Source organism: Pongo abelii, chromosome 15, assembly GCF_028885655.2.
Source record: "Pongo abelii isolate AG06213 chromosome 15, NHGRI_mPonAbe1-v2.0_pri, whole genome shotgun sequence".
NCBI lineage: Eukaryota > Metazoa > Chordata > Mammalia > Primates > Hominidae > Pongo > Pongo abelii.
This window is the reverse complement of record NC_072000.2, coordinates 24495129-24564089: the sequence shown is the minus strand read 5'-3', so window position 1 is coordinate 24564089 and position 68961 is coordinate 24495129. Positions and strand designations below refer to the sequence as shown.

The 68961-nt window shown below is 48.3% G+C and overlaps 3 protein-coding genes, 1 non-coding gene and 1 pseudogene across 14 annotated transcripts; 3 read left to right on the top strand and 2 right to left on the bottom strand.

Annotated features, from left to right (window-relative positions):
- The first annotated feature begins 16516 nt into the window (after positions 1–16516).
- LOC134760128 (cytoskeleton-associated protein 2-like) lies at positions 16517–27485 on the top strand (annotated as a pseudogene).
- Positions 17924–18030, top strand: LOC134760155 (U6 spliceosomal RNA). The gene has a single exon (XR_010137085.1). It is a non-coding gene; the product is annotated as a U6 spliceosomal RNA (small nuclear RNA).
- Positions 27486–27948: 463 nt separating the features above from the next.
- Positions 27949–31198, bottom strand: TMEM253 (transmembrane protein 253). 2 transcript variants are annotated; one of them, XM_063715471.1, is made up of 7 exons: positions 30486–31198; positions 30219–30362; positions 29696–29806; positions 29551–29607; positions 29157–29267; positions 28893–29039; positions 27949–28533 (listed from the first exon to the last, which is right to left on the bottom strand). In XM_063715471.1, exons 2-7 carry the CDS (start codon positions 30324–30326, stop codon positions 28414–28416), a joined length of 654 nt encoding a protein of 217 aa, XP_063571541.1. In that variant the 5' UTR covers positions 30327–30362; positions 30486–31198; the 3' UTR covers positions 27949–28413. The 2 variants fall into 2 exon arrangements, 1 of the variants encoding a protein (XP_063571541.1); XR_010136936.1 differs by lacking the exons at positions 28893–29039; positions 30219–30362; positions 30486–31198 and having other exon boundaries at positions 29157–29921.
- Positions 31199–32793: 1595 nt separating this feature from the next.
- Positions 32794–44122, top strand: ZNF219 (zinc finger protein 219). Of its 5 annotated transcripts, none has more exons than XM_063715462.1 (5): positions 32794–32849; positions 38010–38098; positions 38376–39809; positions 40133–40264; positions 40536–44122. In XM_063715462.1, exons 1-5 carry the CDS (start codon positions 32809–32811, stop codon positions 41138–41140), a joined length of 2301 nt encoding a protein of 766 aa, XP_063571532.1. In that variant the 5' UTR covers positions 32794–32808; the 3' UTR covers positions 41141–44122. The 5 variants fall into 5 exon arrangements, with proteins under 5 accessions (XP_063571532.1, XP_063571530.1, XP_063571534.1 ...); XM_063715460.1 differs by lacking the exon at positions 32794–32849 and adding an exon at positions 32996–33339; XM_063715464.1 differs by lacking the exon at positions 32794–32849 and adding an exon at positions 37164–37293.
- Positions 42129–62044, bottom strand: ARHGEF40 (Rho guanine nucleotide exchange factor 40). Of its 6 annotated transcripts, none has more exons than XM_063715454.1 (24): positions 61206–62043; positions 58356–58553; positions 56410–57655; positions 56091–56258; positions 55825–55945; positions 55134–55230; positions 54947–55027; positions 54700–54816; positions 53320–53415; positions 53104–53219; positions 52589–52715; positions 50833–50955; positions 50599–50742; positions 49498–50108; positions 49141–49375; positions 48702–48788; positions 47562–47777; positions 46727–46897; positions 45800–45977; positions 44576–44680; positions 44218–44361; positions 43583–43725; positions 42801–42847; positions 42129–42663 (listed from the first exon to the last, which is right to left on the bottom strand). In XM_063715454.1, exons 1-23 carry the CDS (start codon positions 61206–61208, stop codon positions 42806–42808), a joined length of 4569 nt encoding a protein of 1522 aa, XP_063571524.1. In that variant the 5' UTR covers positions 61209–62043; the 3' UTR covers positions 42129–42663; positions 42801–42805. The 6 variants fall into 6 exon arrangements, with proteins under 6 accessions (XP_063571524.1, XP_063571526.1, XP_063571529.1 ...); XM_063715456.1 differs by having other exon boundaries at positions 43583–43713; positions 61206–62042; XM_063715459.1 differs by having other exon boundaries at positions 58356–58572; positions 61206–61299.
- Positions 62045–68961: the final 6917 nt, after the last annotated feature.

Genomic DNA, 68961 nt, shown 5'->3' with positions numbered 1-68961 from the left:
TACTTTAATTTGGGTTTTCTGTTGTATGTGACTAGACCTAATTCCCACTGACATAGAAGGAGAGCAAAGAAAAGAGGCAGTGTCATGATAGAAAAAAAAAGTTTTTTTTTAAATTGACAGATAACATTGTATATACACAACATGATTTAAAACCTATATATATATATAGTGGAATGGCTAAATCAAGCTAATTAAGATGGAATTCCTCACAGTTGTCATTTTGTGGTGAGAACACTTGAAATCAGCTCCCTTAGAATGTTTCAAGAATACAATGTATTGTTATTAACTATAGTCACCATGTTGTACAACGGATATCTTGAACTTATTCCTCCTATCTAACTGAAATTTTGTATCCTTTGACCAACATCTCCCCAACTCCCTCCCTACCACAACACTAGCCCTTGGTATCCCACATTCTACTTTCTACTTCTACGAGTTTAACGTTTTTAGATTCCACACATGAGTGAGATCATGTGGGATTTGTCTTTCTGTGCCTGGCTTATTTTACTTAACATCATATCCTCCAGCCTCATCCATGTTGTCTCAAATGACAGGATTTCGTTCTTTTTAATGGCTCAGTAGTATTCGATTGCATATATGTGCCACATTTCATTTATCTGTTAATCCATGGATAGCACTTGGTTTGCTTCCATGTGAGCGGTACTACTATGAACACAGGTGCACACAAATATCTCTTTGATACCCTGATTTCAATTCTTTTGGATTTATATCCAGAAGTGGAATTGTTGGATCATACAGTAATTATATTTTTATTTTTTTGAGGGACCTTGATATGGTTTGGGTCTGTGTCCCCACCTAAATCTCATATGGAATTGTAAACCCCAGTGTTGGAGGAGGGGCCTGGTGGGAAGTGATTGATCATGGGGGTGGATTTTCCCCTCGTAGTTCTTGTGATAGTTGGTGAGTTTTCACGAGATCTGGTTGTTTAAAAGTGTGTAGCACCTCCTCCTTCACTCTTCCTTCTTCTCCAGCTTACCTGCTTCCCTTTTGCCTTACACCATGATTGCAAGTTTCCTGAGGCCTCCCCAGCCATGCTTCCTGTACAGCCTGCAGAACTGTGAGTCAACTAAACCTGTTTTCTTTATAAATTACCCAGTCTCGGGTAGTTCTTTATAGCAGCGCGAGAAAGGACTAATACAGACCTCCATACTGTTCTCCATAATGGCTGTACTAATTTACATTTCTACCAACAGTGTGCAATGGTTCTCTTCTCTCCACATTCTCACCAACACTTATCTTTTGTCTTTTTGATAACAGCCACTTTAACAGTTGTGAGGTGATAGCTCTCTGTGGTTGTAATTTGCATTTCCCCACTGATTAATGATGTTGAGCATTTTTTCATATACATGTTGACCATTTGTATGTCTTCTTTTGAGAAATGTCTATTCAGGTCCTCTGCCTATATTTTTCCTGTTGCCCAGGCTGGAGTGCAACGGTGTAATCTCAGCTCACTGCAACTTCTGCCTCCTGGGTTCAAGCGATTCTCTTGCCTCAGCCTCCTGAGTAGCTGGGACCATGGGCGTGTGCCATCACACCTGGCTATTTTTTGCATTTTTAGTAGATACGGAGTTTCGTCGTGTTGGCCAGGCTGGTCTTGAACTCCTGACCTCAAGTGATCCACCCACCTCGGCCTCCCAAAGTGTTGGGATTACTGGCATGAGCCATTGCACCTGGCCCTATTTTCAAATTGGGTCATTTGTTTTCTTGCTATTGATTTGAGTTTCCTAAATATTTTAAATATTAATCCCTTATTAGATGCGTGATTTGCAAATACTTTCTCCCATTCTGTAGGTTGTCTCTTCACTCTGTTTACTGTTTTCTTTGCTATGCAGAAGCTTTTTAGTTTGATGTAATCCCGTTTATCTATTTTTGCTTTTGTTGCCCGTGCTTTTTGGATCGTATTAAAAAAATCATTGCCCAGAGCAATGTCATAGAGCTTTTCCTGTATGTTTTCTTCCAGTAGTTTCACAGTTTTAGGTCTTATGTTTAAGGTGGTTTTTTTTTTTTGACAGAGTCTCACTCTGTCACCCAGGCTGGAGTGCAGTGGCGCGATCTCGGCTCACTGCAAGCTCTGCCTGCTGGGTTCACACCATTCTCCTGCCTCAGCCTCCTGAGTAGCTGGGACTACAGGCGCCCGCCACCACGCCTGGCTAATTTTGTTTTTGTATTTTCAGTAGAGACAGGGTTTCACTGTGTTAGCCAGGATTGTCTCAATCTCCTGACCTTGTGATCCACCCGCCTCGGCCTTCCAAAGTGCTGGGATTACAGGCATAAGCCACCGCGCCCAGCCTAAGTCTTTATTTTGAGTTGATTTTTGTATATAGTGTGAGGTAAGGGTCTACTTTTATTCTTCTCCATGTGGACATCCAGTTATCCCACTACTGTTTATTGAAGAGAGTGTCCTCCTCCCATGTGTGTTCTTGACATCTTTTGTGAAAATCGGTTGGCTGTAAATATGTGGATTTATTTCTGGGCTGTCTATTCTATTCCATTGGTCAATATATCTGTTTTTATGTCAGTATCATGCTGTTTTGATTACTATAACTTTGTAGTATATTTTGAAGTCAGGCAGTGTGATGCCACCAGCTTTGTTCTTTTGGCTCAAGATTGCTTTGGCTATTAGGGGTTTTTTTGTGGCTCCCTATACATTTCAAGATTTTTTTTTTCTGTTTCTGTGAAGAATGTTGTTGGTATTTGGTAGAGATTTCATTGAGTCTGTAGCTCTCTTTGGGTAGTATGGACATTTTGACAATATTAATTCTTCTACTCCATGAACATGAATATCTTCCCATTTATTTGTCTTCTTCAATTTCTTTCTTTTCTTTTTCTTTCTTTCTTTCTTTCTTTCTTTCTTTCTTTCTTTCTTTCTTTCTTTCTTTCTTCTTTCTTTCTTTCTTCTTTTCTTTCTTTCTTTCTTCCCTTTCTCCCCTCCCCTCCCCTTCCCTTCCCTTCCCTTTCTTTCGAGATGGAGTTTCACTCTTGTTGCCCAGGCTGGAGTGCAATGGTGTGATCTCAGCTCACTGCAACCTCCGCCTTCTGGGTTCAAGTGGTTCTCCTGTCTCAGCCTCCCAAGAAGCTGGGATTACCATTCTTCTACTCTCTATCTCCATGTCCATGAGTTTGATTGTTTTAATTCTTAGCTTCCACAGATAAGTGAGAACCGTTACTGAGGATTTTTGCATCTATGTTTATCAGGAATATCAGCCTGTAGTTTTCTTTTTCTGTAATGTCCTTATCTGGCTTTGGTATCAGGGTAATGCTGGCCTCATAAAATGAGTTTGAAAGTATTCCTTCCTCTTCAATTTTTTTGAAAGAGTTTGAGAAAGATTCGTATTAGTTCTTTAAATTGTTGGTAGAATTCAGCAGTGAACCATCAGGTCCTGGGCTTTTCGATGGAATATTTATTATTATTATTATTAATATTCTTACTTGTTATTGGTCTCTTCACATTTTCTGTTTCTTCAAGCTTCAATCTTGGTAGATTATATGTGTCTATGAATTATCCATTTCTTCTAGGTTATCCAATTGGTTTACATATAATTGCTTATAATAGTCTCCTATGATCCTTTTTATTTCTACTGTATCAGTTGTAATATCTCCTTTTTCATTTCTGATTTTATTTATTTGAGACAGGGTCTCACTCCATCACCCTGGCTGGAGTGCAATGGTGTGATCATAGTTCACTGCAGCCTTGAACTCCTGGGCTCAAGGAATTCTCCTGCCTCAGCTTTCCAAGTAGCTGGGACTACAGGCACAAGCCACCACGCCCAGCTAAATTTTATTTATTTTCTGTAGAGACAGGGTCTTGCTTTGTTCCCCAGGCTGGTCTTGAACTCCTGGCCTCAAGTGATCCTCCCACCTCAGCTTCCCAAAGTGCTGGGATTACAGACGTGAACCACTGTGACAAGCCTGATTTTATTTATTTGAGTCTTCTCTTTTTTTCTTAATCTAGCTGAAGGTTTATTGATTTTGAAATATTTTTAAAAAACAAACTCTTCATTTTGCGATATGGTTTGGCTGTGTCCCCACCCAAATCTCATCTTGAATTCCTACATGTTGTAGGAGGGACCCGGTGGGAAGTAATTGAATCATGGGGGCAGGTCTTTCCTGTGCTGTTCTTGTAATAGTGAATAAGCCTCACAAGATCTGATGGCTCTATAAGGCAGAGTTTCCCTGCACAAGCTCTCTCTTTGCCTGCTGTCATCTATGTAAGACGTGACTTGCTCCTCCTTGCCTTCCACCATGATTGTGAGACTTCCCCAGCCATGTGGAACTGTAAGTCCATTAAACCTCTTTCTTTTGTAAATTGCCCATTTTTGGATATCTTATCAGCAGTGTGAAAATGGACTAATATGTTTTGTTAATATTTTTTGTTTGTATAGTCTCTATTTCATTTATTTCCACTCTTATTTTTATTATTTTCTTTCTTCTACTAAATTTGAGCTTAGTTGGTTCTTGTTCTTCTAGTCTCTTGAAATGCAATGAGATATTAGATTGTTTATTTGAGATCTTTCTACTTTTTAGGCATTTATTGCTATTGAGCTCTGCTGCTCATCTTGTAAATTTTTGTTTTAGTTTTTTAGAGAGACAGGATCTCACTCTTTCACCTAGGATGGAGTCCAGTGGTGTGATCATAGCTCCAACTCCTGGGCTCAAGTTATCCTCCTGCCTCAGCCTCCTGTGTAGCCGAGACTACAGGTATGCACCACCACAAACAGCTAATGCATCTCATAAATTTTGATATGTTATGTTTCCATTTTCATTTGTCTCAAGATATTTTTAATCCACTCCGCCCCTGGCTTTTTAGAGATTGGGGTCTTGCTATGTTGCCCAAGCTGGTCTCAAACTCCTATGCTCAAGCAATCCTCCTGCCTTGGCTTTCCAAGGTGTTGGGATTACCAGTGTGAGCCACTGTGCCTGGCCTCTTAAATTCCCTTTTAATTTCCTCATTGACCCATTAGTTTTCTAGGAACATAATATTTAATTTCCATGTATTTGTGAATTTTCTGAAGTTTCTCTTGTTACTGATTTCTAGTTTTATACCATTGTAGGCAGAAAAGACACTTGAGATAATTTCAATCTTCATAAATTTGTTAAGACTTAGTGTTTGTGGTTTAACATTTGATCTATCCTGAAGAATGTTCTATGTGCACTTGAGAAGAATGTGTATTCTGCTATTGTTGAATATATGTCAAATCTGTATATATCTGTTAAGTTTATTTGGTCCAGAGTGTAGTTTAAGTCCAATGTTTCCTTATTGATTTTCTGTCTGAATGATCTCTCCATTGCTTCAAGTGGGATATTGAAGTCTTCTATTACTATTGTATCATAGTCTATTTTTCCCTTCAGATCTATCCATATTTGCTTTATATATTTAGGAGCAGCAGTCCCAACCTTCTTGGCACCAGGGACTGATTTCGTGGAGGACAATTTTTCCATAGGTGGGGAGAAGGAGGACAGATGGTTTTGGGATAAAACTGTTCCATCTCAGATCATCATCAGGCATTAGACTCTCATAAGGAGTGCGCAACCTAGATGCCTCACGTGCACAGCTCACAATAGGGGTCGCACTCCTATGAGAACCTAATGCCACTGCTGATCTGACAGGAGGTGGAGCTCAGGCAGTAATGCTTGCTCACCTGCTGCTTATCTCCTGTTGTGTGGCCCGGTTCCTAACAGGCCACCGACTGGTACTTGTCTGTGGCCCAGGGGTTGAGGACCCCTGTTTAGGAGCTTTGATGTTGGGTGAATATACATTTACAATTGTTGTACCCTCTTACTGAATATTGAATTGACTTGTTTCATTACATAATGGCCTTCTTTGTCTCTTTTTATAGTTTTTTTTTTTTTTTTTAGATGGCGTTTCCCTCTTGCCACCCAGGCTGGAGTGCAGTGGCATGATCTCAGCTCACTGCACCCTCCACCTCCCGAGTTCAAGTGATTCTTATGCCTCAGCCTCCTGAGTAGCTGGGATTACAGGTGCCCATCATTATGCCCAGCTAATTTTTGTATTTTTAGTAGAGATGGGGTTTCACCATGTTGACCAGGCTGGTCTTGAACACCTGACCTCAAGTGATCCACCTGCCTCAGTCTCCCAAAATGCTGGTATTACAGGGGTTGCCACTGTGCCTGGCCTTCCTTTTATAGTTTTGATTTAAAGTCTGTTTTATCTGATATAAGCACAGCTACTCCTGCTCTCTTTTGTTTCCACCTGCATAAAATGTCTTTTTCCATCCATTCACTTTCGGCTTGTATGTCTTCTTACAGGTGAAGTGAGTCTCTTGTAGGCAGCATATAATTGAGTCTTTTAAAAAAAAAAATCCATTCAGTTACTGTATGTCTTTTGATTGGATAATTTACTACATTTACATTCAGGGTAATAATTGATAGATTAGGACTTAACTGCCATTTTGCTAATTGTTTTCTGGTTGTTTGTAGATCGTTTGTTCCTTTCTTCCACTTTTGCTATTTTCCTTTGTGTTTAAGAGATTTCTGTAGTGGTATGTTTTGATTTTTTACTCTTTATTTTTTGTGTATCTACTATAGGTTTTTGCTTTGTGGTTACCATGAGGCTTATAAAAATATCTAATAGTTATAACAGGCTATTTTAAGCTGATAATAACTTAACTTTGATTACAAAAAACTCTACACTGTTACTCCACTTTCTCATTTTGAATTTTTGATGACACAATTTACATCTTTCTTTCTTTTTTTTTTTGAGACGGAGTCTCGCTCTGTCACCCAGGCTGGAGTGCAGTGGAGCAATCTCCGCTCACTGCAAGCTCCGCCTTCCAGGTTCACGCCATTCTCCTGCCTCAGCTTCCCAGGTAGCTGGAACCACAGGCGCCTGCCACCATGCCCGGCTAATTTTTTGTATTTTTAGTAGAGACGGGGTTTCACCATGTTAGCCAGGATGGTCTCGATCTCCTGACCCCATGATCCACCCACCTCGGCCTCCCAAAGTGCTGGCATTACAGGCGTGAGCCACCATGCCTGGCCACAGTTTACATCTTTTTATATTGAATATCCCTTAATGAATTAATCAGCTATTATTGTTTTTAATAGTTTTGTCTTTTAGCCTTCATACTAAAGATATGTGACTTATATACCAAAATTACAGTATTAGAGTATTATAAATTTGACTCTGTACTTACTTTTATCAGTGAGTTTTATACTTTAATATGTTTTTGTATTAATTTGCATCCTTTTCTTTCAGCTTAAATAACTCTTTTTAGCATTTGTTGAAAGACACATCTGGTGGTGATGAAATCCTTCAGCTAAAACAACCTTTTTATAAAGATGGGAGATGCTATAACATATTTTTAGAATAATAGGAATAATCCTACAGAGGAAGAATTTGATGATGCAGAACAGAGAGGGTATAATCAGAGGAGCAAAATCTGTGAGTAAAGAAGAGAGATTGGAGTCTAGTATATAATTGGGGGGATTGGTCTTTGATAGTAGTGAGAAAAATTTATCTACTGTAATAGGTTAGTAGGTAGGCCGGCTACAGATCCAAGTAGTTTGATAGCTTTGGTAAGGGAAGATGAATCAGTTTTCAGTCGGATTCTTCTATTTTCCCAGTGAAATATAAAGTGACTTATAAAATTAATTATAGTCATTCCTAAAATGGAGATAATAGCGTTTGCTTCCAAGGGTTAATGTTCATGCATGTAGACCCCCTAAAATATGTAGGCCATGGCTAAATTTGCTGTACTGAAATCTTGACTAGGCCAAATAGCTCAGCAAGAAACAAAACTCAGAACTAGCCAAGTTATATAAGATGCTTCGTATGTGTTTCATAACTACGTTGTATTTCTATGGCATAGAAACAATATATGAACCTAGAAGGCAGGTGTTGTTAGTTGTAGTGACTAAGTCTGATAAACACTCTCTCCCAAGGTCCCCAAAAGAAGAAAGATCTGCTGTTCTCTTCCCTTATTAATGAAGTCACTGAACTTTAGGTGCCATTCCATGAGTAACATGGGAAAGTCTGGGAAGCTGTTCCTCTTTTTGCTCATTTTCAAAGTCCTCATTCTCTCACCCTCAAAGTCCTTGAACTTTGGCCAGCTCTTATAGCCTGTTCTAGCCTGTGTGTTCACTTTAGAATTCGTGTTATCATTTGATTTGACACAGTTTGTTGGGAAAATGAATGGTTAAAACAGTGCATTAAATCAGTTACATCTTTTGTGTAATAGGAAAAAGACAAACTTTTTTCCTACTATGCTCTCAACATAACACTTCTGGAACAAGATATGTGAGCTTCTCTCTCATACCAACCAATTCTTTGACATCAACTAGGTGTCTTACAATTTAATTCAGTCCTGACACTATCTACCTGGGGTTAGGGTCAGATCTCACAAATTAAGGGCTCAGTCCCACAGACTTCAGATGCCAGTGGCAAATCTGGATCTTTGGAATTTCTGACCAACTAGCTATAAATTGGAGGTTCCCTTGACCCCATCTCCGGTTTGATAATTTGTTAGAGCAGCTCCCAGAATCGGGGAAACACTTACTTAATGTTTACTGATTTATTGGCAAGAGTATTACAAAGTATACAGATGAACAGCCAGATGAAGAAGTACATAGGGCAAGGTATGGGGAAAGAGGCATGGAAGCTCCTGTCCCCTGGGGGCACCCCACCCTTCAGTGTTCAGCAACCGTGAAGCACTCCAAACACCGTTCTTTTGGGATTTTATGAAGGCTTTATTATATAGGCATGATTGATTCATTGGCCATTGGTGATCAACACAAACTTCAGCTCTTCTCTCCTCATGGTGGTGGCAGAAGCACTGGCTGAAAGTTCCAACCCTGTAATTACGTGGTTGGTTCCCTGGCATCCAGCCCCTATCCTAAGGCTGTCCAGCCCCCAGCCACCAGTCATCTCCTTAGAACACAAAAGACACTTATCACTTTGGAGATTCTGAGGGTTTATTTCTTAAGTCACAGTATTCATCAATCCCTCTTGATTCTTGTTATAATTCCCTTATGCTTACAGGTCATATGGAAAAATGTCACTTCCAATGTGGGAATCCTTATGACAATGTCTTTGGGATGGCTCTCTAGTGGACTCAAAATTTGCAGTTGGTTGGGAGCCCACTGCCTCAGCTGAGTGACCATTCCTAATATTGGGTAGAAACCTGTCTTCAGGTTAGGTTCTACCTATTGGTAGCTATTCTGCTCTCTGGAGTCACATAGGTCTTTATATATGGTGATCATTTTCATTTCACCAGGTTTTCTCTTCAGGCTAAACAACCACTAGGACAATGTTTTTCAGTGTAGGTTCTTTTGCTTCAGGATCAACTAAAGATCTCAACATCTCTGGGATGGAGCTCCAGAATTTGCATTTCTAATTAACTTACCAAGTGATTCCTCTGCACTCTAATGTTTTAGGACCATTGCACTAAACTATATAAGTCTAGGGACCATACCACTCTTTCTCACCACTGTAATCCCCACACTTAGCACAGTGCCTAGAATGTAGTGCTTGATAGTTATATATTGACTGACTGACTGAATGAATGGATGAATTCCGGCAATTGGTATAGATTATCTCTTGAGAAACCATGTTGCCTTTACCTTAGGGCAATGGTTCTCAAACTTTTTGGTTTCAGGACCCCAAAGAGTTTACCATAGAAACTTCTAGAAAATACAAGACTATACAAGCACATTTTCTGTTAGCCATTAGAGTGTTGATGTTATCACATGTCTTGTAGCCTCTGGAAAACTCCTCTGCATACTCAGAATGAAAGTAAAATATGCAAAACAAAACAAAACAAAACAAAACAAACAAAAAAATGTGGTATTAGGCAGGGCACCATGGCTCACACTTGTAATCCCAGCACTTTGGGAGACAGAGGCAGGCAGATCACTTGAGGCCAGGAGCTCAAGACCAACCTGGCCAACATGGCAAAATCTCATCTTTACCAAAAAAATACAAAAATTAGCTGGGTGTGGTGGTGCATGCCTGTAGTCCCAGCTGCTCAGGAGGCTGAGGCATGAGAATCGCTTGAACCCAGGAGGTGGAGATGGCACTGAGCCAAGATTGCACCACTGCACTCCAGCCTGAGCAACAGAGCGAGATTGTGTCAAAAAAAAAAAAAAAAAAAAAAAAGAAAAGAAGAAAAAAAGAAAAAAAAATCTTGGCATTATTATGAAAATAGTTTTGACCTCCTAGACTTCTTGAAAGGACTATACTACACTTTGTGAACTACTGCCTGAGGGGATATTTTGGCTGCAGAGGCAGTATAAAATATAGTGGTTAAGAGCATGAATTCCAGAGTAAAGTCTCCTGGATACAAATTGGCTCTGTCGCTTACTAGTTATGTGACATTAGTAATCTGAGACATTACTCAGCCTTCCTGTGCTTCATTTTTCTTATGTGTAAAACAGAGACGATAACAGTGATTGCTTCTTAGGGGTACTGTGAGGACTAAATGAGTTAAAACACTAAAATGCTTAGGACACCACCAAATATATGTTAATACTAAGCATGACAAAGGTCTATGTAAATATTGTTATTAACAATATGAGTATCTTTATTATTATCATTATAGATACTACATGATTGTGCATAACTATTATCACCCCAGGCCCCTTCCGAAGGCCTTTTCGCGAACACAAACCACACTTGCAGCCCATTAGTCCTGCAACCCAGTGGCCAGCCAGAATCAGAGGCCACAAATTTGGACAACAGTTCTCTTACTCCTTTTCTGAGTTATTTTTAAACTCCCTGGCTCTGTGTGTTGCAAAAGCAACTTTATTGCAAAAGCAACTTTTAGTCTGTATCTTCTAATATAATTTTGTGGTGTCCTCATTCTCTTCCATTTTTGAAAGATGCTCCTCAGCTAGGCATGGTGGCTGATACCTGTAGAATCAGCTACTTGGGAGGCTTAAGTGGGAGGATCGAAGCAAGAGGAACTCTTGAGGCCAGGAGTTCAAGGCTGCAGTGAACTATGATTGTACCACTGGACTCCAGCCTGGGTGACAAAGGGTGACCCTGTCTTTAAAGCAAAAGGAACTTCTCTCTTACAATAATAACATATTTGACTCTGCTAGACAACTATGCAAGAGGTTTTTAAAAAATTTCTTTCTTCCCCTGCCCTTTAAACCACCATGCCTGGCCTATTTTTATTTTTATTTAATTAACTAATTAATTTTTTGAGACGGAGTTTTGCTCTTATTGCCCAGGCTGGAGTGCAATGGCACAATCTCGGCTCACCGCAACCTCCACCTCCCAGGTTCAAGCAATTCTCCTGCTTCAGCCTCCTGAGTAGCTGGGATTACAGGCATGTGCCACCATGCCCGGCTAATTTTGTATTTTTAGTAGAGACGGGGTTTCTCCATGTTGGTCAGGCTGGTCTCGAACTCCCGAACTCAGGTGATCTGCCTGCCTCGGCCTCACAAAGTGCTAGGATTATAGCCGTGAGCCACCGTGCCCGGCCCTATTTTTATTTTTTAGAGGCAGGGTCTCACCATGTTGCCCAGGCTGGCCTCAAACTCCTGGGCTCAAGGGATCCTCTCTCCTCAGACTCCTGAGTAGCTGGGACTATATATGGATGACACTGCACCTGGTCAGCATTTGTTTTCTTTATTTTTTAGAGATGTTGGCAGGGGGAGGAGTTCTTACTATGTTGCCCAGGCTGGTCTTGAACTACTCGCCTCAAGGGATCCTCCTGCCTCAGCCTCCCAAGTAGCTGAGATTACAGGTGTGAGCCATATTCCCAACTCAGATTTTTAAAAAATGTCTAAGCACATGTTTACTGGTCTCTCTGAACATCCTCCTCCTCACTCTTCCTCCTTCATTTTAATAGTTTCTAAATTGTTTGATGTTATTTATCTTTAAAACTCTTTCAATTTTCCCCCAACTAAAGGTTTCATTTAACCAGTAAGAAGAATTTTGGGGGATAGGCACCGTGGCTCATGCCTATAATCCCAACACTTTGGGCAGAGAGAGATGGATCACTTGAGGTCAGGAGTTCAATACCAGCCTGGCCAACATGTTGAAAACCCGTCTCTACTAAAAATACAAAAATTAGCCAGGTGCAGTGGTGCACATCTGTAATCCCAGTTACTTGGGAGGCTGACGCAGGAGGTTTGCATGAACCTGGGAGGTGGAGGTTGCAGTGAGCCAAGATCATGCCATTGCACTCCAGCCTGGGTAACAGAGTGAGACTCTGTCTCAAAAAAAAAAAAGGAAAAAAAAAAGAGAATTTTTGACTCAATATATTGATAATATTGAGCTCAATATATGTAAGAGAATCTTTTTAAAAAATTTAAAACTCAGATTATGAAAGTAATATATGGCCGGGTGCAGTGGCTCATGCCTATAATCCCAGCACTTAGGGAGGCCAAGGTGGGTGGCTTGCTTGAGTCCAGGAGTTCGAGACCAGACTGAGCAACATGGTGAAATCCCGTCTCTACTAAAAATACAAAAAATTACTGGGCATGGTGGCTTGTGCATGTTGTCCCAGCTACCCAAGAGACTGAGGTGGGAGAATCACCTGAGCCCAGAGGTCAAGGCTGCAGTGAGCTGTGATTGCGCCACTGTACTCCAGAGCCTGGGTGACAGAGTGATCCCTTGTCACATACACACAAATAAAAGAAAATATAAAAATTAAAATGAAACAAAAAAAGAAAGTAACGTATATTCACTAGAGAAATTTTGAAAATATATTTTTTAAAAAGTAAATAAAATTCACTATGATCACTCCATTGAAACATAACCACTAATAATATATTGGCATATATTCTTTCAGTAGTTTTTTTTCTATGCAATGTGTATTTTTGCAATAAAATTGAGATCACTCAAATATAGTGTTTTGGTTTAATAATATACAAATATATGATGTCCACTTCCCCTGTTTCATTAGATATTATTCTACAGCATGTTTTAAAAGGACTCGAGTAATCTAGGATTGCTGTAGAAAAATTAGAACATTAGTCCTAAATGACCACCCATGGACAACTAGAGTAACTTAATATTTGTCTTTCCACACCTTTTCTTTCTGCGCATATACTTCTAGAAAAACAAGACCAACTATTTCTACTGTGGGTTTTTTGTTTTGTTTTGTTTTGTTTTTGTTTTGAGACAGGGTCTCACTCTATTGCCCAGACTGGAGTGCAGTGGCACAATCTCGGCTCACTCCAATCTCTGCCTCCCAGGTTCAAGCGAGTCTCCTGCCTTAGCCTCCCAAGTATCTGGGATTACAGGTGTGCGCCATCATGCCCGGCTAATTTTTGTATTTTGGGTAGAGACGGGGTTTCACCAGGTTGGCCAGGCTGGTCTCGAACTCCTGGCCTCAAGTGATCTGCCCACCTTGGCCTCCCAAAGCACTGGGATTGCAGGCGTGAGCCACCGTGCCTGGCCCTCTACTGTTTTGTAAGATGCTTTTTTTTTCCTATGATAAAATTCATATAATATAAAATTCACAATTTTATCATTTTAAAGTGCACTATTCAGTGTGGCATTTAGTACATTCACAGTGTTGTGCAACATCACCATTACCTACAGTAGTTCAATAAAATTTTTGTCATTTTAAAATTCCATAACCATTACAAGCATTAATTCCCCACTGTCTCCTTTCCCCAGCTCCTGCTAACCCTAATATGCTCTTCCATTTCCATGGATTTGTCTGTTTTGGATATTTCATATAAATGAAATCATACAACATGTGGCTTTTTGTGTCTGCTTTTTTCACTTAGCATAATATTATATAGGTTCATATATGCTGTAGCATGGTTAAATAATAAATATGTCATTTCATCATATGGATATATATCACATTTTGCTTATCCATTCATCAGTTGATGGATATTTGAGTCGTTTCCACTCCTTGCTATTGTGAATAATGCTGCTATGAACATTCATGTGCAATTGAGCACCCATTTGATATATACCCATGAATGGAATTGCTGGTCATATGGTAATTCTGTGCTTAACCTATTAAAGAACCACCAAACTATTTTCCACAGTGATTGCAGCATTCTACATTTCTACCAGCAATATATGAGGGTGCCGATTTCTCCACATCCTTGTCAACACTTGTTATTTTCCTTTTTTATTGAGATGGGATCTCTGTTGCCCAGGCTGGAGTGCAGTGGTGTGATCATGGTTCATCGCAGCCTTGACCTCCCAGGCTCAAGGGCTCCTCCAACCTCAGCCTCCTGAGTAGCTGGGACTACAGGCACATGCCACCACACCCAGCTAATTTTAAATACATTTTTATAGAGATGGGGGTCTCACCATGTTACCCAGGCTGGTTTTGAACTCCTAGGCTCAAGCAGTCCTCTCACCTTGGCCTCCCAAAGTGTTGGTATTAAATGCGTGAGCCACCATGCTGGCCTATTTTCCATTTTTTAATAGCTCTTCTAGTGGGTGTGAAGTGGTAAAGTGGTATCTCATTGTAGTTTTGAATTGCATTCCCCACTCAACATCATTATCATATCCTTGTCGGCAATTTGTATATCTTCTTTGGAGAAATGTCTATTCAAGTCATTTGCCAATTTAAAAATTGAATGCAGTATGCTTTTCACTTAAAAATATACTACAGGCTGGGTGTGGTGGCTCATGCCTGTAATCCCAGCACTTCGGGAGGCCAAGGCAGGTGGATCGCTTGAGGTCAGTAAGCCAGGATGGTGCCACTGCACTCCAGCCTGAGTGACAGAGTGAGACCCTTTCTCAAAAAAGCAAAACAAAACAAACAAACAAAAAGTCAGTTACTTTACTGTTGGATATCTAGACTGTTTGCCTTTTAAGCTTTTAAAATTAATCCTGTAATGTACATTTCAGTAAGTAACTCTTTGCACATGTCCAAGGTTATTCCTGGGAAAAGTTTTTTTTTCTCTCAAGTTTCAGATATAATCAGTGTCATCCCCAACACATCAAAGTGATGTATCTAGATTATTATAATGCAATATAATTTTGTCTTTATTGATAAATAAAATACAAATAAAATAAATAAACTATAAATATATTTTGTCTTTATTATTATAATATTGGGACCCAGTTTCTTCCAGCGTTCTGACTTATGTCTTCTGTCTCAGCTAACATCTTGATTGAACAATGCCAGATGCTGGACATACAGCGCTGCTCCAGTACCTCTGGATTTCATAAATACAAAGGGGGATGAAGCTTGAATGCTTCTTGACCCCAACAAGGATCTGGTGGAACATGTCAGTGGTGGCAGCCTCCGGTCCTAAAGGAGGAAACAAACCTGCCTGTCAGGCCCTGGATTAAGTACTCCCTGCACTCTATTCCTGAGAAAAATTCTTAGAAGCAGAATGGCTGGGCCAAAGTAGGCAATTCTTAATTTGTAGATACAAGTCATTAAATTGCTTTCCATTAAAGTTATACCAATTTATAGTCCTACCAGAAATATAAGAAAGTGCCTATTTCCTTGCATAATCATCAACAATGGGTTTTATGCATTTGAAAATGTTAACTGATTGGCATAAAATGGCACCTTATTGATTGAATTCTTTTTCTTTTTATTTTTTTAGAGATGGAGTTTCACTCTATCCCCCAAGCCATGGAGTATAGTGGCAAGATCATGGCTCACTGCAGCTCAGGGACTCAGGGAATCCTCTGCCTCCTGAGTAGCTGGGACTACAGATGTGCGCCACTATCTCATCTAATTTTTTATCTGTAGAGATGGGGTCTCACTGTGTTGCCTAGGTTGGTCTAGAACTCCTGGCCTCGAGCAGTGCTCCCACCTTGGCCTCCCAAATTGCTGGGATTATAGGCATGACTCTCCTTGCCGGCCTATTTTTATTTTTTAGAGACAGAGTCTCACCATGTTGCCCAGGCTGGCCTCAAACTCCTGGGCTCAAGCCATTCTCCCTCCTCAGAATCCTGAGTAGCTGGGACTATATGTGCATGACACCTGCACCTGGTCAGCATCTTTTTGCTTTAAATTGCTTTAAATTGCATTTATTTAACGACTATGAGTACAAATAATCCTTCATAGATTTATTGGCTATTTAAATTTCTTTCTTTTTGGTAAATTGGCTATTTTGTCTTTATCAATGTTTTATTCTTTTCAATATTAATACTAACAATCTTTTAGCAATATGTTATTCTCTGTCATCCCTCCTTCCTCAACTTGTCATTTGAACTTTACCATTATTGTGATTTCTTTTTTTTTTTTGCATAAAAAGTTTAAAATTTTTGCTGGGTGTGGTGGCTCCCACCTGTAATACCAGCACTTTGGGAGGCCGAGGATCACCTGAGGTCAGGAGTTTGAGGCCAGCCTGGCCAACATGGTGAAACCCTATCTCTACTAAAAATACAAAAATTAGCCAATTGTGGTGGCATGCACCCATAATCCCAGCTACTCGGCAGGCTGAGGCAAGAGAATTGCTTGAACCTGGGAGGCAGAGGTCGCAGTGAGCTGAGATCATGCCACTGCACTCCAGCCTGGGCGACAGGAAAATAAATGTTTTGTTAAGCATAGACTGTGTATAGAGTGCTAAGGGAGCACTGAAGACCATAATCATGACGGTAGCCGCAGAGGCCAAGGGAAGCTTCCCAAAGTGGGTGAGTACTGAGAGGGAGTCCTGAAGGACAGGTGTGGGGCTAGGACTGGATAGAACAGCCTAAATAAGGCATGGAAGTAAGAAATAGATATGCTAAAGTAACAATTTTTGACTCAGTTATTTTGACATCATATGACTTTGACTTCCCGCTAGTGGTTTTGTTTGTGGCAGGCCAGGTCTCACTAATGCAGGCCTCCATCACAACTGTTTCAGTACTGACTGATTGGTTTAGTTAAATATTATGAACTAAAAAAAGCCAGTGCCCTTATACAAAGGCTGGAATGTAACAAAAGCCCATCAAGAGTTTTGCCTAGGCCTTTCCTGGGCCTTAAAGCATGACAAAATAATGAAGGAATTCTTAACAGGACCCATTTAGGATTAAAAAAGTTTCACTGGGGGTCTGAAGAAACTCCCCAGGCCTCTACAAACAAGTTTTTTGGAGGTCTGAAAGAACTCCCCAAGCCTCCGTGATTTAGCAGGAGACAAGACAAGGGTAATCACCGCAAGACCTTGGCCCATTTAGATTAAGTAATCTAATTTACTGAGGCTTCAGAGGAAAGTCTTCAGGACTCAGACTTTAGTTATAGATTAAAAGAAGTAAATCACTTATGTCTTTAGACAAATGCACACTTACACATAGACATATAGCTTAGAAGATATAGAAGCTCTGGAAAACTCTATAATTTTGAGTTGGTCTGGCAATAATTTCCAGGCCTTCTCCCTGTAACTGGTTACAGAAATAAAACTCTCTTCCACTGGCTGGGCAGGGTGGCTCACGCCTGTAATCCCAGCACTTTGGGAGGCCTAAGTGGGTGGATCACCTGAGGTCAGGAGTTCAAGACCAGCCTGGCCAACATGGTGAAACGCTGTCTCTATTAAAAATACAAAAAAAAATTGGCTGGGTGTGGTGGTGGGCGCCTGTAATCCTAGCTACTCGGGAGGCTGAGGCAGGAGAATTGCTTGAACCTGGGAGGCGGAGGTTGCAGTGACCCAAGATCATGCCAGTGCACTCCAGCCTGGGTGACAGACTGAGACTCTGTCTCAAAAAACAAACAAACAAACAAACAAACAACTCTCTTCCTCCTCAGTTTGTCTGCATCTCATTATTAGGCCCGGAGAAATAGCAGCCCGACCCTCAGTTTGGTCCGGGAACAGTTTTTTTATTGACATCTCACTAATGTGTGCAACAAACAGCCCTGACCCTCACCCAGCCCATCACTGAGTCAGTGCTATCATCATCATCATCCTTGGGATAATCAAAAAAATCAAAAAGAACAAAAAAAAAAAAAAAAAAGGAGGGAGAGGGAGAGAATGAAGTGCAAGGATGAGATGGAGGAGTCTGTCATACATATTAATTAATAATTTAGTGCTTGCTTCAGTAGCACATATACTAAGATTGAAACAATACAGAGAAGATTAGCAGGGCCTGTGAGCAAGGATGACATGCAAATTCTTGAAGCATTTCATATTTTGTGCAGTACCAGAGATCATTTCACTAATTGCTGAGTAGCACTAAGGAAACAGTGTGAGTCAAAGCAAAACGGGTGGAACCCAATATTGAATTGTGATTTTCCCTACACAAGAAAAAAAATGAGGCGGTGTTCACTGGTTGTGGCCTGAAGGAGTCCTACATCTGCAGTCAAAGCTGGAGATGCATCCCCTCACCTCAGGCTGTGACAAATACTCAAGCCATGTCCCAAGACCTGCAGTGGCCTCCAAGGCCCAATTCATGTTCAAAGAGCAAATAAGACAAAGACTCAAGAAACATCTGTTAAGAAGAAAAACATTTTTTGATACAAACAGGAAAATCAGATAGTGTCCAGGCTTTTTGCATCTCAGAATGATAAGGACCTGGGCTGCAATCTGTAAGTTGGCTACCATAGCTATGTAACCTCAATAGAGGCCAGAGAGTGGTGACATTTGAGGACCAGTTCCAAGAACAGACAAATATTTTGAAACTTAAGTGAGAAATGGCTGGTAAAGAAAATGTCAACAGACTCATGAGAAGCAAAAATAATACAATGGTGGTAAAAATTGTATTCCTTTAAAACCTTCTAATGAACTGACCAATTCAACTATAGTAATTGTCATACATAAATTTGAGGATAATAATCAAACTCTGAAGTTGTTACCAACTGAAGACGACCCCCAATGTCAACATATGACATTAATGTAAGACATTTCACCTTAACAATAATAGTAAACAGAAACAAATGATTGCAGAAAAACAAAAGCAAGAGGCTGACACGCCCAAGAAGTCTGTGATAGAATCTTATTGAGGCCAAATTGTTTAGTCTAAGTTTCATTCATTTAGAAAACCTCTACAAGTCAAAGATGAGAGTTCTGCAGCAACAAAGAAATTTTCAATTACTATTCCTAAAGCCACAGAGCCTCAGCTTATAAACACCAGCAGCGCAACAGTGAAAAGTAATAGAGTCTCAAATATAACTGCTACTGTTACCACACAATGGGTGAGTTGGTCGCTTGGCCAGTGACAGTCCAATGACCACAACCAAGGAAAATTTAACAAGGGGATTTCATTACTTGCAACAAGTAAGGAGAATACTGGGGATAATTCCCAAAGCAGTTCCTCTCGGAACAAAGCTAAAAACAGGGCTTGTATTGGACTGCTTAGCTGAGTCATCACATGTAGAGGTGGAGTAAAGTCATCAATCATGCTTCTTCATATATCACATGTATAGAAAGTGGCAAAAAAAAACTCCTCCTTGGGTGGGACTTTTTGTATGGTAATGTGGGGAGTTTGCCAAATTCATCTCCAATTCAGAGGGCATCTCTGGATCGAATGGGTTTTGTTTTGCTTCTTCCTGGAACTTTTTGAAACAACAAAAACTCAAGGTGCAACAGTGTGTACTTGTTCACAGTGTGTGCAAGGACCCTGGGTTACACTAAATGTAACTTGGGGTACACCAAATGTAGTGCTAAGTTTGTGTGATCTCTTATTAGAAGTCATCCAATAATACCCAGGACACTGTGAAAGAAGGCATTGGTAGAATCTCAGCCTTGTTTACAATCAGGAAAAGGTCTCATAGAAAAGAATTATTACAATCAAAAACAGTTTTATCTAGGGTCAAAACCAGTTCCTCTCAGGACATAGAAAAGAGATAAGGGCACAATCAAGAAGCATGGCATCTGATCTATTGGACAAGTGGTTGCCAAAATAAAGTAAGTTTTAAAAAGGAAAAAAGAAAAAGGAGCATAGCATGTGAAATCGTAGCCAGGCCTGCTTCATCTTATTGTTTTAAAAAATTATTTTTTAAGCCAGGCACGGTGGCTCACACCTATAATCCAAGCACTTTGGGAGGCCGAGGTGGGCGGATCATCTGAGGTCAGGAGTTCGGGACCAGCTTGGCCAACATGACGAAACCCCGTCTCTACTAAAAATACAAAAATTACCTGGACATGGTGTCAGAAGCCTGAAATCCCAGCTACTTGGGAAGCTGAGGCAGGAGAATTGCTTGAACCTGGGAGGCGGAAGTTGCAGTGAGCTGAGATTGCGCCATTGCACTCCAGACTGGGCAACAAGAGTGAAACTCCATCTCAAAAAAAAAAAGAAAAAAAAACAACAACTATTTTTTTACAGACAGGGTCTCATTATGTTGGCAAGGCTGGTCTTGAACTCCTGTCTCAAGGGATCCTCCTACCTAAGCCTCTCAAAGTCCTGGGATTACAGGTGTGAGCCACAGCTCCCACTTGTGCTTCATCTTCTAATGCCAAACTGATAGAAAAATCAAAACCTATTGACCAGTGAAGACATACTATAGCAAAACCAACTGCTGAAGGTAGATCAACTCAATCCAAAGAAAACTCAGAAGAGAGAAAAGCTCATCTTAATGAGTGGAAAACTGGCAAAGAAAGAGTGCTGAAAAGGCCTCCTAACTGAATAGTTACCTAGTATGAACCTTAAGAACAAAACGAAAAACCAGTTGGGTCCTTTTGGACTACCATGGTAGAAGATGAACAAAAATTATTTACTGAAAAGGTAAGCAACACATTTTCTGAATGCCTAAACCTAATTAATGAAGGATGCCTAGAAGAAGAAATACTGGTCACACTGAACAATCTGATTAAAAATATTCCAGATGCCAAAAATCTTGTAAAATATTGAATATGTCTTGCATATACTGAACCAACCCCAAGTCCTATTGAAAGTATTCTCACAATCTATGAGAAGGCCATTCTGGCAGGGGCTCAACCTATTGAAGAAATGCGACACACAATTGTAGATATTCTACCAATGAAGAGTTAAGAAAATGTCAATTTTGGAGAAAATATTGAGGAGGCTTGTGTAACCAAGGAACAAGTCCAGGAAGTCAACACTGAAGATACAACTGTTAATCTAGAGTCAGGAAAACCAGAAATGGGGAATAGACATCATATTTTTTTGTACGCTTCCACAGGCACTGAAGAGAACCGACATCATGGAAATGTGCTATTTCAAGATTCTGAAAAATAGCAAGACGACAAAACAAAAGATCCAACCAATGATGTTAAAATCCCCAATACAGAAACTAGGGCAAGTTGCTTAATTAAATATAATGTATTTACTATGCCATACTTGCAAAGTGTAAAAAAGAAGGTGCAATTTGATTAAACAAATTATACATTTAAAGAGCTTAAGTTTTAAATACCAGTGAGATGTTTTCAATGTCAGCATAAAACTTTAAACCTGCCTGGTATGTTAAAAGACCATTATCCTTGCATGTCTTCATTGGAAGAGGTAACAGAGTTGGGAAGCGATACTGATCCCTTTGTATGCTGTCCTAATGCAGCACTATGCTGAATGTACTCTGAGGCTGAAATAACAGATGAAATAGAAAGCTCTGGTAAGGAAAAAAAAAATATCAATGCTACCTCCCTCAAACTGCTATCACCAAATCATGAAGTGCAAGAGAGGGCACATGGGAGATGACGCCGAAGAGTAGGCAGGAGCCAAATCACAGAGGTCCATGCACCATTTTAAAATGCTTCGACTTAAGCTTGTGGGCAATGGGGAGGACCGAAAAGCTTTTAAGCAGAGAAGCAACATGATTTAACTGCCAAGGAGATAGGAGGAAATGCTCAAACCTGTCTCTCTGAGCTGGGGGTTGGGTTGGATTTTATAAGCATAGGGTAATGAGGTGTGATCTGATTGCATTTTGCAATGACATGATGCCAGGAGGCATGATATGACTGGATCCTGCCATGGGGTGATGCCAGAGCTCATCTGATTGGATTCGAGATCCTGCTATGCGGTGTCTGCTTCTCAATTCAGTCCTCCCCACCCTTCTTGGTCTGAGTACTCAGGTTTCCCCTGTGGTAGAACATGTGTTCATCTGGGCATGCTCAGGTTACATGACTTTCAACCTGGGGTCCATGGCAACAGAGAAATAACTTACAACTTTGCTACATAAAAGTTGAACCAGATTGGCCTGATGTGGTTACAATAATACAACACAGAAAATTCAGAAAAATGGGGTAGGGGGCAAAAGCTAGGGCAGGAATTCAGATTTTGGATGTGCTGTTTGGTTATGGTAGATCTTCGTAGGTCTTTTTAAATACAAAGATCTTGAGAAATTAGACATTAAGTTCTTAAAACCTTTCTTATCATATCCTTCTAAGGCATTGTTTTTCAAAGAAAGAAGTAATTTTGCTTCCCAGGAGACATCTGGCAACGTGTAGAGATATTTTTGGTTGTCACAACTGGAGGGAGGGGTGCTACCGACATCAAGTAGGTAGGGCCCAAGGTTGCTTCTCAGCATACTACAATGCACCAGTCTTCTATAAAAAAGAATTACCTGGCCCAAATATCAAAAGTGCCAAGATGGATACATTCAGTTCTAGGGACTAGAGGAATACCAGCATCTTATTTTACAATTTTGTCCAGTGCCAGACACTGGAGAGTATGGATGGGTCAGTTAAAAAACATCACCACCACTGAAAAGCCAATGTAATCTGAGTGTTGGCAGAGAAATTAAAAGTTATCTAATTCAACCACTCAGCTGATATCTGAATATTTGCTTCAATAACCTGTCACTGCATGAGAAAGTTTATTGCACAAAACAGCTCTAACATATCCACAGGCTGAGAGCCCAACTTGAAAGCATTTCATCTTTTGAAAGGTGTTCAGTTTATGTTTTTCAGTCTAAAATTGGCCTCTCTATAACAAGTAACCACTGGACCCAGTTTCACTTCTTAGTTACGCAAAGAACAATTTCTTTTCATCATAATTATCTTTGAGGCTTGTAAAAGCATAAATTCTCTTTCTCCTGTGCTATGACTTTAGCTTTACATAAAGAATAAGAGTGGGCCGGGCGCGGTGGTTCATGCCTCTAATTCCAGCACTTTGGGAGGCTTGGTTGGGTGGATTGCTTGAGCTCAGGAGTTGGAGATCAGCCTGGGCAACATGGTGAAACCTCTTATCTACAAAAAATACAAAAATCAGCCAGATGTAGTGGCATACATCTGTAGTCCCAGCTACCTGGGAGGCTGAAGTGGGAAGATGGCTTGAGCCCAGGATGCGGAGGTTGTGAGCCAAGGTCACGTTACTGCACTCCAGCCTGGGGCAACAGAGCCAGACCCTGTCTCCAAAAAAAAAAGGAATAAGAGCGAGCACATAGCATTTTCTTTATATATAAAGAGAGCATATAACGAGGCAAAGCAAATAAAATTATATTTTAGTAGTTTGGACTTGGGTAAAAACAAGAAAACTTTATAATGGCAAGGGAAAACTGTCAAGAATCAACAAAGAAAATTCATTAACTCTGGACAGAAATTAGGAAAAGCTTCTGATAAGAAAAATAAACCAAAGATTCAGATGCTAAGTGGAACCAAGAAAAATAGGCAACACAAAATATAAATGAAATAAGTCAGAAAAAAGAAAAACAGGTAAGGAAAAACATAAAAGAAACAGAAGATGATAGTAAATGGCATCTGAATTTTAAGGAGAAGCCAGCCTAGTAGCAGTTTACCTGTAAGTATGGCTGTCTCTGGCCTGAGGCCCTAGGAAATTATACGAGCAGGCCTTTCCTTCTGAATTATTATAATGGGGACATCAGGTTAAAGCAAACACCAAAAGCAGTCTTCTTCTTCTTCCACCTCCTCCTCCTTTCCTTTCTCCTTCCCCTCCTCCTCTTCCTCCTCCTTTTTTTTTGAGAAGGCTGGGAATAGGGGTTATGGGAGCCGGGTGGAGTCAGGAGAGGGGGCTAACAACTAGGGGAAAGTTGTATGAATTTGTTAGCAATGGGAAGATTTTAACTATATAGGTATATATAGTTGTATATATACATATGTGTGTATGTGTGTATATACACATACATGTTTCACAATGAAAAAAAATAGCAACTAAAAACATTTTCCTGCCTTCCCTCCTGTGCTCACTGCTTAGTCACCAGCAGCAGCAGCCCAGGTCAGGGCAGTCTCTCACATTCCCAGTTCCCTGGAGATGGACCCCTGATCACTGTAGTACATAGATCCTGTCATATTTATAGGAAACACAGTGACTCAGCGACAACACCACTGCCACTGTCCCGCCAGTCCATTAATCAAATGTCAAATTTGAGGCAGCACTGGCTGGGCCCGCCAGGATGAAGGGTGTGGACGCAGAGCAACACACCCTTCTGTTTTCTTGTCTAGACCCATTTTGTGTGGGCTTAGAATCCAGAAACCTGATGGGAGACTCTTCATTTCTTACTGAAATTAAGAGCATCCCAGTCCCAGGTGGCAAGGGGCAAGAGACTGCATTCTTCAGGCCAAGCAGGCGCGGTCAGCTTCAATTACCCCTGGGTAGTTGGGTTCACTGAATTTGGTGGCTCCTGGCCAGGACTGCATAACAGACACAGAGGCCCGAGGGTTTGCAGAAGACCAGGAGGGGCCCTCCGCCTCCTGCCTCATTATGAGGCCCAGGTTTCCAGCCAGGCCGAGTGTGCTGCTGCCCTCAGGGGCCCATTGCAGAGGAGGAACCTGGGGAGCGCCCCACACCATGGAGAGGAGAGTCTTTCTCCAACTAAGCCACTGCCAAACGCCATTACCTTAGGAAAGGCACTTTGTGAGACCTCAACCTGGGCAGCCAAGAGGCCACGAGATGGCAGCAGAGGACACAGCCCTGGACACGAAACCTGAGCCATCTTGCCAAAAGGCAGATTCAGAAACAGAAAAGAGTTCATTTGTGAAATACTGTCAGTTGTCTATAATCACGTATTAAAAGCCAGAATAAACGACAGAATTTCAAAGAAATGAGGGTAAAATGTATTCACATGGAGAATTTCCCTACCACCAGTGTGCCACAGCTGCATATGAAGCCACATATCATGAACTGGATTTCTTTAATGTTTAAAAGAATAGATAGGGGTCACGGCCTTTAAAAACTGACGTCAGCAGAAACCTTGTCAGTTTCTTCTTTCAGTGAAGTTCCCATTCAAGTAAAATGAGTGACCTCCACAGAGGCTGCCAAACTGATGAAGAAAGAGGCAGATACAGTGGTTTCTGGGAATCACTGCAGCAAAGCAGAACGCTGTCATGGAGCAGCCCGGGACTGTGGCAATAGGCAGTGTGGAGGGGGAATAATGAGGAACACAGGACAAGTCTCAAATAGTCTTTGCTTGCAGCTGGCAGAGGATAATGCACAGGAAAGCGGCATTAGTAGCACTGGAACTAAATCCCAAATCTGACTTCTCATCTACTGCGCCTTCCATTGTTACATATTCCCACCTCCCCCACTCCTCAGTTGTGACTAACAAATATGTCTCCAGACCTTGCAAAATATCCTCTGGGGAACAAAATGACCTTTCTCTGAGAACCAATGCCCTCGAGGGATATGATGAAAAAGGTTTTATCAGAAAGGTTTTAAGAATTTAATATTTAATCTAAGACTCTTGGACTTTGCAAGGTCTACATGAACTGTAACATATATCCAAAACCTGAATTCCTACTATGTTTATCTAATGCAGACTGATGATTGAAGAACTATAGCTGAACTGGCTCTTGAGTTTTAAAAAATTATCATTTAAACTACTTCTTGCCTCTACAGGCAATTTATTTTCAACCTCTGAAGTGGTTTATAGTTTTAAAGTACTTTTCCTTGTGTGATTTTATTTTAGCCTTGATACTCCAGTAAGGCAGACAGAATAAATATTATTACCATAACCTCCAAGTGCACAAAATGTAGTTCAGACAGGTTTGACTTGCCCAAGCAACAGAATTAGAATCTAGGTTTCCTGAGTCCCAGTCCTATTATTTTTTTGAGGAAAAATTTCTAGTAAGAACTTAGGGGTTCATGAAACCAAACCAAAGAAGTAGGTATGGGCATAACTGCTGGAACAGATAAATTTCAACTGCTAAGCTGTTCAAAAATCACCACAAATTATTAATTCCATTTCTTTTTTTCTTTTTGAGACAGAGTCTCGCTTTGTCTCCCATGCTGGAGTGCAGTGGTGTGATCTTGGCTCACTGCAACCTCTGCCTCCTGGGTTCAAGCAATTCTCCTGCCTCAAACTCCCGAGTAGCTGGAATTACGGGCACCCACCACCATGCCGGCCTAATTTTTGTATTTTTAATAGAGATGGCCACCATGTTGGTCAAGCTGGTCTCGAACTCCTGACCTCAGGTGATCCACCCTTCTTGGTCTCCCAAAGTGCTGGGATTACAGGCCTGAGCCACCGAGCCCAGCCAACTGTTTCTTTTAATGAGGTATTTCTGCTTCCCCTCTCCTTGGAGGCATTGCCCTTCTGGCCTTAAGTTGGGTGTGCCTATATGACTTGCTTTGGCCATTGAATGGGTGGAAGTGACATGAATGTATCACTTCAGGGCAGCATTTAAGAGTCCATGAACAATTCTTCATGCTTACTTCACATTCTGAGGCGGGGGGCGGGGCAGGTAACCTTAACCTTCATAGGGACAGGGTAGCATCTCAAAATGGTGGCGCTCCATGAGCTTGGGAGGAAACATTTGCAATGAACAGAACCCCTTGCCAGCCTACTTTGGACACGTAGTATGAGAAATAAACCTTTGTGGTTTTAAGCCACTGTGGTTTTGGCATTTACCGCAGCAGAGCCTAGCCTAATCTGACTGATAGAGGTTAATTTCCATGGTCATCAAGCTTCTCTGGAACTAGAATGCAATATCTAATGTGATTACCTCACTAAAACCTGGAAAACAGAACAAATTGTTAATTTTCTTCCCTCAGCTTCCTCATCTACCACCACCTTCTGACTTTCAAGAAAATTATTCTTTTCACGGCCCTGCACACATGAGCTCTCCATTATTCTGGCAGTTAGACTGGGGAAGAGGAAGAAATGCAGAAGGCCTAGATCTTTTCTCCATTCCAGAGCCTGATCCCAGAACTGTCTCCACCCACCAGTACTCACACTTAACCTTGTCATAGGAAGATTACCACTCTTCCAAGGTGTCACAAACAGAAAAGCGCTGCAGCGGGCGCCACTGCAATGTCAAGGCAAGGCAGCCAGGCTGCGCTGTATCCTCACTGGTGCCTGGCCCTGGCCAGGTCGGGAGAAGCAGCATTCTCTAGGGAAAGAAGTCTTCTCAAGTGGGAACAAAAATGAGTGTGAGGCGAACAGCCATCCCGGGCACTATGTGAATTTGGGGTGAGTTCTCTTGGTACTCCAGCTGTGGTCAATTTCTAGTTTCTAGCGGCCAGCAAGCTGCCCAGCTGCTGCTGCTATTGGGACTCCCAGTTCTCCCGGGCTTTTCCCAAGCCCAAGCGAGCCTGTCATCTTTGCACACTTGCAAAGGTCGTAAACGGTGGGGGTGAACGCAGCCAGAACTTCAGCAACCCGACCGCAGCCGAGATCAAAGGTCGGCGGGTCAGCCCAGAGGCCGAGCCTGCGCAGTCCCGCTCCCGCGTTGGAGATAAAGGGTGGCGGCAGCGCGGGCTCGTTACACCGGAGTGCTCGCAAGAGGCGGGAAAGCGTTAGGGAGAGACGCGGGTCGCAGCGTCCCTCCCTCTGCCTGCCCTATCTACCCGCCTGCCCAGCAAGCCTGTCCATCTTCAGCGCCCAGGCCCTGGGGGTGGGGGGGGGACGAGAAAGGCCCCGCGCTTCTGACTCATCATCTCCAACCCCTTTCTCGCGCGCGCTCCAAGTCTCAGAACTTCGGACCTGGGCCCTCCTGCGAGGGGGTGCGGCGACAGCATCTGGGAAGCCCCAGCTCTAGCGAAGCGTCAGCTCCGAGCCCTCGCCAGTCTATGAAGCTGCCAGCGCAGGGTTGGGAACCCAGATCCAACTTTCTATTGCAGTGGCTGGGGGAGCGGCACGCCAGTGCAGGACCGCCCGCCCGGCTCCTCCCCGAACGCGGGGCCAGTGGTTGCGTCCGAGAACGCGCTAGGCTAGGCCCCGACTTCCTCGCCTCGCGTCACTCAGCACATCCAACAGCGCCCCTACCGCGGAGAGAAGGCTCTTTATTTCCTAGCCGGTCACGGGCTAGTGGGGCATCTTGGGACTTGTAGTCTCCGCTACAGCAGAAAGGAGACGGATCGAAAGGGGAACTGGGGCGCTCCTGAATTGGATTCAGGGAGTTGGCGTGTGCAGGGTCCGGGATTTGGAGTGGATGGGATTATGAAAGGTGGACAGAAAAGAAAAGTGCGATGAGGCAGATGTGAAGCTGTATGGGGAGGTGACAGGAAGAGAGGATATGGATGGAAGGGAGAAAGCAGCTTTTCAGGGTGGTGAGGTGAGGATATATTCTCGTCCAGGTGTATCTTCTCCTAACAGGGAAGGAAAGAAAAAAGGGCCTGCTCTGAGTGAAAACTGAAGGCACTCCCGGACTTCCTATTGGACTCGAAGGATCCCAGCAAGCTTCTGAGTTTGGTGGGGTGGGATGCAGGAATGTCTGGAGAGCATTCTCTCAGGGTGGAAGGAGAGCAGCACGTGTCTGTTCCCGCTGTCTCGCCCTCTCATTTGCTCCTGTGCTGGCCACCGTGGGACCATTCTCCAAACCAGGAACCTCTTCCAACTCAGAGAAGCCCTGAAAACCAGAGACAGGTGTGAGCAAATTGCAGCGGTGAGAAAGGAGAAACCCCAGACAGAAACAACTGCTTCCTCCTGCCCAATTTTTTATCCTGTTTCCCATAGTCCTGCCAATATTTAGGCAGCTTCCTAATGCTTTCCCACTCTTTTAACCTCAATCATTTGGATTCCCAATTCCCTCTTACCCACCATTAGGGGAGAAATGTTCAAAGCCAGAGAAAGCCAATCAGTTTCATTCTAGGACCTCTTCTTTTCTCTCCTGCCCCATTGTTTTCCCTTAAGTGCCATTGACCAGGATAGCCAGTGGAAAAATTAGTTGGCAGCTAGCTATTTGTGCTTTCTTCCCTGCCGCCATACCTCCTGCAGCTCTTGATAGTGCAGACTCTGGCTCCTGCAGCATCCTGGTTTCCTCTGGCTCAGCAAGAATAGGGCGTGCACTGAGACCAGCACTCCCCCTAGGGTGAAGGCCTCAGCACTGAGTTCCAGCACCAGCAAGCCAGCATGCTGCAGGTAGACAGGGCTGAGAATGCAGGGACCCCGCACCTGTTTGCCCCTGCCCTTTTCCCTTGCCACCTCCTCTTGCCTCCTTATCCTCCCACCTTCTCCTTCATTCACCAGTACCTGGGAGGAGGCAGTTGGGGCAGGCCCCAAGGCTGTCTTCATCACCTCGACCACCACCACGATGAAACCCAAGATCAAGTTGAAGGTGTTGAATATCATCATGGCCCGCACCTGCCAATGAGCCAGCTCAGCCCTGCCCAGCCTAGGGGAGTCATTCCAACCTCAATCCCCACTTGCAGCCTTGCTGAAGACAAAACTCAGCTTCTGCTTCTCAGCCTCCAAACAAGGCCATAAGCACTCTAACTTTTTTGCTTTCCTCCTCAGTCATTGAGGCCAGTCAGTGGTGACAGCTGAGAGAATGAGTCAACACTTAGCCACTTACTTCCTAGGCTGAGGGTTGTAGGTGTCTGTTTTAGGGAGTGGGAGAACAGTGCTGCATTCTCTTCCCTCTCACCTTCCAGAGGCGGGGTGCTCTGCGAAGCTCCAGAGTGACAGTCCCAGTGAGGAGACCCTGCATGGTGAGAAGGGCAAGTGTTGAGCTCTGGTCCCATTAGGAAGGGGCCCTGGGACCTTCCACCCTCCCTTGTGGTGGGTCTTACTGAGGCTCCAGGCCCAAGAGGCAGCGCTGTGGCCATGTGACAATCAGAGTTCAGGCAGGCGACTGAGACAGCAAGGGGCACCACAACCACTGCCAGCCATAGCTGGCTCACCTGGGGGTAAGGGCAGGGTAATTGGGGAGGAACTGTCAGGGATTCCCTCCCTTCTCATAACTCCTACCTCTTTAGAGATCACGAATGGGATTGAATGCAGGGTGGAGGAAAGCAGTCAACCCAGAGCAAGGAAGTGATCATTAAAAATTAAGTATCATTTAATTTTTTCTGCCTCATATTGTAGTTTAGTTACTTACCTGTATGTTTTCCCCCACAAGATGGAAGCTACTTGGGAGATTAAGGGTCTTGCCTTGTTTATTTCTATGTTTTCCTCTACCCTCCTCCCATTCAGAACCTAGCCCAGTTTCTGGCACATGGTAGGTGCTCACTTAACATGGATGGATGGATGGATGGAATTGAATTGGGTAGAAGTGGACATGCTGAGACCTGGGATGGGGTAGCCTGGCCTCACCGCTAGCACCAAGAGGTGCCCACTCTGCCTGTGCCTCGCCCAGTGTTGTAGCTTTTCCAGACGAAGGCTGTGTCTCTCCTGCTCTTGCTCACCAGCTCTATCTTCCATGGCTCCTTTGCCCACAAGAATTAGGTGCTTCCTAGGCTGGGAAAAATGCGTTATAGGTTCTGTCTATTAGGAGACAGGATGTGCAACAACATATCTTTCAGCTACACCTCTGCCCACTCCCAATATCCAGGGATTTGAGGTCCAGGTCCTCACACCTACCTAGTCTGAAGCAGCTACTCCAAAGGGATGGGACCCAGCTGGGTCCTAGGTCTCCTAAGGGGCTTGATAGCTCAGAGCAGACGACAAACTTGTCCTGGCAGAGAAAGGCTGTCAGGGATGGGGTGTGGTGGGGCAAAGGTTTCTATGAAGGCCTAAGGATCTAGGGAGTGGCCCTGGGTAGATACCGGCCTCAGTTCACTCCAAAGATGTCTAACCCGACCTCACTCTGTTCCCATTTCTCATTACTCCCATTTCTGCCCATCCTGGGTTCCTTTTCTGGTTTCACTTACCTCATCCCCATGGACACGATCACTCTGGACCTCAATTCCCCCTCATTTCCATATGATCTTACTCCTTTCTTTGGCTTCCTCCTCAAATTATTTGTCCTTCCCTAGAGATCCTACTTTCTGTCTAGATTGGTCCCCTGTCATTACTACTTGCAGCTTTGCCCCCAGACCAAGTAAGGTTGAATTCCAGTGGCTTTCTTGCCTCTCACTTTCTGGACAGTCTCCCTTCCCTTCTTTCTTGAAGGTTTTACTCTGAATTGAACACTGACTCAATGGATGGGGGGGGCCTGTTTATGGTGGGGATTGTTTTTGATTCAATGATAACCTGCAACTGGATATATATATATCATACATCATGGTCCTCAAATAGTGAGTCTTGGGAAGAATGCTATTGCAACAATTAATATTTTTGAGAGAGAAGGTGCCTCATGGCCAGACAGACCTGGGCTGGAATCTTAGCTCTGCTGCTTCTCCATCTGTGTGATCTTGGATACATTATTATTATTATTATTATTATTAGATTATTGAGACAGGGGCTCACTGTCACCTAGGCTGGAGTGCAGTGGCATGATCATGGCTCACTGTAGCCTACACCTTCTGGGCTCAAATAATCGTCCTGCCTCAGCCTCCCAAGTAGCTGGGATCACAGGCACATGCCACCATGCCTGGCTAATTTTTAAATTTTTTGTAGAGACAGGGTCGTCTCACAATGTTGCCTAACCTGGTCTCAAACTCCTGGGCTCAAGGCATCCCCCCTCCTTGGCCTCCCAAACTGCTGGGATTACAGGTGTGGGCCACTGTGTGTCCTGATAGATATGTTTTTCTACCTATTCGCACCTCAGTTTGTTCACTGATAAAAGGGGGCTAACAATATGACTGTGAAGAGTTGTTGATTCAGGGTGGGTGTTTAATAACTATTAGTGGTGCTGATGAGGTCACACTGATAAGTCTGATGCCCATACACTAAAAGTGTTATTCAGAAGGAAGCTGGGGACACATTTCTACAGTCAGAGGCACAACCAGCTGGGCCCAAATATACTCTATAGATCAAAACAAATCCGAGATCTACCTAGGTGCCCTTGGCAAGTTGCTTAATCTCGCTGTTCCCTTATCTATAAAAGGAAGCTAATAATACCAGTCTCAAGGGGTTGCTTTCAGCATGGAAGAGAACTTAGCCCAGTACCTGGCACACAAGTGCTCAATGTTAGTGGCTATGATCATCATCACTATTATTATTTCTTATTGTTGACGATAAGAGGAGACTGCGCCAGAAGACTCTAGAAGTTAGTACGAGGAGGGAGGCAGGGTCCTGGGAGGCAAGTGATCTTTTGTAAGCCACTCCTGCCCCATCAGTGCTGTGCCAACATCGGCAGGTCATTGTATCTACTCTTTTCTTTCCCGGGGAGTGGGAGTCATGTTTTAAAGAGATCCAGAAAACTGTTGTGTGTCTACTCCTCCTCAATTCCCACGTGCATTGATTTTATTTGGTGGCGATGTGAAATGTTGGGCTTGCACTGAGGATCCCCGAGCCTGCAGGCCACTGGGGAAACAGACTTCCTGAAGCCTCATTTTTCTTACTTGTAAATGGGGGCTAATTTAATTATAGAGGGTTATTGGAAAGATTATACACTATTAGATAGGTGAACAGGCATTCAGTAAATATTGACTAAATCTGAGTATACTACTTAGCAGTTTGTAGTCTAGACTACAATCGCCTGGAAGGAAGGTACCACTTCTTTCTCATCCCTCACAGCGCTGAGCCCAGTGCCTGGCACTTAGTAAGCACTCAGTAAATATTTGTTGTATTGAAGAGCCATTAAAGTGACTTGAGGAATGGAAAATAGAATTCGAGAGGAAGGAGCAGGAATTGTTTATCAAGAACGGAAAGGACCGAAGAGTAACTTTAATAATGTTTCTTATACGGCCGACATTAACTATCTCTATAATCGCCCCTCCTCCTCCCCCAAAAGAGAGACAGAAATTGTAAGGGAGAGGCTTTGAGATAAAACCCCAGGAAGAACTTCCCGAGTCTGTGCATGTTGGGGCAGAAAGAGCGGCAGAGCCAACTCCTTCCCTGGTATGTCCGGGTTTAGGGAGGGAGGGGCAGTGCTGCTTGGAGGCTGGGGGAAGGACGAGATGACCTTTCAAAATCTCTTCCAGTCTCCTGTTGGAATCCTCTGTGCGCCCCACCCCCGCTCCCTCCCTTCCTCCCTCCCTCCGACAGCGCCCCCCGTCTCCAAACCGCCCGCACCCCGCCCCTGGCGGCCGCCTCTCGCGGCTCCCGGGGTCCCCAGCTCCCTGTCCCCGGAGCCAGAGCCCGGCTCCCGCGCGGCTCCCAGCCCCGCCGCGCCGCCCCCCGCATGCTAATGGCCGGGCCGCCTCCCGCCGCACACAATGCGGGCCAGGGCCGGGGGCGGGGGACCGGGGAGGGGGCGGGGGCCGGGCCGGGGGCGGGGGGGCCGGGGCCCGGCGCATCTCCCCCGGCCCCACGTAACGCTGACGCCCGCGCCGCCGGCCCGCCGCCCGCCGCCGCCGCCGCCCGCTCCGCCGCCGCCCGCCCGGGGCTCGTGAGTAGCCGCTCCCCCCACTCCCGGGCCCCCCCGTCCGCCACCCGGCCCCCGCCCCCGGCCCCCTCCCCCCTCCCGGAGGGGGGGCCCGCTCAGCGCGCCCGGCTCGGAGCAGGTGCAGGGGGCGGGGGCGGGGGAGGGGCACCGGCTCGGCCCCAAGCAAACTTCGCCCAGAGCTCCTGGGGGGGCGGGGTGGGGGTGGCGGCCTCGGAAGCCTGGAGAGCTGGGGGGCCCCAAGGGAGGGGGGGGGCCAGGTGGAAGAGCTGGGGGAGCAGACACCAAAGGGAAGGGCCAACGGGGGGGATGTGGCGGGGGAGGTGGCGGGTGTCTTTGTAGGGGCCCGAAGGCAGGGCGCGAGGGACTTGGGGGTGAGGGGCGGCAGAGCCGCGAGCCTGAGTGGATGCGCACCCCCCAACCCCCGGCCCAGGTAGGGCTGGTGGGAGGGGGAAGGAGCCCAAACTCTCTGGGAGCACGGGGTGGCGGGGGAGGGGAGAGGATGGGGGGTGCTTCCCTCTTTGCGTCCCAAACAAAGTGTCACAAAGAGCTCGGCCCGCGGCAGCAGCGGAGGCGGCTGTAACTCAGCTTTTGTTCTCCTGGCCGGGGGTAGCTGAGCCTTGGTCTCCCTATCTCCCAACCCTGCCCCCTATCATCCTTCTGGCTTATCTTCCTGGGGAGGGGTCTGGGGTGCTGCTGGAAAAACCTCTCGGGCAGGATTGCAGGTCCTACCCTACTTAGCAATCTATTTCTGGGAGGGGGATTTTCCCAGAGGCTCCCTTGATTGCCCCTACCTCCCAGTCTGAGGACTGAGGCTCACGTGGGTGCTAAGACTGACTTTTCTAGGGTCAGCTCCACTTAAAGGGACTTAGGGCTGGCTAAGAGGGGCTATGCCCCTCTTTCCCAAACCCAGGTCCTCCAGAACTTTCAAAATCAAAATCGGGGTTGCGTTAGGACATGCCTCTGGGATAAGATTCCCCATGGTGGGATGGCAGCAGGTGAGCAGGTGTGCCTTCCTCTTGCCTCCTGCTGTACCTTTGAAGTCCATGGCTGAGGTTCCATGTCCCCAACTCAGGAGAGTGAGGACAGAGGGAAGGAGGCTTCACCAAGATCTCAGTCTAAAAAGGCTGGTGAGCTGCAGAGTGGAGTGGGTTAGGAGGAGCTATCTGAGCAGTGAGGTTCAGAGGGCCATGGAGAGGAGACCATAAAAGTGAACTACTGGTGTGTCTGTGTGATCAAGGTAGTCTTCAACTAGTCTTCACTGTAGACCGCCCTAGAAGCTCCCTTTCCTTTTAACCCCATCTAGTGCAGGGGTAATCAAATTGTTAGCAGATTTGGGAGGTGTAGGATTCTCAAGAGGGAAAACTGTCATGTTAGAGGTGACCAGAGGCAGTTACAACTGGGCCCCAGAAGTCCTGAACCCTTGCTCCTTACACTTTGACCCTAAAAACTTTTGAATCACAAGACTTGAGGGACAGTCTTTGTGGTCCATTTAGCAAATACTTCTATGTAACTGTCCTTGTCGTTTCTAAGTCTTTTCACCAACCATTCTATTCTTCTCTACTGAGTAAGGTTTAGTGGTCCACACCCACTTCCCTACCAGCTGCCCCAGCATATAAGGATAATTGGCCTATTGCTTTTAAAAGGTTTCTGATACCTATCCCTGGCCCCGCATCCTTATAGAATCCAAATAAGGGCAAGATAACCCCTGATTCCCAGTGGGGGTGGAAAGTAGGTCAGTGCTGCTGTCTGGCCAAGTCTCGAGGATGGTGTTTAAGGCCTGACTATAGAAAACTCTGTGATTATTGTCCAGGGGCAATATATGCATGACCTCGGTTCCAAGGCAGTTCATAGTACCCCAGTCCCTGTCAGTTCTTTCCCCTACTGAGAAAAAATCATGGGATCAGGTGTCTGGAATCTGGTTTGATATGGAGATGATTCAGGAGATCTTGATTGGGCCTAAGAAGGCATCTCAGTGAGTTTTGTTGATTTTAGGCCACCTTCTGGGGAAACTTTCCCTGCTGGGGAATTCAGCTTCAGTTTGGGCCTTCTTGTATATCACTCTATTTCGGTTCTGGAAACTGCTATGTGCAAAGTGGTTTATTGTTGTTTTGTTTTGGGATGGGAAGCTTTGCCCTATTCTGACTCTTCTTGCCTCAGATATGAGGCCAGCTTCCTAAGAGATTTTGCTTGCTATCCTACAGACAGTTTTAGGGGCCCTAGAATCTTCTCAGAATGAGAGTATGTGCCCATAGGTTAGTCAGCTATGACCATGCAGTATTCCCAGCCACCCCCCCCCACGCCTCCACCATCTGCTTCCTCTGAATATACCAGATTGGCTGTACACCAGGATGTTCCGGGAATCCCCAGGAGAGCAACAGAATGTGATGGACCCAAATATGATGCCTCAGTAACTCATTCCAGGATGTACAAACTGTAACTGTCAGGATGCTCCTTATAGCTAATTAAAATTCTTCTAGTTACATCTATTTTCTATTAGCTCTTTCTATTTTCAGTGACATCTAAAAGGCCAAAATAATCCCTCTGGTACCACTGGATTTTTTTCTATGGTTTTCAGATAGGAACGAAAAAAAAATGCTCTAGCTTTTCTGTGTTGTATCTGTGATGCTAAAATGGCAAACAGCCCCTCTAGCACCTCATAGCTCTATTTATGGTACTGAGGTGGCCCAAGTGGCTTCTGTGGTAGCCCACTGCACTCTCCATGGTACTGAAGGGATGACCATTTGTTTTAACATCTCTCTGGGGTCCAAAAGAGTCCTGTGACTTAGAATCACAAACTTTTTTCAAGCAGGAAGGGACTAACAATATAAATTAGTCCAATTCCCTTATTCTACTGATGAGTAAACTGGGAGGTTCAGTGATTTAGTAAAGGTTGTAGGGTTATCAATGTTCAGACTAGGCCTACAATAGCCTTGTACCCTTCAGTCCTATTCTAATTCACCTTTTGTGACACTATTCAGTAAGCCTGGCTAGGCTCTTAGTCCCACGAAAGGATCCAGAGGATGAGAGTGGGTGCCCTAATTTGAAGCTACAGAAATACACATATTAAGTGGTAGTGGAGGTCGTCTAGTGACCCTTGGACAAGGACACTTTGTTAATTAATCACCTGCTAATAATAATCCTGTAGCCCAGATTCCACATGTAACAGGTACCTGCCCCTTCATGGAGTTTTACCACATCCACTAAATGTCAAAAATTAAAGAAGCCTTGGACCTCCAGAGCCTTTTCTCTCTGCTAACAGGCAGGTTGACTCCTGGCCCAGTTTTTTTTCTATTAAAGATCCTTAGGCAAAGTAATGCTTGCATCTTTGCATCTTTTTCTTTCTCAGTAACCCATTTCAGTTTTGTGATGCCTATTGTAAGGAAGTTCTTTATATCTCAAATATCCTTTCTTAGACAAAAAAAAAAAAAAAAAAAAAAAAAAAGGTTAGACCCACATTCATTTAGCCTTGACCAGATACTATTCTATATGAGGCAGAAAGGTAGACTAGATGACTTGTGGTCATCCTCCCAGGTCTGTTTCCATGAATCTTGATTCTGGGGTTTCTTCTAAGTCCTCATGCTAAACTCCTCTGCAGCTTAGGATCAGCACCGCACCCCCCCCAACCCCTATCCTCTTCCTCTCAATGATCTTCTCCTTCCCCAGCACCGGAGCTCTGCAAGTCCCAGGCCTAGGGAATTTTAGCCTGGAGAATTTTAACCCTTTCTTGCTCAGAGCATGTGCTGAGTCCCTATCTGTGCAGATGGCCCAGCCCCGCCCCCCGTCCCTCACTCCAGCCTCTTGAGCTCAGAGCCAGTGTAATCCTCCTCTTGTGTGAGGGAGCCTCTCCCCTGCAGAGAGGAGGAAAGCCTGCCTCGGAACAGCCCTGGACAAAGGGGCTCAGATGCCCCATCATACTGCAGGCTCCAAGGTTTGAAACAAGGGGATGAATCCTATACGGTATTTGCAGTTTTTAGCCCCTTCCCCAGGCTAGCTGTGCCCCTTAACTTCCACTCCTCCCCCAACTCTCTCTTCATTCCCTCTCCCTCTGGCTCCCTCCCCCTTCATGCCCCTCCCCCTCTGTCTGTCTTCAGACTCTGCTGCTGGGAGGTGTTTCTCTCCCATGCATGAATGAGTCTCTGTAATGAATGGAAATGAATGGATCAGGAATCCAGGCGGAGGGAGGGAGAATGAGGGGGGAAAGACAGAAAGACAGGGTAAGGGCAGAAGGAAGCACTGTGGAACCTGGAAGGATGTTTGGCTGGCTGCTCAGTTAGGGATCTCAGAGCAACTGGTCCCACTTGGATAACTGGGGAGCCTGGCAAGCCCACCTCATTTGCTCACCACACTGCATAGCCCAACCTACATGGGAGAGGGGCATATTGTGATGGTCTTCCCCACCGCCAGGGGGTGGGGTGGTAGCTGTGGTTGTTCTGGACCATGCATTTAAAATATAGAATTTGGGGAAGAAATCTGGATTATCTGGGAGGCTTGTAGGCTTGGCAAATCAAGAGGTACAGTTTTTGAGTATAGCAGCCCCTTCGTGCCTCAAGAAGCAAGTAGGGAGAATGGATTGGTTTTGGGAATGCAGAATGCTGAGAGTCTGGGGGTAGGGAGTGACTTTACTGCTGAAAACTAGGGCTCATTTTTTCCTCCAAATCTGTCTCTTGCTTTAGCTCCACAGCACCTGTTGCCTTCATTAGCAGCTTTTCCTCCTCTTCCCTGCACTTCCCAGAACCAAAGAATGTGAAGGGGGTCCATGGAGGTGAGTGAAGCTCTGGCTTCAACCTACAAGTACCTACAACTGTATACTCCCTCTCCTGCCTACCTCTCTCTTTGACCTCCCATTATTAGAAGTTAACTCCTTGGCCCTGACATCTCGATTCCCATACACCTCCCTCCACCCCATCTTCCCGAGGTGAGTAGCACCCCGTGTTCCTAGTTCAGGCCCCAGCCCACCTTCCCTCGTGTTGTCCTTCTGGCCCTCGAGGCGACGCCCTTGCTTCCTTTACAGCTCTACCTTCACCCTTTGCTCTACGCAGATCTTTCTCCACAGGGCTCACGTCCCCGCGCCCCGAGCGGCCACTTAGCGCCGTCGCCGCCGGCTTTCGACGGCGAGCTGGATCTGCAGCGATACTCCAACGGGCCAGCCGTGAGCGCAGCGTCGCTCGGGATGGGAGCGGTGAGCTGGTCTGAGAGTCGTGCAGGCGAACGGCGCTTCCCCTGCCCTGTATGCGGGAAGCGCTTCCGCTTCAACTCCATCCTTGCTTTGCACCTGCGGGCGCACCCAGGCGCCCAGGCCTTCCAGTGCCCTCACTGCGGCCACCGCGCGGCGCAGCGGGCTCTGCTGCGCTCGCACCTGCGCACACACCAGCCCGAGCGCCCACGTAGTCCTGCTGCACGCCTGTTGCTGGAGTTGGAAGAGCGCGCGCTACTACGCGAGGCCCGACTGGGGAGAGCCCGAAGCTCAGGGGGCATGCAGGCCACCCCTGCCACTGAGGGCTTGGCGCGGCCCCAGGCTCCTTCATCGTCCGCCTTCCGTTGCCCCTACTGCAAAGGCAAGTTTCGCACCTCGGCGGAGCGCGAACGCCACCTGCACATCCTGCATAGGCCCTGGAAGTGCGGCCTGTGCAGTTTCGGCTCCAGCCAGGAGGAGGAGCTGCTGCACCACAGCCTGACGGCCCACGGGGCTCCCGAGCGTCCCCTGGCGGCCACCTCCGCTGCGCCTCAGCCTCAGCCTCAGCCTCCACCACAGCCCGAACCCAGATCAGTCCCCCAGCCGGAGCCGGAGCCGGAGCCCGAACGTGAGGCAACCCCGACCCCAGCTCCTGCCGCTCCCGAGGAGCCCCCAGCGCCTCCGGAGTTCCGCTGCCAAGTGTGCGGCCAGAGCTTTACACAGTCTTGGTTTCTCAAGGGCCACATGCGTAAGCACAAGGCCTCCTTCGATCATGCGTGTCCGGTGTGCGGCCGCTGCTTCAAGGAGCCCTGGTTCCTTAAGAACCACATGAAGGTGCACGCCAGCAAGCTGGGCCCACTGCGTGCCCCGGGGCCTGGCTCCGGGCCTGCCCGGGCCCCCCAGCCTCCTGACCTCGGCCTGCTGGCCTATGAGCCGTTGGGCCCAGCGCTCCTCTTGGCCCCGGCGCCCACCCCGGCCGAGCGCCGTGAGCCCCCGAGCCTCTTGGGCTACCTGAGCCTGCGAGCTGGCGAGGGCCGGCCCAACGGCGAGGGTGCTGAGCCCGGGCCCGGCCGCAGCTTCGGAGGCTTCCGCCCGCTGTCCTCTGCTCTCCCGGCCCGGGCTCGCCGGCACCGTGCGGAGGAGCCTGAGGAAGAAGAGGAGGTGGTGGAGGCCGAGGAGGAAACCTGGGCCCGGGGCAGGTCGCTGGGCCCTCTGGCTTCCCTGCACCCGCGCCCGGGTGAGGGACCGGGGCACTCTGCCTCTGCTGCTGGGGCCCAGGCAAGATCGACCGCCACGCAGGGTATGTAGGTACCCTCCGCTCTCCGGGTACGCCGCGTCCTCCTCTGACTCTTACGCCGCCACTCCCTCGTAGCTTCCTTGTTAAAAGAACTTACCTTTTATTTCTCCTGAGTTTTTTGTTTTGTTTTGTTTTGTTTTCCTGGAGGCTTTGCCATCATTTGAGAACACCTAACTCTTTAGTCACAACAAATCTAACCCCTCAGACTTTCTGTTTCCTCCTGGACCCCGAGGGGAAGCAGCACTATGGGGTGGGTGTGGGGTGGGTGCGCGGCACCTGGACAGGGTGTAGGCCCCCCTGACTTCCTCTTAATGTATGTGTTGCAGAAGAGAATGGGCTGTTGGTTGGAGGGACCCGGCCTGAAGTGGGCCGGGGCGCCACCGGCAAGGATTGTCCCTTCTGCGGAAAATCTTTCCGCTCAGCACATCACCTCAAAGTGCATCTGCGAGTGCACACAGGTGAGGGAGGCAGCCTCCGGCGTGGAGAGGGGACTGGGGGCGGGCAGAAAGGTGAGGGCTACCGAAACACTAGGAGGTGAAGTTTGTTCCGAAGCCTTCAGTTTGGCTGGATGAGATCACTTGGGAAACGCTCCTTTATTAAATCAAAGTGGGTGGGAGACGCAGTGCCCTTTCTTGGTTCTGAGAATGAGGTCTGTAAATTGGGCGAAATTCGGGTGGTTGCGTGCAAGTGATCGTGACCCCGTGACCCTATCGCACCCACTCTCCCCAGGCGAGCGGCCCTACAAGTGTCCGCACTGCGACTACGCGGGCACCCAGTCCGGCTCGCTCAAGTATCACCTACAGCGCCACCACCGGGAGCAGAGGAGCGGGGCCGGCCCCGGGCCACCCCCGGAGCCACCACCTCCTTCCCAGCGGGGTTCGGCCCCGCAATCTGGAGCCAAGCCGCCTCCGCAGCCTGCGACGTGGGTGGAGGGCGCCTCAAGTCCCCGGCCTCCTTCTAGCGGTGCTGGGCCGGGGTCCCGTCGGAAGCCCGCCAGCCCTGGGAGGACCCTGCGCAACGGGCGAGGCGGTGAGGCCGAACCCCTGGACCTGTCCTTGCGGGCAGGGCCGGGAGGCGAGGCCGGGCCTGGGGGTGCCCTCCACCGCTGCCTCTTCTGCCCTTTCGCCACTGGAGCCCCAGAGCTCATGGCCTTGCACCTTCAAGTGCACCACAGCCGCCGGGCTAGGGGCCGCCGGCCACCTCAGGCTGACGCGTCCCCGCCCTATGCCCGAGTACCATCAGGAGAGACCCCTCCCAGTCCTTCGCAGGAAGGGGAGGAGGGCTCCGGGCTGTCCAGACCCGGAGAGGCAGGGCTGGGGGGGCAAGAACGGTAGTGAGCCCTCAGGGGCGATTAGCTTAGTGAGCTTACCCCGCCGGAGCGGGGGAGCGCTAGAGGTAGTTGGGTAGAGAAGCCAGCAGGGGGCAGCGTGGGACCCCTATCCCAGCCCCAGGCGGACCAGAGGTGGAAGGGGCGGCGGGCGTAGGAGGGTGGGCTGGCGGTACCCACCCAGCCCAAGGGAGTCACAGTGCCTTAGAAGTGGCAGAGGTGAGGGTCAAAGAACGGGGTCCCTGGGCTGGCAGAGAGGGTTTGTGTCCCTGTTGAGGAGCCACTCTGCCGGTCTTTGCTGGTCCATAGGCGTGAGAGTTTATTTTTGTATAAGGGGTGAGGGTGGGGGGCACTGTACCCTTCTAGCCCCATCAGGGGCCCTGTAGACGTCGCTATTTTTGGTACGATTCCTGTCATCCCTATTGCAGAGTCGTGTCCCCAATAAACAGGTGTCTTGAGGCACAGGGCCCTGTGTCTGTCTGCCTACCTATGTCCTGCTTCCCTCTTTGGGTCCTTCTGTCAGGAAAGTCACCTCTTCAGACACTTAGTTATCACCCAAAGAGTTTGATAAGAAATGCAGAATATTGGGTTTTACCCTCAGGTTTCTATGCAGCAGCTCTGATGGGGCCCAAGAATTAGCATTTAACAAATAGCCAAGCAAGTTCTCACGCACTGTGGCCAGAGGACCTCATTTTGAGAACTGCTGGACTGTGCTGGATCCCAGTTTGTCTGTGACCAGTTCAGCCTCAAGGAGTAGGTGCAGTGTGGGAGAAGGAGCTTCAGAGAGTGTGTGGAACCTCTGGGAGCCACTGTGGAGGAGACACATTCTCCCAGGCTCATACACAGTCAGCTAGCTCTGGGCCTGGGAGGGGTAGAGGGGACTTTCCAGTCTTGGTTTTATTTTCTGTGTTCTAGTTGAGGGCTGGTTGAGGGAAAGTGCTCAAGTTATTTATCACCTTAATCCAGAGGACTACTCTAGCTCCTTGGAGGCAAAGTGTGAGTAAATATGTTTAATATAACAATAGTATTATAATAACAGTAATTACATATATAAAGTCTACAGTTCCCCTGTTGCACCCTCCTATTATTGTTTGCATAGCTTCATTTCTTGTGATACCTCAGAATGGAGTCACCAGGAACTCCAGTTGACCTGGCAGAGATGATTCTTCTCAGGGAAAGTCAGGGGGTGAGAAAAGAGGAGAACATGGGCTGCCAGGGAGGGCTGGCATGGGAGTGATGTCCTGGATACAGTGGCCCAGGATGGGAAAGCACCGGAAGAGGGATAACGTCCCCACCTCCAGGGTATGAAGGCAAGCAGTGTAGCTGCTCTGGCTCCTGAAGGAGAAGGCACCAAGCTAGGGAGACTAGAGATAGTGGTGGCAGGGCAATACTCTGGTCGTTAGACCTCCTCTGTGTCCAGGAAGCAGAGGGAAGAAATTCAGTGATCGCCCAGTGCTCCATTATGCCCCACTGCCATCCCAGCCCAAAGTGTGCTGAGAGGAGAAGCTGCACGCAAGTTCTGGGTCTTCTCTAGAAGCCAGGAGAGAAGAGGGAGATGAGTTGGGAGAGGGAAGAAGCTGACTCCCAGGAAGCCGGGGACAGGAAGGAAGGTACATGCAAGATGGAAGGAGTGTTGGATGTGGTAGAAATTGGGGATGCTGACTCACCCTGGTCACAGAGGCGTGGTGGGGTCACTCAGGGCTCGAGCATGACTCTGGGGGGAGAGAAACTACAGTGAATTTAGGGACATATTTCTTGTCCTTCTCTCTCTTTCTTTTCCTCCATTCCTTCCCACAAGCCTGTCAATTCACCTCTCTTTCCTACCCGAAGTCCTTGAATTTTGCTATTTACTTTTATTTTTTTAGAGACAGGTGCTCACTGTCGCCCAGGTTGGAGTGCAGTGGCACAAACATGGCTCACTGAAGTCTTAACCTCCTGGGCTCAAGAGATCCTCCTGCTTCAGCCTCTCGAGTAGCTGGGACTATAGTTGTGCACCCCTCAAAAGTCCAGCTAATTAAAAAAATTTTTTTTTGTAGAGATGGGGTCTCACTATGTTGCCCAGGCTGGTCTTGAACTCCTGGGCTCAAGTGATCCTCCCACCTCGGCCTCTGAAAGTCTGGGATTACAGGTATGAGCCACCTTACCTGGCCTGAGTTTTGCCATTTTAACCCAAGTCCAAGCCAGGCCATTGGCATTCTCCCCTTTCCATCCACCCCAGCACTATACTCCTTATTTAAGATTCCTTTTAACCTATGACCTTGATGCCTCTTAGCAAGGTCCCGGGGAGAGGAGAAAGGTAGACAAGATAATAAATCCAGTCTGTAACCTCAGCTGGGAGCACAAGTTCACAGTTTTCCCCCAAACCCCCTGGGGTTGAATGATCAGAAAAGCCCATCCAGAAAGCAGCCAAAGAGATCACCTTGTTCCCAGCCTCATTGTAGGAACTTACCTGTCGGGATAGCCCTAAGATCCCTCGACTGGCCAGGGTGGGAGTGCTGCTCCCAGGGTGGGGGGTTTGCAGGCTGGGGCTGTTTCTTGGTCCTGGGGACACATCTCCAGAAGAGTCAAGTGTTTCTGGGGCTGAAGGGGAAGCTAGGGTGAGAGCAGAGTACAGAATCCCTCCAGATTACCTTAAGCAACCAAGCTGCTCCATCAGGGAAGAAAAAGCTCCATAGCAACAGGAAGCTGTGAGTCACCATAGCGATCCAGTTGCAAGGGAACCCCCTACCAAGAGGCAGGAAATTGTCAGCAGCATCATTAGAGCAACCAGGGAAGAAGCGACAGGAAACTATAAGGATTGCCGTGGTGAACCAGGAGGGTACAACAGGAAGCTGAGGCAGTTTCCATAGAAACCCAAGAAGAGCTAGAGAGAGAGGTACAGAGGAAGTGCTTCTTAGCAACAGGCTGTTGTAAGCATCACCGTAGCAACCAGATGGAAGGCTCTTTTAGCGGTGGGGAAGCTGTACATAGTTGTCATGGCAACTGGGCTTCTTGGCTAGAAAAAGGAATTGCTCAGCAGCAAGCAGCCTGAACATCACCACCATGACCGAGCTGTTGGGAGCCACCCCTTGAGAGGTGCCTCACCCAGGGAAATTTGCTTGACGTCCAGATCCCAGGCCTCCTCCTCGACGCGGGCAGGCAGGGAGCAGGCTCCCGGCGAAAGGCCGGGAAGGGAGGGGCCGGCATGCTCAAAGGATGACACGGCCACGGAGGCCCGGGTGCGGGCGGCTGCAGAGAGTGGGGAGTGGGGGGTGGGGTGCTGGTGTGGGAAAGCCCTCTTGGCTCCTTGGAATGACCCTCAGTCTCACAGAGGGCCTCCCAGCCAGTCCCACTGATTTGGGGACGAGATGCTTTTCCTGACTTTCCACCACACCTCCCCTTTGTATCCTCATTGTCAAGGTCTTCACTCCTGGGGGCCACCCCCCAGCACCCTGGCCCTCACCTCTTCCAGTGAGCAGGGCACTCAGCGTCCGCTCCCCAAGGGCTTTGATGTCCAGGAAGGGTTTATTCCCAATGCCCATGGACACCATCTGCTGCACTCGGAGCTCTGGAGAATAGGGACACTTGTTACCAACTTCTTCCTGCCCTTCTCTCTAGCCCTAGCATGTCATGGTTGACTTTTTTTTTTTTTTTTTTCCTTCCCAATCCTCATTCCTCCCTTTCATTCCTCTGGTGTCTCTTTTTACTCCTCCTGTTGACTATCACAACATGGATGGCAATGATGGTGTGACTTCCTCCTCAGATATCTGGCTCTTCTCTCCAATATGTTGCATCCTGCCCATTCGGCATCCCAGCTGCCTAATTTCTACTCTGCATCTTGGGCATTAAGAGAAAAAAAAAAAAAAAAAAAACCTCACATTTTTACATACCTTTACAGTTTACAAGGTGCTTCCATATATTTGACCTTACCTAATCATCCCTATTACACTAAGATGAAGACATTACTATTTCATTTTTCAGACGAGCAGAATGAAGTTCAGAAAATTCAAACCAAGGTAAAGCCCAGCAAAAAAACAAAAATAAAAATAAAACTAACAAACAAAAAACTAGTCCAGGTCACACAGCAAGTAGCAGCAGTTCTTAAATCCAAGTGAGCAGTTTCTCACCTTTTTTCCCAGCCATTTGCTTTATTAAAAAAATTTTTTTAAAAATCCTTTAAAGACAGAGTCTTGCTCTGTCACTCAGGCTCAAGTGCAGTGGCACCATCATAGCTCACTGTAACCTTGAACATTTGGGCTCAAGGGATCCTCCTACCTCACCCCTCAAATAGCTAGGACTATAGGTGCGCACTACCCTGCCCAGTTAATTTTAAAATTTTTTGTAGAAACAGGGTCTCACTATGTGCCCAGGCTGGTCTTGAACACCTGGCCTCAAACAATCCTCCTACTTTGGCCTCCCAAAATGCGCTGGGATTACAGGCGTGAGCCACTGCACCTGGCCCCTACTTGCTCTTGCTTCCCTGAAATTTCCCAGCTTTCTCTTTCTTTTTGGTATATCTTAGGCTCATTTCTACCTCAGTAATCTCTCAAGCCAAATCTTGAATCTTATTATAAGCCATTCTTTCTTCATCCTATAAACTGTTTTCCCAAGCAGTTCACACACTCTCCAGAAAACTTCCTGCTATAACCTGACTCCAAGCACCCCCTTCCTCAGCTCTGCCCAGTACCCTTGTTGTGGGCTGCCTGTCTCCACAGCAGCTGGGCAATAGAACTTGTCCACTTGAGTTTGATCTCTGGTGAGGTTGCCTGCAGAGTGTATGCCTCTCGTGCACGCCGCCGCCTAAACCACAACTCAAAGCAGAGTCCGCTGTCCCCAATGTTTTCTGTCAGCCCCATGTCAGCAGTCTGAGGAAGAGCAGAGGGCAGCGGGTGAAGACAGAGTGAGTCCTGGCTGGGTGGCGCCACATGGCAAGCACTGGGCTTCGCCTGGCATTTGATAGATGTTCAGTAAACGTTTGCTCAACACCTATCATGTGCCAAATGCTCTACATTTAGTCTTCATAACAACCATAATTTACAGAAGAGGAAATGAGGCCAGAAACATAAGCAACTTGCACAAAGGCTTCTCACAGCTTATTAGAGCCGGAATTGGACCCAGGCCTTTTCCTCTATGCTATACTCGTGCAGGGGGTACAAAGTCTAGAAACCCTTAGAATCCATTCCACACTGCCTGATCCAGGACCATAGGTTGCTATAAATGCTTATCTGGATATCAAGGCTGTTTCCCTAAAGCAAAGCCTCCCTCTTCTTGGATTCTTTAGTCAAAGTATAGTGTGCTTTCTCCTCATGCCCTAGGAACGACCCCTAATTCCAAAGGCATGTGTGTCCTTAGTGGGAAAGTCCCTCTTCTAGTCTGGTTTGGAATGCTTCCTAAGTGTTCTGCATGAATGATAAGGAAAACCTCCTGAGGTAGACCAATGACAGGACTTCTAACATCCCCTGACACCCTAACTCGATAGTCGATTACAAGCCAAAGCCTATTCTAGATGATGCAGATTCTGAACCTGTGTTGGGGTTGAATTTCCAGAACATCCTGAGCTCTCAAGAAGAGAATGACTTCCTGTCACCTCCACCACTCACTCCAGGAATTGTACCTTAAAGGCCTGCTTGTAAACAAACATCTCTGACCCCCCTTCAGGGCCCTTGAGCTTGCTGAACAGGAGGAGATGCTCAAAGAGAAAGACATGGCGAAGGCACTTCTTTCGGCCACAGATGACAGTGAAGGGGTCTCGATGCAAGAGCTGTCCCTGCTCCTTCAGATCTATCTGGAGAAAGGAAAAAGAAAAGTGGTTGGCCCAGAGGCCCTTTGTTTGTATTTTACAGGGAGCAAAAATAGATTTATAGGGCAAGGGGCCTAATGCACTGGTTCTTAGGTAGAGTCAGGAAGTCAGGGAAGCCCTCAGCCTAGGGTCCATCCATTGGTCACCATGCACAGCACACCCAGCTGAGCAGCACAGCCCTGCCTCTGAAGATGGCAAGGTGTACTGCATAGTAGGGTTTATAGCCGCCTGTGGGGAAGCCTTTGCATGCTGGGGATCCAGGAAGAGAATCAGCAAAGAACTGAAAGGGAAATAGGTCTATTCCAGAGGAGGATACAGGATTCCAACATGTTCTGGAACCTCAGGGCTGGAAAAAGACTAGGTAGACAAGACAAGGTATGTGTTGGGTGTTGAGGTGCAGGAGGAAGTATGGGGTAGATGGGGAAAGATAACAGTTAGGAAAGGAACAGGAGTGTACAAGGCAGATGTAGGAGCATGGGATGTTGGGAGGACATAACTTCTTTATTTACAAATGAGGAAAGTGAAGTCCAGTGAAGTTCAGTGACTCAATCAAGGCCACCCAGCTGGTTAGAACTTAGAGCCTGGAGCCCTCTGACCTGGAGCCTGGGCTGGGCAGTTTGAGCAGCAGTGACTGGAGCTAGGGCCTCACCTCACAGCCACGCACCGCCTCCACGGCCAGCAGGTCTCTGCCACGGGCCTCTTGTTCCTGGAGCAGCTGTACAGCAGCCCCAAGGGCCTGGCGCTCAGAACTGAGCTCAGGCCCAGCTTCCCTCAGGAGCTCCTCCAGGAGCCGCCCATACCGAGCCAGCTGTTCCAGAGGCTGCTGCAGGGCTCGGGGCAGGTAAGGGCCAGCCTCCGTGGAGCCCTAGGTTGAGGAGGACACAGACAGGGATGAGGGGAGGGCTGAAGCCTCTGGGGGCCAAGCTCAGGAGTTGGGGGGTAGGTGGGTGATACCCTAGGCTTTTGGGTATAGATGAAGCCCAGATACTCCCTAAAGTAAGGCAAAACCATTCTCCCTGGAAAGAAAGCAGGTGGGGGCCTGCAGGCCAGCAATCATTGTCTATATCTTGAAGGGAAATGGAAGAAGAATCAAAATAGTAATCCCCTGTACTCTCTGGCTTTGAACTTTTCTTTTCTTTTCTTTTTTTTTTTCCCTGAGATGGAGTCTTGCTCTGTCGCCCAGGCTGGAGTGCAGTGGCACAATCTCGGCTCACTGCAAGCTCTGCCTCCCAGGTTCACGCCATTCTTCTGCCTCAGCCTCCCGAGTAGCTGAGACTACAGGTGCCCGCCACCACGCCTGGCTAATTTTTTTTTTTGTATTTCTAGTAGAGATGGGGTTTCACTATATCGGCCAGATAGTCTTGATCTCCTGACCTCGTGATCCACCCGCCTTGGCCTCCCGAAGTGCTGGGATTACACGTGTGAGCCACCACACCCGGCCATTGGCTTTGAACTTTTAGTCACTTGTACGTCTTTTGATGTGAGCTCTTCTGATGCTCAGATCCTCCCTGTGAGCTGGCTATAGTGACTGTTGCCCCCATTTACCAGATGTGGAAGTAGAGGCCCAAAGGAATCAGGAGTCCTGCCCAGTCCCTCAGGTGGACTGGATAAGAACCTGGCCTCACCAGTCCGGTGCTTGTCCCACCCTCGGCAATTCTAGGAGATGATTGGTAGGTGATGTTCCTGGGCACATCCAGGAAAGCTTTTTTTCCCTGAGGGATTTGTTGGGTGGGTTTTTAGGTCTTCCTGGCCCCTCTACTTTTCTTCTGAAGGTTGGAGAAAAAGTTACCTTGCTTGAGGGACTGAGCGCAGCCAGACCATTCTCCAGTTTGTGTCGGTGCTTCACATACTGTGCATAAAGGCTGAACTGGTCCCCCTGTGCCAGTAAAGAACAGATAAGGTGTCCCCGGTGAGGCCCCTGCAGACAAGCCTCTCTCTTCCCCCTCTCTATCCTCTCTGTAGCCCAAATGAGGGATGGGTCACCAGGGAGCACTCAGCCTACCAGGGAGGGAAGGGCTCCCTGTGGAGAGAGCATAGTCCAGGCAGCTGTTGAGAGCAGGGCGCAGAGGCTGAGTAGAGGCAGAAGTGCCCACAGAACAGGGCTGGGCCCCAAGGTCATGGACCACACATAGGAGGAGAGGGCCGTGGGTACAGAGAAAGAGGGACAGATGGATGAGGCTGGAACAGAGAAGGGAGAGCACTTGGAAGAAGTTGAGGGGATCACTCACGTGGCGAAGGAAGCAGGCCCCAATGCGTAGGGGGTGGGTGGCGCAGCCCTGAAGCTCCCGCAGAAAGTGTGTCCGGTGGAAGCTGCGAAGCCTTTCTCGGGCACTCAGGGCAGCAGCCCAGGTGCCCCGAAGTTCAGGAGTCAGCTCAGGCCCAGGGGGTGGCACTGGCTCACTCAAGGTGGCCACATAATCTTGTTCACAGGCAATCAGCTCAGACACCAGACGCTGCTGGGCACTGCAGGCACAATAGGAGTGGCAGAGGAGGTGTGGGAGGGAGCCAGTACCCCCAACAATGTCATCGTCTTTTCCTACTGGGCAGTTGGCTCCGCCTCTTAGCCAGTTGGGCTGGGATCTCACCTGATGCTTCGCTTGCGCTCCATCCGGGGGGTGCCTACTCCCCAGGGTCCATCTGGCCCCCCAGCCCGGCCCAGCAGCACGTGTTCCCGTGGTGAGCACGTCCTGTCCACCACCTCAGTGCTGGTAACCTCCAGGCCTCGGATCAGCACAGCTCTGGGGGGCCTGCCCTCTGCTTCTGCAGCCAGCTCAGGGCCCTCTTCCTCACAGTCCTCTCCACATGGGGCCAGGGAGCAATGGGATGGGGCTGGCCGTGGCCCAGGGCTGCTGGGGAGCAGCAAGGAGCTGAGGCTGGGCGAGGGGCTGTGGGGCCCCCACTGGGCCCCTCCACTACTGGCACTGTCTGCCCGCCGTCGTCGGTAGCCCCGCGGGCTCGCCTCCTCTCCCAGGTGTTGCTGAATCCTCCTCTCCAGTTCTTGGCAGCGGGCCCGGCAGCGGCCCCATTCTCGCAGGGCTGCTGGGCTGCCCAGGTCCAGGGCCAGGGCCCGCATCTCCTGGAAGGTGCCGGCACTGGGCTCTGGGGCCCGCCGCAGGGCCAGTGCAGCCAGCACAGCCTCCCGACCCGGCCCAGCTCCTGCCAGCCGAGCAAAGCCCTCATCCACCCATTCATGTGCCTACAAAGTCAAAGGGGTTGGGGATGGGAGAGAAAGGGTAAGGGCCTGTGTTGCTCACGAAGGATGCCCAACGACAGCCCTTGTCCTCTTGCCTGTGGCCTCCCAATACCCATCACTCTCCCATTTTCCCACTGTTCCAGCATCACTGCCTAACCATGTCACTCGGAGTTGGTATGGAGATGGAAGAGCCTATGTAAAAGAATAACCAGTACTCATACGACGTTTATGAGTGGCAGGCTCTGTGCTAAGGGCTTTTATGTATTGCCTCGTGTAATCCCCACAGCAGCCCTGTGAGGTAGATCTATGGAGGCACAGTCAGGTTTAGTATCTTGTCCCAGGTCATTCAGCAAGGAGGTGGCAGAGCTAAGAGCAAAAACCTAGGAGATGGGCTCCTCGGCCTCCACTTTTAACAACTTGATTAGCCTCTCCAGGCAGAAAGGAAGTGAATAAATGGAAACGGGGGCACAGAAGGAAAAGGCTCTGCGTGCACCTGCTGGAAGAAGCGCTGTAGCCGCAGGGCCCGATGGAGGCCACTTTCAACCTGCTCCAGCCGCTGTTCAAAGATATCCAGCACCTTCTGGGAGGTGGCATTCTCCTCCAGAGCCAGGGCCTCCCGTGCCTGGGCCAGGCGCTCCTGGAGAAGGGAGGCTGCGCTCAGACCTGGTCCTCACTCCTAGGTAGTCTCCCCCTGCCTCCTCTCACCTGCCCTCCAGCCCCTTCTCACCTGGACCTCAGCGCTGAAAGCCCGGAATCGCAGCTCTGTCTCCTGCAGGGCAGACAAGGTGTCCCCAGGCATAGCAAAGCTTGCCAGCTGCTCCTCCCCTGGGCCTGAGAGCCACTGCAACACCTGAGGCAGATGGGGTGGGAGGGCAGGGGGTCATGGAGTGGAAAGGCAAGGAAGGGCTGAGATCCAGCATCAGCCCCACCACCCCAATCTATAGAACTTTGAGTGAACCATTGCATCTCATCTGCAATGTGGGAATGACAACAGTGAATGGTAATAGTTTCCACAAGGGTCAAATGAGAAACCGAGTAAGAAATCTTTGGTAAGGCAGATGAGAGGGAAGCTGGGCTGATGGGAAGCACTGAGGGAGGTGGGTCAAAGTTCCAGGGCTATGCCCGAGGGTGAAGTACATCAAACTGGGGTGAACCAAAGGCAGGATGAGGGTCATAGGGATGACTGAGGGCCTTCACCAAGCCTTGGCAACTGGTGGGAAAGGGTCCCAGGGACCAAGCCTGGAGAAACAGCACAGAAGGGGTATGTGTGTGTGTGTGTTTGTGTGTGTGTGTCCGGCTTTAATTTCCTAATATGGGGCTATATGAACTCTCATGCTGGTTCTGAGATGTTTGACCAAAAAGGGATGATAATATTTTCTTCTGAAGAAAGGCTGGAAGCTGGGGGTGGGACAGCCTGAGGATGAGAAGTCTGAGACTGTTCCTAATAGCCAGTGCCAACAATAACCACTTTTATAGTCCTTTGCTGAATTCATTTGATCTTTCTAACCACGTTGTGAGTTAATTGTTACCATCCGCATTCTACAGATGAGGACTTGGGAACTCAGAGAAGCTTCATGACTTGTCCAACATCTTACACATGGCAGAACTAGAACTCAAGCTGAGCACATTAGACTCCAAATCTTGTTTTTAAACAGTTGGGGAAACAGCTAACAAGCAGGTAAGCAAACAGGAGGAGATGCAACCTATCTCTAGGATATTGGCTTAGAGGAAGCCAATATGAAGAAATCCTAGGAAACAGAAAGTCTTGGCCCCCGCTTTAGCACCAGCCCTGAGGTGACCTTTCCCCTGATGTCCACATGCAGGTCCATGAAGTGTCCATTCACCATGCTCGGGGCTAAGGAGGAACAATCAGATTTCAAAGCCCCCTGTACCCCACATGATAGGGTGGAGAGCAAATCCCTATGGGGCTTTTAACCCCAGGAGGGAAGAATCAAGGTTCAGAGAAGCCAGCCTTATTCCTGAATCTTCCCCACAAAGAAGCCTGTAGTTCCTCTTAGGTGCTTTCAATGCTCTCCCCTTCCAAGGTGGAGGGAGGTGGGACCTTTCTGGCCTCAGGTCTGGGGGATGACATCGCATAAGGAGTTAAGGGTGTGTGTGTGGCAGTGTAACTAATGAGCTGGTATCAATAGACTTTTATTATTTTTCAGCTAAGGTGGTAGGCACTCCAGAGTTGATCAGCTCTTCAGAATCCCCTAGGGCAGCTGAGCATCTCTCACAATCTCTCAGCATTTTCGATCAAGTTTAAACAGTGGGGAGGGGGAGGATCTGGCTTTTCTTTACTGGTGCTATGATGCTCCCACCCTCTTGTTGAATCTCATACTGACCAACAAATGTGAGGAGGAGGGAGGGACGTTCAACCAAGCCAGGCTAGAAGAACACCATCAACTATAAGTACCAACGGGAAAGTTGCTGGAGGCCACACTCCCAGGCTGAGTAAGAGGGACAAGGGGATCCTGGCTCACCTGCTGGAGTCGCCGCAGGCACTGCCGCTGCTCTTGCTGCTGCACGTGCAGGTTGGAGAGGCGCACAAGCTGGTGAATGGCCTCGTCCACTTCCTGATACAGTGTAGCTGGGCCTTGGCCCTCCAGCCTGGGGAAGGAACACAGAAGAATGAATCATTTCCCTTGTAGAGCCCCTCAATTCTGTCCTTCCGTGCCTCTGAGGGATGCAAACATGAGAGGTTGCATAGCAGCATGGATCAAAAGCATGGGCTGAACCCTGACTGCTTTGGTTTGAATCCTGACTCTTTACTGACCGATGTTGGCCAAGACATTTCTGATCCTCCAAATCCTCATTTGTAATAGTAAATGGCACACAAGGATGTTGTGAGGGTTATGAGACAGTAAGTGTAAAAGCATATTATCTTGCCCAGATACATGCACAGTAAGAATGGTCTGGCAGCTAAGGTTTGTTGGCAGCCTTCGGCTGTGTCTCCACCTCCCACTTCCACCTGCCTCCGCACACCCATCCCTCGTACTTGCTGCTGTGAGTGGAGCGCAGCCTCATCAGGATGGCCCCCCCATCCCTCTGCAGTGCCGTCAGCCGGGGATCTGCCAGCACCTTCTGCAGTGGCCTGGGCATTCCCACTGCCTCCTGGGGACAGGGAGGAGTTGCCAGTTGGGGTTCCACCAGAGAGTCTCCACCCCAGCCCCATCCGAATCCCATCCCCCCACTGTCCCATCTCATTTCATACCTCTTCCTCTGGCTCTGCTGCTCCCTCCAGCTCCTCAATGGCTTGCCTTACCGAGCCCAGCACACCTTGGCACAGGCGACATAGCCTTACCACTTCCTGGAACCCACACACAGGGATGGAGTTGAGGATCAGAGTTTAAGAAGGAACTTAAGCCCTAGGGTTGGGGCGAGGTAGCCCCAGAGACTTTTATGGAGGCAATGCTGAATTCAGTTCCTGACTCTGTTGCTAACGAATTGTATGATGTTGGGTAGGTTCAGAAACCTTCCTGAACTTCAGTTCCTCAACGGTAAAGTCAGGAGAAGAAAGGCTTCTGTGATTTTGAAGGAGATGATGCCAGTTTAGCAACTAACGTGGGCCTGGCACATTGTACAGCTTGGTAACTGTGACCTTCCTTTCTCTCTGTCTTCAGTGGGGCTTCACCCTGTCACACCCCCTCTCTCTGCCTATTCATGTCAATTTCCCCTTTGACACTAAAGGCGAAGCTTAGAGACCATCTACAGACCCCTCTTTCATACTCAGCTCAGATCATGTTTATTTCTCTCTTCTTGAATACTCACAACACTTATATTCACAGAATTACATGAGATAAGTGCTGGAAGGACCTTTAGCAATTATGTTGTGATTTTTACACTTCGCGGATGAGGATCCTGAGGCCTGGATGTTGGTGCAAGGAGTGGATACAGAAAGGGCACTATTTCTGCAAGTGAGGTAAAGTAATTTGGAACAAGAACCAGCCTTCTGACTCTCAGTGCTTTCCAGAAACCCAATGACACTATCTTGCACTCTTCTCTACTTGTTTCATGATTTATCTCCCACCAAAAATCATATACTACTTAATGTCATATTAAGAATTTATTTGGCTGGGCATAGTAGCTCATGCCTGTAATCTTAGCACTTCGGGAGGCTGAGACGGGCGGATCACTGGAGTCCAGGAGTTTGAGACCAGCCTGGGCAACATGGCAAAACCCCGTCTCTAAAAAAAAAAAAAAAATGCAAAAATTAGCTGGGTGTGGTAGCACATGCCTGTAGCCGCAGCTACTCAAGAGGTTGACGTGGGAGGATTGCTTGAGTCCAGAGGGTCGAGGCTGCAGTAAGCTGTGATCGAAGCATTGCACTCCAGCCTGGGTGACAGAGTGAGACTGTCTAAAAATAATAATTATAATAATTTAACATACTCCTCTTATCTCCCCAGTAGACCACGGCGCAGTGCACATGTTTTCCTCATGATTTGGGAGCCATAAATACTTGTTGAATTGAATGGAATGGAAACCACTTTTTTGCAACCCTATGGTATGTCCTGGACCTGGCCTCTCTCCTAGAATGTCTTCAGCTGGGTTATTCCTGGCTGCCAGCATGCTAGGTGGTAGAGGGGAAGCTTACCTGGTGTATCTCTACCCAGTGACTGGGAGAGGGGTCCCTGTGACCTCCTAACTCCCACTGCAGCTCCTCTGGCTTGGCCACTCTTTTCAGATCATTCTGTGACAGCACCTCAGCACCCTGTAGAGGGTAAGGCAGGGGGTTTCTTCCTGGGCACCTAAGGACTCAGAAACCAGCCTGGGGCTCCAGCCAGCCTCTTCTCCTCTCTCCACTACTGATGGGAAACCAGGTGGGAATGAAGGGCTCAAACCTGAAATCCGCAGAGTTCAGTTGGAAGGTCATCATGAACCAGAATCAGCAGCCGCTGCACAAGGGGAGGATCTCCTGAGTCCTAAGGACAGAGAAGAATAACCCTAAACTGGGCAACTGGGTGTCCTGGACTGGCCACTAGTGAAGAGTGAGGATCCAGGGGAACTGTCTGTTCAAGGGGTGGTTACCTGAAGTTGGCTCAAGACAGGAATGAGTGCCAGAGGCAGTGGAGGTGCCTGGCGAAGGTCCAGCAGGACGGACAGCCCCAGTATCTGTAGATCAGGCCTGTGGGAGCAGGAAGAGCCAAGGAGGCTGCTGTGTGTGTGTTTTGGGGGATAGCAGATAAGGCAAGGCAGACATACAGGGTCTGTTTTTAGTTAATAGTCCTCAGGAGAAATTAGTTGCCGGTACATTTGGGAAGAAATGGGCAAAGGGCCAAATTCTGGGATGTGTGTATAAGAGGAAGTGACCTAGCAGTCAGGAGTCTATATTCATATGGCTACTAGGTCAAGGGATTAATGTCTGGAAAGTTAAGAATTCTGTTCTGGAATGGCATGCATTCAATGTCAGCCTGTAGTATGGTGCCTAATAGGTACCCGGTGCTCAATAAATGTTTGTTGAATAAGTGAACCAATGTCCTGATGATCTTGGTAGGGTTGGAAGAGAGTGAAAGTCAACAGTGTTGCTTTTGAGGATCAGTGAAGATGTGAAGCTGGAGGTCAGGGTCAGTAAGGCCAAAGGTCAATGACTTGAAATCTGAAGGTTGAAGAAGTAGGTGTCCTTAGAGGTCAGAAGGTCAGTGTCCTGAGAAGAAGTAGGTGAGGGTCCTCATGAATCAGGAGGTTAGTGTCCAGGGTGCCAGGACTGGGCCTCGGTTACCTGAGCAGTGAGTGGAGGTAATGAAGAGTTGTGTTCAGCGTGTCTTGGGAGGGTGGGGGCTCCTCAGGAGAGCACGGTGGGGTAATGGTCAGCAGAGCTCGCCCACTCTGGTCCACCCCTCCTGAAGACACAAAATGGCCAGGCTGTCCTGGCTGGGAGCAGTCCATGCCTACCTCCTTTCCACCCTGCCTCCCCCAGTCCCCAAGCCCACCCAATTGCTTCTCTTTCCCAGTCCTTTTTCCCTTCACCCACTGATGCCCACTGACCCGTCAGGATGAGGAATCCAGATGCCATCAAGTCCCAAGCTACATCAGGGTGATCAGAGACGGAGACTGGAAGGGCCTCTTCTGGAATGTTGTCCCCTTTTCCTTCCTGCACAGTCTCCAGTGGAGGTGTTGGAGTGTCAGACAGGAGGCCTTCTGGGCCTGTGTGTCCTGCACAGACACAGACAGAAAAATGGGACTGAAGTTAAGACGGTTCTGGTTGTTCTGCTCCCAGCCTAACCCTGCTCCTCCTCCTGCCCCCTCCCATAGGCCCGACCTGCTTTGGCCCTTGCCCCATGAGCCTCACTCAGTGTCATCTCACCTGCCATACACACCAGGCCTGGCCCCTCCAGCTCTCTCTCTCTGGCCCCCTCTTCTGTAGGCCCACAGGCTTCAGAGGGCTGAGGCTCTTTTTCGCCTGCTGTTTTGAGCTCTTTTGGCTCAGATTCTGGCTTCCCTGAGCCTTCATATTCCTCCTTAACCAGGCTGCATTCTGGAAGCTTGTGCTCACTTGGTGAGGGCAGATTGCCAAGGGCTTCTTGGTGGCTGGCATCTTCCTTGTCCCCAGGGCTCAGTGGGGCACTGTCCCCTCCTTGGCTAAGAGCCCCTCGACCTGCAGCTCGCTTCTTTCTTCTGTTTCCTTTGCCTGTTCTCCGAGGGGTACCAGGTGGTCCTTCAGCCCCCTGGCCTCCTCCTCCTCCTCTAAGCTCCCCTGGCCTCAGGGGGCAAGATTCGGAGGCTTCTCCCACAGCCTCTGCTGGGGGCTCAGACACCTCCAAGACTGCTGCCTCTGGGACAGCCTCAGCTCCTGGGGGAGACTCAGGGGAGGCTCCGGTGCTGCTCCCCTCACCGGGGGGGCGTGCTCCATCCTGGTCCCGAGGCCCCAGGCCCTTCTGGTGCATCCACGCCCGGTGTCTCCGGTGGCGGCCCTTCCCTCCAGCACCCTTGCGGGTGGGTACCGTCCGGACTCTGGAGAGGCCCGGGGAGCCTTCAGCATCTGTTGGGCTCCCCCTCACGGGCAGTGTCACCTCCAACAGCTCCACATACTCGCCCTCAGGTCCTTCCACAGGGGCATTGTGCCCATCCCCAGGACTCCGGGTACCCAGCGCCTCCTCAGGAAGTGGAGGGCTGGGAAGCCCTGGAGGTCCAGAGGGCAGTTCTGGGGGCAGCGTACTTGGCTGATGTCCAACCATGAGGCCCTCTTTATGCACAAATCGTGGACAGATGAGCTCAGCCCAGGGCAGCCGCTGAATCCCAGAGGGCGCAGACAGTAGGCAGGTACTGAGGCGACCTGTTGGCCGGTCCTTATTGATGCCTTGTAGCCACTCAGGTGTGAATAGGTAGGCACAAGCCTCATTGGGCACAGGAATCTCCTGCACCCGCCCACCCCCAGGGGCCAGACACTTGAGTGCTAGTCGTGGTGCTTGGGCAGCTGAGGGCACCACCTGCAGATAGAAGTCTCCTGGGCGCAGCAGTTGCCAGGGTAGGGCTGCTAGCTGCACCACCACCTGTTCATGCAGGCAGAGCGGCCACCCCTCATGGAAGAAGAGGAATCCACTGTATTGGGCCTGGGGAGAGAGGTGGGAGGCTGCACTCAGGCCTCTGCTGAAGAAACCAGCAGAAGAGGGCAGTTAGAATGGGCCCACCCTAGGCAGGACCAGCCTTATGCCTGGAAGGTTATACTCTCAGGAGAGCAGGAGGGGAGATTTGGGGTATTCAGGTGGCAGAGAGGAAGGGATTGGGACTGATCGGTCTCCCAGTAGTAGGAAGCTTCTTTAGGAAGCTAGTTCCATGTGTAGGAGGGTAAGAACTGAATCGTTACCAAGACATGGTCAGCAGATGCCATTGTCTTGGAGAAGTTAAAGACTCTTAGGAGTCTTTATATCTGTAGAAATGAAGGATCTCTGTTGACTAATGTATGGGGGAGTTAGTATCTTGAGAAATTCATATGAGGGGGAGAAGATGTCTGGAATTGGGTCTGGAGAGTTAGGGTCTTTGGGGGTCAGTGTTTCTTAGGGGTCAAGATGAATTTGGGGAAGATGAATGTGTGTGTGTGTGTGTGTGTGTGTGTTAGCATCTGAATGGTCAGTGCCTGTGAAGGTCAAAGTTTGTGGGAGGTCAGAGAATGAAGCTTAAGTGATTCTGGAGAGATCAGTATGAGGGGAGGCTGTATCTCTAGGTTAGTGGGGGCATTAGTCAGCCTGGCTAGTCTGTAGAGTGTGGCAGTGGATCTTGGGGAAGGCAGAAGAGTGATGCATGGCCACTCACACAGGCTTCCTGCTGGACCTTGGCAAGCAGGTGCTTGGCTGGTACCAGGAAGTCCAGCGTGTACCTCAGTGCGTCCTCCCGATAAGTCCTCTCCACCACCTGGAACACCTGGCCCAACAGGGTGGGGGCTGTTGCCTCAAAGGGTGGATACAGGGCGGCGAGAGTGCTCTGCACACAGTCCTCCACTGGCTCAGGCTCCTGTAGAGATAGGACCAGGCTACAGATCCCTAGAGATCATGCAATCATGGCTCCCTGGGAGCTGCACTAGTCTGGGGGTGGCTGTGTTCTCCAAAGCCCACATTGTACAATGTGGGCAAAAAGTGAGCACTCAGGAAATGCTGGCTAATGAGCCCAGAATGGGAGTGGGGCTGGGCCAGAGTGCACAAACCTGGCAGGGCACTCAACACTCAAGCTCTGAGACCTTGGCTTTGGAGATCCAGGGAGAATTTGTTGTGAATGCCCCTGATCAGGGCTGTTCCGGGTGCTCGTGAGTTGGAGTGATTGCATAGATCTTTCCCAGGAGAGAAAAGACAGGCTTCTGGGCTATCAGGGGACTGAGCTTATGGCTGAGAACTCGAGGGGATGAGGGAGATTTCCACACAGCCATCCTGCAAATCCCTTCTCATAAGACCCACCACCCAGAGTTCCCCATCTTAAGTGGAGGTGCCATCACCCACAATTCTGTCCCAGAGATGATCATTTGGTGAAAGAGAGATGGTCATTTGTATGCTAGAGATGGTCATTTGGTGGAAAGAGGAGGATGGAAAGACTGTCTGTGACTGTCTTGGGTCTTTCTAGCATCCCTCTTCCCTCTCCCACAGCGGCTCTGAAGCAATCACCCAATCTTAGAGCATGTGGGATTGGATTACAAAGAACCGGGTGGGGGCAGTTGAAAGAGAAAAAAAGTCACAAGAGGAACTTGTGGGAAGGGAGGAGGAGGCCTTGATGGTGCGCATTCGAGCTGGTCTTTTCTGATTCCAGTGGGACCTCTCTCTGCCAACCTCCACTAGGAGTCTCAAAAAGACTCAGCCCTGCTTCATCCAGACTCCCCTCCCTAAGTGAGTCAATGAGACATCTTTCTCCAACTCGTAACCTAAACAACCACCCCTTGGGCTATTCCTTTGCAAACTTCTTTTTCAAGACAGTCTTTGAAGTTCCTTTTACTGGATTTTTTTTTTTCTTTTTTGCTGTAAATGGGGAAGGGGATACTCAATGCAGCCTTTACCTTAGTCTCTACCTGCCCTACCCCCATGTCTTGCCTTTGCCACAAAACAAAATAGCTTATTTTTCTCTGAGCTCGTCCATCCAGAGTTGCCCGTTTGTCTCGACCGTCTGGGAAGTTAGGGCAACCACTCCAGAGACGGGACATTCAGTGCGTCAGCGCGCAGACCCGGCCCCAAGGTGTGTGGGCGAGCAGACAGACCACCAGTGTTCCCGGGACCAGGCGGACGCAGTGCGCGTGGGTGGGGGGAAGGTGGAGATGGGCGGGGGTGAGGCAGAGTGGGGCCGTCTGCTCCAAGGCAGGGAGTGCGGAGCTAGGGCTTGAGCAGCGAGGCAGCTGCAACCCATTAGGGGCGGTGAGCTCATGGCTGAGCGAGAGTCTCAGCCACAGGAAACGGCCGCGGCAGGAGGGGAGGAGGGGTCTGGGGAGGGAGGCGGCGGGCGGGAGCACGAAGACCCAGCCTCCTGCCGGCGGGGACCAGAGAGGAGACCAGAGAGACTGAGTCAGCTCTCCCTGGCCCAGTTCCTCTTTCTTCTTCCTCCAGCCTCCCTGCCAGAGGGTGCCCTTCCCTCCGTAGAGGGGCGGCCCCAGTAGTGCCCCTGCCCCTCCTCCACTCCCTGCGGGGAGCTCCCCCTGGCAAGGCCTCTCCCCCTCCTCCACTCTGCAGAGAGCGCCCCCTTGGCCATGCCCCCGCCCTTTTTGCAGTGGGCGCTCTCTCTGGCAGTGCCCACTCTCGCAGCGGTGCTTCAGAGTACTCTGCAGTGAAAGTTCCCAGGGCAGTGTTCACTCCTGTTGGTGTGGGCTTCTCCTTAGCATACCCTCTAGCTTCCAGCGCCCCAAGTTGCTGCTGCCAGGGTCCCCTAGTCCCTGCAGGGAGCTCCGGCTCGTGTTCCCTTCCCTCTGTAGCAGGAGTGCCCTGAGGCAGCCCTTCAGTTCCCTGCAGCAAGAGCTCTGGGGCACTTCCCTCCTCCGCAAACTCCGGCCGGCTCTGGCTGTGTCACGCCCCCTGGTATTGTGAGCTCCCGCCAAGCACCCCCAACTATCCTGAGGCAGCTCTTTTTCTCTGCGGGAATTTCCCTCTTTGGCCATGCCCCTGGACCCGGCCCAGCCACAGCTGTGGCCAGTCCCCTAGGGCCGGATGGGTGGGCCTGCCTCACCGGGTTGGGGACAGGGATGGAAAATGGTGGTTCCATGCAGGTCAGTTCTCATGACCCGAGGGGCCGGGCCTCTTCCAGGGTCGCTGCAGGACCAACCCGCAGGGGTCTCCCGCGGGTAAGGAGCTCGGACCAGGAGGGGGAGGGAAGCTCCAGGAAAGGAAGGCACAGGTCAGGACAGAGGAGGGCGGGGAGGGGGAGGTGTGTGGATTAGGGGAGAGACCCAAGGGAGGATGGGGGAGGAGGCGGAGGAGAGGAGGAAGAAAGGGTGAGGGCAATACCCGGTGGGGACAGAGCTAAACAGTCGGGCAGACAGACAGACAAATCGAAGAAGGGGGGATGGGAGGGAGGAGAGTCCCAGGAGCGCCGAACAGTCCGAGGCAGGCTCGGGAGGCACCAGGCTGGGGACTTGGGGGCCCGGAGCGGGCTGCGCGAAGGTCGAGGGGACCCAGGGGGCTGCGACGCTGGACTCACCATGGCTCGGCGCCGGGCCGCGTCCGACGCTTGGTCGGGCGGGCGGGGCCGGGCGCGCCACCGCCTCCCTCCCGCCGCTCGTGTCTCGCCGGGTCTGGCTAAGGGACAGCTCCGGCCGCGGTGGCGGCTCGGCCCGCTCCGGCTTCCAGGCCGCGGGGCCCCGCCAGGGAGGGCCGAGACGGCCGCCCCTCCCCGCCCCGCCCTTCAGCGCCCGCCCCCGCCTCCGCGCGGGACCCCTTGCCGGGACTCTGTCTCCCGCGCCGAGACTCTCTGCCGCTCCCCGGGCGTCCCCAGCCTATCCGTCCCGTTCGCCGGCAACCTTCTTTCTTCTCCGCCCCGCCCTCCAGCGGGTAACCTCGACCCTGACCCTCGGAGGCCCGCCCAGCCGAGGATGCCCCTCTTTTCCCGCCACGGCCTCGCTCCCCGCGGGATCAGTTTAGCCTCGGCAAGGGATGCTGCAAAGGCTGGGGCGTGCGTGAATTCCCTGGGGCCGCCCCTTCCCAGAACTGGGGTCTTCCTGCGGCTGGAAAGCCTCTCCGCTCTAACTCGCCCGGGACCCTCTTCTCCCATCGGTTTCTAGACTTTGGCAGGACCCAGGGCTCAAATGAGACCTTCAGGCCCCTGCCTGCCTAGCAGAGAGCGGAGGGCCGGGAAATCAGGGGATTCCCCAACCCCCCGGGGGCTTGCCCGCCCTCCTTTCCCTCCATCTCCTCGGGCCTGGAATCTCTGGGCTGACAATGGGCTCCTCTGTGTTGCCTGGGGAAGGCGGGAGTGTGCGGGAGTTAGGGAGCAGCGAAGGCTTAGGATGGGGGCGGACATCCTGGCCGAGGGGGCAGGGTTCCCGGATCGGGATGCTTATGTAGGGGCGTGCATTTCGCCGGACATTTTCTGAGTTCTCTCCTCCGTGGCCCTTCCCTTCCGCAATCCCTATCTCTCTATTCGGCTAGAAGAGGGAAGGCACCAGGCCTCCAGTTCGAGGATTCGGTACTGGATGCCAGCCCCTTCCTTCTGTTGGGATGGCTATAGCGTCCCGCAGGGCCGCTAGGGCTCGTGGCCATGGGAATGGGTATCTGGCGCAGGAGACAAAGCAGGGTGGGCTAGTTACGAAAGGTCTAGCCTCACTCCCTCATCAAACCCCGAGCGTCCCCCGACCGTGTCTGAATGGGAAAGGAAGGCCGGATGGGGGGTGTCCCAGGAGCCCGGGGGGAGGCACGGGCACGGCGGGGAGATGCCCTGCCTGGCCTCTGAGCAGGCACCGGGAAGCCCCGCAGCTCCGTGAGCTCTTCTAAAGGGTGGACGGAAAGGAGAGGAGAGGAGATTGGAAAGCCGAATAGTCCCCGGAGGGGCGTGAACGCGTGTGCCCCTGCAGCTGGAGGGCGATGAGGAGAAAACGTCCGGCCTCGCCTGCAGTTCCTCGGAGGCCGGAGCCTCCGGGCAGTTGTTGGAACAGCTGGAGGGGAGGAGAGGGCGCCGCCAAGGTGACTTGCTCTTCTCTCACCTCCTCTGGACGCTAACCTCCACCTTTTTCTCCGCTCCGCTGAGCCTGGAAAAGGACAGAGCAAGTGTTCATCCTTCTTAGAGGCAAGAAGAGGCCTCTGCTCCATGCGTCAAAGAAGAACCTATGGCAACAAGCCCCAGTAACCATCTTCCCCACACAGTTAGAGCCGTGGAGTTGGAGCTCTTTCTAACACCAGGCTATGGGACCCTCGAGTCACCGACACTCTCCAGGTTCCCTATTACGAGGGCCCGCGAGCTAGGAGAGTGAGATTTTGCTACCCCCTGGTGTCCATTTCGTAAATACTGCCCAGTGGCGGGTTACGGGGGCCAGTGTTTAAAAAACCTTATTCACCTGTCTCAAACCCAGCTCATCTATTCTCGGTGTTGAGAGTGTCTGAACATTTCCTCACCAGGCCTTCCATTCCTTATACTGCAGCAAATTGTTTAGGGAACACTTGGTAGGGTCCAAGGTTGTCCATTGGACTCCAAGGCTCACTACTCTTAGGTAGTGGAATATAAATTAATCTGGCTATGGGGGTCCACAAACTCCTGGAAAAAGGGAGTGGATCATTTTCTTTCATGGAGAAAAAGGGGAGCCACTGAAAGTTTTTGAGCTGGTGGGGTAAGGGAGTTTGGATAGAGAATCAGGGATGCAGTTACCCCTTCTTTCCAGGAGTTTTAAAATCTGTGCTAAATTATAATGGTTTATTTTAAGTAAGTAAGTGACATGTGGTTGCAGCAGTTAAATACCACTTTCTCCAAAGAATGCAGGCTCTTACCTAAAAGTGTGTGTGTGTGTGTACGTGTGTACACAACAGAGTATGTGTTGATACGTGTGTTTTTAGTGGGGGAATATGAAAGGGTAAAGTTATAAGGGAGAAATTAGAGGCTGGAAATAGACCAGACATAGAAGCCTTCTCATTCACAAACAGTTCTTTCCATATTTCACCCATTTAAGACTCTTTGGGGCTTCTCGAACTCCTGTTTTACAGATGAAATTGCAGCTTATTGAAGTTAATAAACTCTCTCTAAGCTACACAGTAAATGAGAAACCAGGATGTGAACCCAGACTGTCTGATGCCAGAGGCTTCAGTCTCAACCAGTAAGTTATAGGGTCTCATCTAAGCTGTCAAAGTTCATAAAAGAAGAGTTTTAAACACCACATCACCATTTCTGCCACCAAACCATCATGCTAAAAAAGTTAAATTTGTTTTTGTAGAAGCCAGCACTGAGGTTCTAAAAGTGATAGACATGTCCCTGTGGGTCAGAGAAAAAAAAACACTACCTTTTTCTAGACTTGTTATAGAGTAATAGTTAAAATAATTCCGAAGACATTTCCAGTATGGTTGTTATGGAAAACTAGTGCTATCCTAATACAGGGAAAGGTGGAAGAAACACCTGTGTCTGTACTGCTTATTGCCTGGTTTATGTGCACCAAGAGCTATGACTGCCATCTTATGGAGGGTTGGGGTTTTAGGCTGCTCACTATTTCTCCCTTGGAGAGTAGCAGTGACTAGGGCTGTGTCTCAGCCCCATGCCTCAGGTTAGGGGGAATTAATGAAGGACCACAAAGGGAATTTTAGGGACGGACTTGAGAGTACATGTTCTTGTTAGCTCTGCCTTCCAAGGAATCTGGGGATCAATATCCTAGTTATTTTAGGGTAAAAAATCTGTGTGATACGTAAATATATATCAGTTCTATTTATGGTTTAATTTTGCATTGGTTTTGGTTTTATTTGATTGGTAATATTTTTTCAAAAATTAACAACTTGTCTTCTCTGAACTAAGTGTCATCAAGGTCCATACCACCAGCATCTTGCCTGTGCTAGCACATTAGTTTCCCCACTTGTCTGCCTGTTCCACTCTTACCTTCTGATAAGCCATTCTCTGCACCACAGCCAGAGTAATCTTAAAAATCCAAATAAATGAGGCTGGGCGCGGTGGCTCATGCCTGTAATCCCAGGACTTTGGGAGGCCGAGGCAGGTGGATCACGAGGTCAAGAGATCAACACCATCCTAGCCAACATGGGGAAACCCCAACATGGTGAAACCCTGTCTCTACTAAAAATACAAAAATTAGCTGGGAGTGGTGGCACATGCCTGTAATCCCAGCTACTTGGGAGGCTGATGCAGGAGAATCGCTTGAACCTGGGAGGCGGAGGTTGCAGTGAGCCGAGATTGTACCACTGCACTCCAGCCTGGCGACAAAGTGAGACTCTGTCTCCAAAAAAAAAAAAAAAAAAAACAAAAAAACAAACAAAAAAAATCCAAATAAATCTCATCAACCCCGTCTAATGGCTTTCCATTTGCATCATGATTCCTTTTCTGCCTATCTGTCCTTTTCTCTTCTGCCTCATCTTTGACCATAGCCCTGTGGTGACATTATGCTAAGCCACTAGTGACCCTGCAGCCACAGTGGACTTCTTTCAGCTTTTCAGGGTTTTTTTTTGTTGTTGCTGTTGTTGTTGTTATTGTTGAAACAAAGTCTTGCTCTGTCGCCCAGGCTGGAGTGCAGTGTTGCAATCTGGACTCACTGCAACCTGTACCTCCCAGGTGTAAGTGATTCTGGTGCCTCAGCCTCCCAAGTAGTTGGGTTTACAGGCTTGCGCCACCACACCCAGCTAATTTTTGTATTTTTAGTAGAGACAGGGTTTCACCATGTTGGCCAAGCTGGTCTCAAACTCCTGACCTCAGGTGATCTGCCCGCCTTGGCCTCCCTAAGTGTTGGAATTACAGGCATGAGCCACTGCATTCGGCCCCTTCTTTCAGTTCTTTAAACGTGCCTTACTTATTCCTAAAGATGCTTAATTTGGCACCTTTTTGCTCTTCTTTCCTTCTGTCTGGAGCTTTCTTTTCATTCACGATTCTAGTGGCTGGCTGTCATCCTTCAGGTCTTAACTAAAGTGTTACAGTCTCAAAGGTCTTTTTCCCTGGCCACCTGGTCTAAAGTGGTCTCTCACCCATTGTCTTTCTGAATAATGTTATTCTGCTGTATTTTCTTCATAGTATTTTTCTCTATTGATTATGTATTTATTTTCTGTCTATCATAATAGACTCACCTTTCTACCACATATAATTTAAAAATAAGCTTTATGAAATGAGGGACCTTGTCTATTTTGTCACTGCTTTTTCAGCTAGTGTCTGACCAGTTCCCAAAAGAGATCATAAATCCAAGTGAAGACTGAAAGGAGGGCAGAAAGCTCCAGCGAACAGGAATCGTTTTGGGAACAAGTGAGAGGTGGGAATGGCGAGGCAGAGGCTTGGGGTCAGCTGCTTTCCTGTCTTCCTGGAATCAGTCCTCATGAGGTTTTGTTTGTTTGTTTGTCTGTTGGAGCATATTTGCAAGTGGAAGGCATGTAGGACAGAATTTTGTTGTTGTTTTTTGTTTTATTTTTTTTGAGACAGAGTTTTGCTCGTCGCCCAGGCTGGAGTGCAGTGGTGCAATCTCGACTCACTGCAACCTCCGCCTCCTGGGTTCAAGCAATTCTCCTGCCTCAGCCTCCCAAGTAGCTGGGATTACAGGCACCCGCCACCAGGCCTGGCTAATTTTTGTATTTTTAGTAGAAATGGGATTTCAGCATGTTGCTCAGGCTGGTCTCGAACTCCTGATCTCAGGTGATCTGCCTGCCTCTGCCTCCCAAAGTGCTGGGATTACAGGTGTGAGCCACCGCGCCCGGCTACGGGACAGAATTTAAGACAGATATGGACCATCATCTGGCTCAGATGTAGGCTTATTGTAGTAGAAGAGTCTGGAGGAAGCATGGTTTGGAGGGAGACTTCTGGAAAGGTTCCAAAGTCGCTTATGGACTTTGTTGATGTACAAACCCAGAAACTCTTTCATGTAGTTGTAACCCATTTGAAAATAACAGTTTTGTGTTCTGCTTTCTTCATGTAGCGTTGTCCATATATATTTCCATGCATCAGTATAATTTTTGCCTACATTGTCTTTAGTTAAAGCATCAAGTAGGCTGGGTGTGGTGGCTCACGCCTGTAATCCCGGGACTTTGGGAGGCTGAGGTGGGCAGATCACCTGAGGTCAGGAGTCCAAGACCAGCCTGGCCAACATGGCGAAACCCAGTCTCTACTAAAAATACAAAAATTAGCCGGGTGTGCCAGTGTGCACCTGTAATCCCAGCTACTCGGGAGGCTGAGACAGGAGAATGGCTTGAACCCAGGGGGCAGATGTTGCAGTGAGCCAAGATCACACCACTACACTGCAGCCTGTGTGACAGAGAGAGACTCTGTCTCAAAAAAAAAAGAAAAAAAGCATCAAGTGGTTGTTCACTATTCATTTAGTCACTCTCAATTTTAGGGAATTTATATTACGTTTAACTTTTCTCCATTGTACAAAGAAAAGATATAAAAAGATTTGCAGAAATGTACTCCTCCCCACTTTGAATTATTCCCATTTGACATATTTTACAAAATGGAATTATTGGGTCAAATGGTAGGAGCCATTTTATAACTTTTGTTATTGCCAGATGTGGCAATATGTGGAGGGCAGGGGTCATGAAACACTCTTAAAATATTTAAAAGGTTGATTGTGAAGAGGAATTGGGCTTATTCTGAATGGCTCAAAGTGGTAGGGCATCAGTGAATTGTTGCAGTTATAAATAAGCAGATTAGGTTCTATGTAAGGGAGTTTTAAATACTTAGAGTTGCCTGAAAATGGGACAAGCTGTCTCCATAGGTAAATTCCCTCTCACTGAAAAATTTTAAGCACAATGAGAGAGCTTTTAAAGAGACTGTTTATAAGCTTTCCAGATTTGTGATCTGTACATTTTCCTACCCCCAGCCCTTTGCTCCAAAACCACATTTTGTTAAATGAACATTTATTAAGGCATAACCTGTGCCTGTTATAGCTAGCAGCGGCCCCAGCTCTCATTGGCAGACCCCTAGCAGAGTCAGTCTCCTGGAGCAGGCAATCTGGGAATTCCAACAGCATGAAGTCATTCCCATCCTCCAGACTTCAGAACTGCCAAGCAGCGGGTAAAACTTTGTCTCTAGTTCGTTGACATTTCCTTTTTTTGTACTTAGTGTCTACCTCCATGTCTCTGCCCATATTGAACATACTCATAAGACCCCCCAATTACAAAACCTATATCCTTGCCTTGCCTCCAAATAACCCCAAGCCAAATCCAACACCTAAGTGATTGATTCCAAGTAATTGTTACATTATCTTGTTTTATTTGTGCCAATAGATATTTGCACTTCAGATGAGGAGTTTGGAATCCCAAAAGATCTGTAATTGGCGGAATATAGCATCCTAATTCCGTTAACAGAACTTTACTTCCTCACCCTCAACACGTGTGTGTTGATATACACACACATACACATATACACACACACGTACACACCACTTTTAGGCAGGCACTCTAATTTACTGAAGAAGCTGGTTGCTTAAAATGCGTTTTTTGTTTTTGTTTTTGTTTCCTTTTTGAGACAGGGTCTCGCTCCGTTACCCAGCCTGGAGTACAGTGATGCAATCTCAGCTGACTGCAACCGCCACCTCCTGGGCTCAAGCAATCCTCCCACTTCAGCATCCCCAGTAGCTGGAACTACAGGCAGGTGTGCACCACTACACCCGGCTAATTAAAACACTTTTTTTTTTTTTTTTTTTTTTTTTGTAGAGACAAGGTCTCACTATACTGCCCAGGCTGGTCTTGAACACCTGGGCTCTATTGATCCTCCTGCCTCAGCCTCCCAAAGTGTTGGAATTATAGGCATGAGCCACTGTGCCCAGCCTGTTTTGTTTACATTTTAAAAGCTACTTTACTTAGTAAAAGTAGTCTCAAACTCTAAGTTTGGCCAAGGAGGAAAAGTCCCTATAAAGGGTGGAGACCTGACCACAGCCTTTGAGTTTTACTTTTTCTGGGAGTATATTTTGCTGAAATCCTCTGCCACCCTTACACTGGCCTCAGGGAAACCCTGCTCACCTTTCTCAGTTTTTCTAGGATATAATACTCCCATTCCCAAGTCAGAAAAATAACTCAACTGAAGGCAGCACAGTGCAGAGGGAGGAGAATGCTGAGGAGAGACAGACGTCCAGGTTCCACTCTGAAGGCTCCACTGCCAGTCGCATGCCCTTGAGCCTGAGCCTTGAGCTTCCCTCCCTGCTAAACGCCCCAGCAAAATCAACAAACATATTAACGCCGGAAAATAGAATCACCAAAGCCCACTGTGCAGTATAGATGAAAATATCATAGAAAATGAATGGGTCTTGTAGTGTCAATGTGAGTTTTAGAAATGTTTCTTTTGT

Coding starts and splice junctions, on each gene's coding strand:
- TMEM253 (XM_063715471.1), bottom strand. CDS start 30,326: ATGGAAGATAGAGCTGGTGAGCAAGAGCAGGAGAGACACAGCCTTCGT. Junction 29,608..29,695: donor CTCTTGGGCCTGGAGCCTCA/GTAAGACCCACC, acceptor CTCACCATGCAG/GGTCTCCTCACTGGGACTGT. Junction 28,534..28,892: donor ACTATCAAGAGCTGCAGGAG/GTATGGCGGCAG, acceptor TCTGGTTTTCAG/GGCTTCTCTGAGTTGGAAGA.
- ZNF219 (XM_063715460.1), top strand. CDS start 33,167: ATGCGGGCCAGGGCCGGGGGCGGGGGACCGGGGAGGGGGCGGGGGCCG. Junction 39,810..40,132: donor AAGATCGACCGCCACGCAGG/GTATGTAGGTAC, acceptor TATGTGTTGCAG/AAGAGAATGGGCTGTTGGTT. Junction 40,265..40,535: donor GCATCTGCGAGTGCACACAG/GTGAGGGAGGCA, acceptor CACTCTCCCCAG/GCGAGCGGCCCTACAAGTGT.
- ARHGEF40 (XM_063715455.1), bottom strand. Junction 53,220..53,319: donor CAGCAGAGCCAGAGGAAGAG/GTATGAAATGAG, acceptor CCCTGTCCCCAG/GAGGCAGTGGGAATGCCCAG. Junction 43,726..44,217: donor CGTCAAGCAAATTTCCCTGG/GTGAGGCACCTC, acceptor CTCTCACCCTAG/CTTCCCCTTCAGCCCCAGAA.